The following is a 72,089-nucleotide window of genomic DNA, read 5'->3' as shown; positions in this document are numbered from 1 at the left end:
GTTTTGAATGCAGTCAAGTTCGGGAATCTGCACATAATGATGCAGTGGAAAAGCTTCTTCCCCCGGAATAAAGCTCAGGCTGCCTCAGGGGAGTGAATAAAACTCCCTCCGATAACTCTGGCAACACGCCTATTTTCTCATAGCTTATTCCTCTATTTAGCTTGGCAAACAAAAAGTTTTCATGATTTGTTCCTGCATATTTGGCCATATTTCTGTGCCCTGTTTTGGTTCATTCATCTGTTCAACAAGTACAAATGCTTATCCTATACTTGTGCGCCAGAACAGTTCTTTTTTTTTTTTTTTTTTTTTTTTTTTTTTTTTTTTTTTTTGAGACGGAGTTTCGCTCTTGTTACCCAGGCTGGAGTGCAATGGCGTGATCTCGGCTCACCGCAACCTCCGCCTCCTGGGTTCAGGCAATTCTCCTGCCTCAGCCTCCTGAGTAGCTGGGATTACAGGCGTGTGCCACCATGCCCAGCTAATTTTTTGTATTTTTAATAGAGACGGGGTTTCACCATGTTGACCAGGATGGTCTCGATCTCTTGACCTCGTGATCCACCCGCCTCGGCCTCCCAAAGTGCTGGGATTACAGGCGTGAGCCACCGCGCCCGGCCTCAGAACAGTTCTAAGTTCTTGTAATATGTCAGCAAACACCCACTCACCCCTCCCCTCACAGAGCATACATTCTAGAAAGGGAAACAGACAATGAGCAGTAAATATTTCTAAACTGAAGTATACCGAGGTATATTTGCAGGTCATAAGTGCTGTGGGAATAAAAGACCAGAAGGTAAAGGTAATCGAGAATATTCCTTTCTATAGATGATGGGGAAAGATCTTTCTAATTAGTCAACGTTTGAGCAGAGGCCTGAAGGAAGTGGGGAGGGACCCTGCAGATACCTGTGGGAAGACGTTTCTGGATGAGGGAATTGCAGTGCAGCATCCCGAGGGTTCCTGTCGTAAGGAGTCCAGCGGTTTGGAATGGAGTGAATGAGGCAGATGTGTGTCATAGGAAAGGATGTCAGGGGTGGGTGCAGGGCCTGGAACCAGTGTTAGAATGTGCAGTAAGTGGGATCGGAGTCCTTGGAGGGTCTGAGCAGAGGAGGCACATGATCTGACTTGCATTTTAAAGGCTCCACTCTGGCTGCTGCGTTGAGAAGCAACTGTGTGGTGGGAGAAGGGCATGAGGAGGGAGACTGCTTATGATGCTATTAGAACACCCCAGGCAAGAGAGGATGGGGGCTCAGACAAGGCTGGATGGATGCAGGGTAGTGGTAGGGGGTAGCTCTGTGGGTTTCCCCATTCCCTGGAGAGTCGCTGCCCTTTCAACCTCTGGAGAAGGACAGAGCTTGTCACCCGCCCAGGGCTTCATCTTCATCATCCGTAAAACGCAGACAGTCATATCTGCCTTATCTGACTCATGAGGTTCTTGTGGGAAGTAAATGAGGTCAGCACTGTGGAAAGCATAGAGCACAGCAGGAAGGAAAACATACATGAGTCAAAACCCACCAGCGGGACCTCTCATCTCTCAATAACAAAAGAGAAATGCTGCTGTCTCGTCATTGGCTCAGATCATTCATGAAAGGGTGCTGCTGAATTTGAAGGTTAAACCCTAAATCATAGATTGAGAGGAGACATTTATGATTCTCTGGTCAAGAGCCACATCTCTCAGATAAAAGGAAACTGAGATGCAGAGATGAAGGTGGGTTCCCGAGACAAGGCAGTGAGAGCTGGAGCCACGCTGGAGTCTCAGTTCCTGGCTGTCCTCTACCATGCGGCCCATCCCAAAGCTCTGACAAACGTCCCAGTCTTGAAAACTAATCAAAGCACAATTAAGATAAAGGGAAAAAGAAAGCTGGGTGCTGTGGCTCATGCCTGTAATCCCAGCACTGTGGGAGGCCGAGGTGGGAGGACTGCTTGAGCCCGGGAGTTCAAAACCAGTCTGGGTAATATAGTAAGACCCCATTTCTACTTTAAAAAAAAATTAAAATAAATACACAAATTCCAAAAAAAAAAGGCAAAGGAAAAGAAGACGCTCAGTTGTGAGGTATACAACATCTTTGTAGCTTTCAGGTGCATAATGGAATTTGATCTTCCCAATGACTCCATGTTTTCAAATACTCCCATTTTACAAATAAAGAAACAGAGGGTCAGGAAGATCAGCCAAATGATCCCACGTTACACAGCTAGCAAGTAGCTAGGAAAAGATTCCAGCTCACATCTCTGGCACCGAACCGGGTGCTGCATTTAATGAAAACCTTTGGAGAGAGCTGAAATTGGTTTAATTTCAGAGGGTATTATCTCTATTGCTCTAATTATTCTCTCTGAATCCTTCAGGAGAGGATTGGAAGGAATGTTTTTTTATTTGTGATTGTAGTCTAGTGCTTATTAGAATTTCTGAGACTTCACACTGGAAGTTTCAACAGGCTTACTGTGATATTTTGAAGTGTTGAGTGTAAATGTAAGTCTAAAAAACATTCTCAAGCCAAGTGCACTGACAGATTTTCAGATAATAGGAGGAAGAGTTATGTAAGTGGATGCTTTACAGAGAGACACACACTGAGGGTCACATGCTGCAGTTTTCTGAACTGTAAAAGCAAAGAGAATGTCTGAGATGAGGAAGGGACCAGATTTTGGTGCAGAGACCAGAGGCAAAAGTGCTGTTGAAAACGCAGATCTCAAAGGCGCGTCCTTGCTGTTCATCTGGGACATGTGCTATGTCCTTTGGTTTTAACTTTGAAACGACGTATTCATTTGAATCAAGAGAACTACGGGAAGGTTTTAAAAAGCGAAAAAGGTTGGGTGTGGTGGCTCACACCTATAATCCCAGCACTTTGGGAGACCGAGGTGGGCAGATCATGAGGTCAGGAGATTGAGACCATCCTGGCTTACACGGTGAAACCCCTCTACTAAAATATAAAAATTAGCCCCCTGTGGTGGCACGTGCCTGCTGTCCCAGCTACTCGGGAAGCTGAGGCAGGAGAATTGTTTGAACCAGGAAGGCGGAGTTTGCAGTGAGCTGAGATCACGCCATTGCACTCCAGCCTGGGCGATAGAGCGAGACACCGTCTCAAAAAAAAAAAAAAAGCAAAAAAACTTGTGCTGGAACACAAAACACAGGGGAAGGAACCCTAAATTTGAAATGTCAGTGTATTCTCAGGAGCTAAACATGGCTAAAGCTGGCATCGGCTTTGAATCTACCCAATTAATGCAGGTTCCCTCCACGTGTGATTTCCCTTGGCAGCAGGCACAGACACCCAGGAGCTGTTGGCTTAGCAACCCCCAGTCCCTTGGCCAGATATTGGGGGTCCTCAGTCCATGAACCTGTGGGGTTAGCCCCCAGGGCACTGCATGACCCTGAGAGCTGTCATCCCCTCGGATCCCCTGCTGCGACTGTGCTGTCACTGCTGACCTTTATCCCGTTTCCGAACCCCTATCCCAGAGAGACTGAAGTCCCATCATGAATGCAGCTTAATCCTTCCCAAACCCTTCCTCCTGAGGCCCAGCTATCTCACTGACCCCAGCCACACCTCTCCAGGTACCACCCCACACTGCCACCTTCTGGTATTTCAGATATGTTCACCCTCAGCCAGCTCTGGCCCCACCCTCTCCACTCTATGGCTACACTCTGCAGAGAGATAAGATGCCTGCCCGTGCCACATGGGTCGATATAGGTGTCGATGCAGCCTAAAGTAGGCTTAGCCCCTTCACTCACTCATTCTCCCAGTAGCTACCCGAAGTTTCAAGTCTCACGACCGAAGCTCCATATATTAAGGCAATCTTAAGATTAGTAGTAATTACTATAATTAACATTCATTGAATGAAGGCTTAATTATTAAGCGTGTGACTTTAGACAAGGTACTTTACCTCTGTGATCCTTATTTTCTTATCTATAAAATGGGAGTTATAATAGTATCTACTTTATTCTGAAATTATTAGTCGAGTGGTTACATGTGTGAATTATAGTTCTGTTTTGTTTTGTTTTGAGACGGAGTGTCACTCTGTCACCCAGGCTGGAGTGCAGTGGCACGATATCAGCTCACTGCAACCTCTCCCTCCTGGGTTCAAGTGATTCTTCTGCCTCAGCCTCCCCAGTAGCTGGGACTACAGGCCTGCGCCACCACGCCCAGCTAATTTTGTATTTTTGGTAGAGATGGGTTTTGTCATGTTGGCCAGGCTGGTCTCAAACTCCTGACTCAAGGGATCCATCCGCCTCAGTCTCCCAAAGTGCTGGGATTACAGGCATAAGCCACTACACCCAGCCATAGTTCTGGTTTTAAGAAAGACAGTGTATGTAAAGTGCTTTGCAAAGCCTGGCACCTAAGCATTCAATTGGGTAGTATGGATAATATTAATCATCCAGCATTAGTATATGCAGGGACTTCTCTAGGGGCTTTGTATACATTACATTATTAATTCTGAAAACTTGAAAGTAAAGCAGTATTATACCCACTCTCCAGATGAAGTTGCAGCTTAAGGCTTTTAAGTAACGCCTCAAAGTCACGCACTTCGTAAGTGGGTAAATGGCTGGAATTTGAACCCTGGTGCGTTTGACTCCAAGCTGACCTTTTAAGTCAGGAAGATGAGGATGACAATGAAAGTTTTGAATGACAGCTCATTACAACGATAGAAGGCTTGATGGTCAGGGATCCTCTGTGATTAATTGCCTCATGAGTGGAACAAATAGTTTTGCAAATAGTAAATACTTCAGCAGTGCAGAGAAAAAGGCCATTATTTCCACTGGCTTAATAACAAAAAGCTTTAGGAGAGAATTTTTCACTAGTTTTTTTAAACCCTTTTTTCCTGCCTATCAAAGGAATCCATGTATGGTATAGAAAAATTCAGAGACTTACTTTGCTCCTAGCTTTATTTTACTCATTTGCTCTTTTGTTTTTGAATCTGTTTCTAACTCTTCCTGCCACCTCACACATTGCCAGCATTACTCTGTACTGTTACAACCTTTGGTAAAATAATCTATTTGTAACCATTCGGATTACAAATGCACATACCCTCTGACCCAGCTTTCAAGACTTTTTTTTTTTTTTGAAATAAAACACCAGTGTATATATGCAAGTGTATATACTTGTAGCATTGCTTACAGTGGGCAAAACAAATTCAAATCAAGACAATGCCCTTATATATATCAATAAGAGGATACTTGAATAACTGTGACTCATTGATTCTAGGAGCCATTGTGTCCCTATTACAAAAGATGAATTAGATTTCTCTACAATAAACTGAATGAAATTGTCTTCAAATCTTAACAGCTTAGAATTTAGGAGCCAAATCTACTTTAACCAAAGAAAGATGAAGTAATATAGGGAAAACTAAAAACGTGTGTTTGCAGTTGATCCAAAAAGACATTGTCATGAGCTCAATACCGGGGAGACATAACTCAATAGCACCTTGTATGAAATGGGTAAAGGGCTAGATGTGGTGGCTCATGCCTGTAATCCCAGCACTTCGGGAGGCCGAGGCAGGCAGATTGCTTGAGGCCAGGAGTTCCAGACCAGCCTGGCCAACATGGCAAAACCCCATCTGTACTTAAAAATATATATATACAAAAATTAGCTGGGCATGGTGGCATGCACGAGTAATGTCAGCTACTTGGGAGACTGAGGAAGGAGAATTGCTTGAACCTGGGAAGTAAAGTTTACAGTGAGCTGAGATCGCGCCACTGAACTCCCGTGTGAATGATAGAGACTCTGTCTCAATTGAAGGAAGGAAGAAAGAAAAGAAAGAAGGAAGGAAGGGAGGGAGGGATTTACAATCTAAATTTACAATTTACAATCTACAATTTTTTGTAGATTGTAAATTGAATATAACCTAATGGTATGGGGGCCAGAAAGCTAATGAGTAGCTTAGGGACGTCTAGAGCTTTTAGAAGAGGAGGAAAGATCAGCCTGCTCTTATGTATATTGGCCCCATCTGGAGAATCACGTTCAGTTTAAAACAAGCATGTTCACCAAGGTAATGAGGCTGAAATCACGCCATTGGAGAAACAGCTGAAGGAACTGTACTTCTCTCTTCTGAAGAAGAGCAGACCCAAAGGACACACTATAATTGTCTGCAAATTTCATGTCATATGGAAGCAAAATATTAGACTTTTTCTATAGACCCTCAAAGCTAAAACCAGGACCCGTGAGTGGGCAGAAGTTAACTCGGGAGAGAGGTTTAGCCTAAAATAAGGAAGGCATTGCGAACTATCAGAGCTTGCCAAGAGTGATGTAAAATGGCTTGGTCTGGAGATTCCAGGGACCTATTCTGTCCCTATAAGTGTTGGAGGGCCTGGCGGAAATAATGAGAAAGGAGACACAGTTAATGGGGGCAGTGTGGTGCCTAACACCATTTCCCAGCGCATCACATCCCTAATCAGAGAATATTCAAGTTTATCAGTTGATCCCCGACGTGATTTTTCAGTCATGAGAGATCAGGAGAGGCAATGTAGAACACGCTTGTGAACTCCAGCTATCAAGTCAAACTGACCCAGGTTTCGATCCTGTCTCCTCTACCTCTGGCTCTGTGACTCAGGACAATTTCCAAACTTCCCCAGATCCCAGTTTCCCTATCTGTACAATAAGAATAGTGTTGGTCTCTTCCTCAATGTGCTATAGGTCATAAAATGTGCTTGACACACAGTGGTACATTTGTGAATTCTCAGTAGGTGTTTTAAAGTTAAATTATGTAAGTTATTCTTGTCTTATTATATAGGTTCATTTTAAATAGGATGGAACGAAAGTATGTCCTATGTAATCTTGGAGAAAACCATAAATGTCTGTGAATTAGAATATCTTATTTCCTAAGCCTTCTGAGGTTTATACATATCAATTTGTACAGCTTATTTGGAATATTTGATTTCTTTCCAGGTAGATGTCAGAAAAAGAATACTGAATGTGAGGCCAGTAGATCTAAGTCCAAGAGGCTTGTCATGTCTTAAGCAAGTAACCTCTAGAGTCTCAGTTTCCTCATCCATAAAGATATGCAAATCTACATTGCCCCATTCATAGAAGTGTACAGACGAATAAATTATAAACATTTATAGAAGTACTAGGCAATTAGGAGCTGTTATTACTATATTGTCATAATTTGCAAAGTGGACAAGGAGCATGATTTCTTTGGTCCTGGAAAACTGAGACTACCAAAGACAGGACCATTCTGAGAATTTAATCTTAGACTTCTAAGTACTTTTTAGAGTATAGAAGTAAAAACAAGCAAAACAAGCAACAAAATTTAAAAAAACAAAAACAAAAACAAAAAAAAAATCATCCTCTGTAAAAGTAGGCATGGCCAGCTTTCCAGAAAACTTTTTGGAGCCTAAATTTACCTTTCCAGATAAAAGTAGAGAAGGAGCTTGGGTATGATGAAGCATTGGCCCAAAAGCCTTTCTTAAGAGTAACTTTATTAATTAAGTTAATTAGTTATAACAAGTTGAATATTCTTAGTTGCTCATTGCAAAAGCAGAGAGGGCTATACTTGAAGATGGAGGAGCTGAGCAAACACTGGCTTAAGGACTCAAAGATCCTTAGCACTGGATGGGATCTTAGATAAGACTGAATGAAAAGGAAGCATCAGTAAAGGTGTAAAGCTACTCACCCATAGTTCATTGCTCCTAAAAGCCCTGACAGTGCTCTCCTAAGGCTTATTCTTTCGTATCCTGGTTTTGATTTCTAGGTAGGGTCTGAGGAGAAAGTAAGGTAAGGAGAAAAAAGAAGGGAAGAATAGAGCAAAGTCCTTTGACTCAAAACACATCATTTCCATTACCACGTGCACTCCCTCCAAAGAATCTAACACAGGCATAAATATGTGTGGGAAGTGCTTGCTTTTTAATGGAGGATATCATATGGAAATCTCCACTATTTGAACTCTATTCTAAGGGAAAAAATATTACAAGGTAAAAAAATTCAGTAACAGTGTGAGAAGAAAGAAAAAAGAAGGAAAGAAAGAAATCAAATATTAAAAGGTTAAAAAAAATTTCATGTTCCAAAATGTTTATTACAGCACCATTCCCAACAGTGAAGAATCAGAACAACCCCGGCGTTCAGTAAACAAGAGCATGTTTAAGTAAATTCTGACAAAGCTTTCCGAACATTATACAACCAGTGCGGATGGTGTCACCACGATTGTGAAATAAAATAAGCAAATGCTTTGTTCTAGTGACAAATGGAGGGAAGATGGCGTTGGGTGCATTGCATTGATCAGAGAGAAGATTTCAAATAGTAGTCTATTTCACACTAGAAGGGAAAGAAAAGTAGATTAGTAGATATAAAATAAATTAAATTAGTAAATTATAATAAGATGTGAATTCCAAGAAGATTTTATAAAGAGACAGACACATTAAGGAGACATGTGCAGAGCTGGAATAGTTTGTATTCTTTTGACCTCAGGAGGGAGAAAGCTAAGAACAGCGTGGGGTTACCCAAGTGGGGTTACAGCTTTAAGACAGGCCACACTGAGCACGCCCCACTCCCAGCGGGTTGGACAAAGAGGTACTCGCCTTATAATGAGAAATACCACGAGCAAACTTGGTGAATGGTAATTAAAGGTAAGGCCACCTTGGGTCCTGGGAGGAGTGTAAGGGAGACGGGCGACATAAGAACGTGAGGATGCTTCTGGGTTCAGATGATTCTCAACAGCATTCAGACGGTTTTATAACTGGGAACCAAGCGGGTACATATGTACCAGGAGACTGCAGACCTGTTGTTTCATATCTCCCTTAGTTTAGTTGCAACATCAACTATTTTCTCCTGCACCTGGCCTGACCTGGTCAGATGCATGGAATTGCCACCTGGAAGGCACCTTTTTAAAAGCCCCCTCCCACCTACGCTGGCAGGGGTTGTAGCAATTGTAACAACCTATTGCATGGATTGATCTTCCTGTTCTTCCCATTCCCCAGGAGGACTGAGGCTGTTTGGAAAAGAAAGATCGGCAAGAACCAGGAGTTAACAGGTACAATGGAAGTCATAGTATTATTAGCAAAACCATGTACATCCAGGAAAAACAAAAGACAGAAAGGAAAACACTCTCATGTCAACAGTGATTGCCTTTGGAAAACGTCAACATGGGTGAAATGTTTTACCTTCTTTTTGTATGGCTGTGAATTTCCTAGATTTCCTTCAAGGAAAAATATAGTTACTATCATTCATAAAGACTTAAAAATAAATGCAACATTAATGTAGAGAGTAGCATCATTTGATGGTGGAGGAAATTTTTGTTTATTTTTAATTTTTTTCATATTTTTAGAATAATCCATACTTATTGCAGAAAATTCCTGGTATTAATTTAGTCTCTAGCTTCACTTGACTATGCTACTCCTATTTTTTCCTTCAGTTTATCAAAAATCCTTTTTAGAAAGAGAAGAGCTATTGATCGATCAACTTTCCATTCTTTTTATTTACTTCATTCAATATTTTTTACAACATCAAAGCGAATAAAGAAAATATTAACACCTGGTTAAAGAATGTTAATAAATCCCTTCTTTAGGATTTCTTTAGAGTTCTTTAGATATTTTTTTTTTTCTTTAGATGTAAAGAAAATATCTTCCCACTACCCCCACCCAGTAATCTGTGTTAATATGTTATTTGTATCTTACCACTCTTTCTCTATTCTCACAAGAATATAGGGGTATATTTTCCAATTAAAAAAAATGTTATATACTAAAATATTACTCTCTAACTTTTTTCTGAACAATTCATATCTTAGATATGAGACAAGGAGATGCAGTAACTTGACCTTCGTCATACAGTTAGTGAATGGAATTTGAACTGGAAGAGGGCTCTGGAGTCTAAGGTCTTAACTACCACAGACAGCTGCTCCTGACAGAAGAGAAGGCTAAGAACAAACCCAAGGGGGCTGGTCGCTGAAGACCTTTTAGGGGAAAAGATGACAAAGAGCACTATATGCTACCGTGATTTCCCCTGTGACTTCTGAATTCCAGCAGGAGTCATTGACTTCGCACGCCTTTGCTGCTGAAGACGCTCACCCCTTCAGGAAGAGGAGCCACCTCCGTGTATTACGTGTCAGGCGGGCTGAAAGTGCTCCCAAGATGGCGGCGCTTGGTCAGTTGCTTTGATCATAACCCAACTGTCTACCTTTTGGACACTTCGCCTGATAATTGTAGTGCATTTTGCGTATTTTGACTTAGAAATGTTGCTGGTTGTTGACTTCATACTGAGCACCCTTCTGGTTCTTGGAATGTCAACATTTCAGCCCACAAGCTCTCTTGAGTTCAGGCGATTCTCAACATCATGACAGACAATTTTATAACTGCGAAAAAAAATGTACCTATGTGCCAACTGAATGGGAACATTAAGTGGCTCTTTTAATTAAAATTCAGACAGGAATTTTAGATTTGTTACCGAATAACCATCGATAATGCCAATGAATAGTTCATTCTGGATTGATCCTAACCTGTAGGAAATTGCCATTTATAATTCACAAATCACTTTCTTCCCCATCTCTTCCCATCTCGATTCCATTTTCCCTTTTCCACTTTCATCTCATTATCATCATTTTCTTGCCTGTTGATTAAAAAAAAAGAAAAAGAAAGCAAAACCAAGAAAAGCACTTTGCTCATTAAACACTGCGTTATGATGAGAGGTATGTTGAAACGCTGATTTTCAGGTGCATAAATATAATCATAGAATTGCTATTTGTTACCGAGTTCCATTTGATTGAACAAACATCTAGGGAGGCCAATATGTGCCCTGCCGTGTCTAGGGAGTTGGGAATACAAAGAGCACGTGCAGGCTTTCCCTAGTAGGAACGTAAATAGATTATAGCCTTGTGTGCAAGGCATAATAGAAGTGTGGGCACACTGTGAGGAAGCACAGAAAAGAAAATGATGAGGAAAGGAGACATGAGGGAAGACTTTCTGGAAGAAGTGTTTGCTTTAGCTGGGTTTTGAAGGATGAACTAGAGTTTAATAGGCCACCAAGTGGAAAGAGAAAGTTACTCACGGCAAAAAACTAAAACCAACCAACCAAACAAAAAAACAGCATTTGCGAAGGCACGGAGGTGAGAAATAACATATTTGTCTGCCATTCAGTGACTAATGGAGTGTGGTGGGCAAACGAAGGAGGAATGCCAGATGAGAATGGATAGGATTCTACGGGCTGGGTTCTAACCATTCGAGCAGGATTTTAAATTTTGTATTTCCTTCCACTTGCTATATAGCAGACACCGTTGTGTTTTACAAATACTGATTTATTTAATCTTTATAAGAATTTAGGCAGATTATTGGTCTACAGCCAATGTTGAAATAAGGGCTGACCTCAACAATCTAGATTGACTGGTTAAAAAAATAAATAAATAAAGCACACACTCATAAACGTATGGTAAATGTCATATAACAGAACTAGACTCAAGAATTTTGAAATGCATATGTAATCCCTTCTCCAGCAATGAATTTTCATGCCCAAAGGAGATTTCGGCTTGATTATGTTACAGAGAAAATGGATTGCTAAGGACAATGACTGTGCCCCTGGGTCTTGTGTCATTTAACCTCAACATCGTCCTGGTTGCATAGTGGTCTCCTTTCCTACCTGAGGCTCTGAAAGATCAGGTAAGTTACCTGGTAAAGTGAAGGTGATGGAATTTGTCTAACTCAAAATCTGAGGTTTCTCCTTTCCACACCTTTCCAGAGAAGGACCAGGGAGTGCCAGATGTACAAATGTTTCCTTACACTACTTCAACCTAGTATGACCACAGGTAAGATCTAACAGGGTGCTTTCCTGACAATTTACTATGTACCGTGGAGAGGAGAGGTACAAGAAAAGGCTACGCATATATCCTTTGATCCCTTGGTATTTAAACCAGTATCTAATGATGTGCATTAAATATTTCCTGAAGACAGTGTGCTCTTTCTTTCTAAAGTTACATTACGTAAGAAACCTTTAGATGAGGACAATCTATGACATAGACTGCCTTGTTCCCTCAACCAACCAAATTCTGATAGGTTCAGGGCAGAGTAACTAAAGGTAAGCAGTTCTAGGAAAATTGGGATTCACGGCCATCATGCCCTTAATAGTGATCCTTTTAAATTCAAGAACTTTGAAATCCACATCCATAGCATGTTTGGTTTTGTTTCCTTGGAGTTTCATATACCACACCTTGGTGATTAAGCATCACAGATGTATATAACATGTTTTCCTCACAACTTGTAGCACCTCTGCTTTCTACATCCTCCCTTCCATTTCAGCATTCCTCTTTTCACTCCACCCTCCTGTACTGTGATTCACCTCTCTAATATTTTCTTATATGCCTCTGTTACAGAAAAAGGGGACTGGAACATAACTCACCTTAAGGATTTGGTGAACCATCGTGACCTCACCTGGGATCCCTTTTCAAAATACACAGTATGCATTTTTTTTAAAGCCTCGAGGCAGTGGTGTTTATCTCAAAAGAATGACTGTCCAAAATCTTCCTTGAGAGATATAACAGTAATAACAGTCACTGGCCTTTTGGGTGCAGTGGCTCATGCCTGTAATCCTAGCACTTTGGGAGGCTGAGGCGGGCGGATCACCTGAGGTTAGGAGTTTGAGACCAGCCTGACCAACATGGAGAAACCCCATCTCTACTAAAAATACAAAATTAGCTGGGCGTGGTGGCACATGCCTGTAATCCCAGCTACTCGGGAGACTGAGGCAGGAGAATTGCTTGAACCCAGGAGGCAGAGGTTGCGGTGAGCCGAGATCGAGGCATTGCACTCCAGACTGGGCAACAAGAGCGAAACTCCATCACACACACAAAAATCAATTACTGGCCTTTTGTGCTGGTCTCTCCTGTGCCTGGCACAGTGCTAAGCTCTTGCATGTGTGGCTAATTCAGACAACAATCTGCAAACGTGACATGACCATGCCCAATCAGAAAAGAAAACTACTGTTTAGAGGGATGAAGTCACACAAGCTGCTCACTAAGGTCAAGGGAGATGAGAGCCGAGGTGTGTTCGGCTTCCAAGCCCCAGCCTTTTCTGGCACTCTGACTGCTTCCCAAAAAGGAGATGGTAGGGTCGGTCCTTCAGGCCAGTGAGGGTGTCTTTGCTGATGAACGATTTCCTCCTCCTCCTCTACCTGGGCAGGTGCAGCATGTTCCTGGTTAGAAAGGGAAAAGAGGCAGGACTCTGCAGATTTCCCTAGAACAGGTACCCCAGATTTCCACAAGCAGGACCAGTCACTTCTGTGGTCTACACTTTGGCCCAGTCCCCAGGAGAGTTTTCTGCTACTCACATAGGATTTCACACATAGAAGGATTTTCTCAGGTGAAAGAAACAAAAGACAGGACCATGGACCCAGGACTTCCTGTGACATCTTTCCTCTGACCTGCAGCCATGAACTGTTTGACGGTGAGTGGGCTCTATAAATTGCCTTCAGGTGTTAGTTTAAGAGAGCAGATAAAAAAGAAAAGTTAAAAAGATTCTTAAGGTTTAGTAAAAGAGAGTGACTGATACACATCAGGACTAGTAATATTTATGCCCTACAAACCTGTTCGTTTGTAGTAAAGTGAACAGAAGTAGCTGAGGGGAATCCTTGCCTCCATGGTTGATGGTTATAGATTTGGTTCACTTTCATGAATCAACCAGTCTGAACGATTAGAAAAATGAACTCAAATGTTTGCCCCGATTCAGAATTTCCAAATGCCCCTGTAGGATAAAAAAGAGTTTTTTCGCCGTGTCTATTTAATTTTGCAATATGCAAAATAGTCTCCATAAAGTATCTTGTCCTGAATTTAGCAGAGCCTTCAACAAATTTCATGACCTGTTCTAATTGAATGATTAATGTTATTCATTTAAATATTGTAGATCTTTCCTTGTCCTAGCTAAACTTGCCTGCGGATAGGGACTTTCTCCATTATAAATGTAGATTCCTAAACAACGCTTACAAATGGAAGAAAAACAAAAGTGTCTACAATAAATACTGCAAACAATTAGGCTTCATCATAGTAATTTCTCCAGTTTTGTAATGTTTGTTTACGGGGTTTTGTGGGGAAATTGCTACCATTTCTGAGATCCAGCATCATAAAGCCTCCACCCTCTCATTTTCCAGGAATGAAAAGTTGTGACAATGAGAAATATTTTCTTCCTTACCACACACCCCCATGTCAATTATAAAGTAGACATTTGAAGATCCAGACCCAAACATGTAAATCTGTTTGTACACATTCAAAGTACGCTTTGAGACATTTCCTAAAAATCTACACATTAATATTGCTTACTTTTCAGCAGGGGTAAATGAGGGTCTCAGAGACCTCCTTAGAACAGGCTGGAGTTAAAGAATATTGCATGTTTTTCATTTTACTGTGATGAATGCAAAGCTATTAAATAACCTTTTAAAGAGTTGGTGTAATTATCTGTAAACAGTAATGTTACAAAAAAAAAGGTCAAGTTGTCCTGCCATTAGATGTTTATGGATATAAACCGGATTTATGTTTCCATAAAACAGGCACCCACTAACTAGATTAATTCTCCACAAACTAAACCAACTGTAGTAATATTTAGACACAATAAAATGATACCAATTAAAACAATTTTATTTTTTGTGTCATATTGATTAATGGCGCACTAAAATTAACCAGAGACCTTAAACTCAGAACGGTTGGCAAAAGGCATCCACATCTCAATATTATTACCAACAAGAAGAGCAGTTAAGTGAGATGGCTGTGCAATAGTATGAATATTTAATTAATAATTAGTCATGTAATTTCTCCTCAGGAATTATTATCCCTCAAACTGGTTTGTGAATTTAATTATTAGCAGCCTTTTTGTTTCCATGTCTCCTCATTACTGTCAGGATTGATGTAACATAAACTTCATTAAAAATTAAAGCAAGAGTCTTAATTACAAGGCTACCCTGACTGAAGTTAGAATTAGCCAAGTCAGTGATGTGCAAATGAGTGCATTATTTAAGAAACATGCTGGAAGTAGTTATGCTAATGTAGAAGGTTCGCAGTAGCAGACCTTTTCCCTTGCAGTTGCATATTCATTAAATGCACTATGCAAATTTAATGTAGCAGTCTTAGTAATGCGTTGTTAATTTATTCAGATTTATTGAGTACGACTTGTAAAAAAAAGTACAAATTTAATTACTCTATCTAGTAGGGATGATATTAGGAGATAGCAGAGGTTTCAAATGTGTTGAACTGGATTACTGCAGTTTGATGGAAGACGTGGTATCAAAGGACACAATTTTGATAACTGGGCTTGAAAGAATATTTGATTTACTTATGGAATGATCTAAGAAATCACTAAAATTGCACATGTTCCTTCCCAATAGGAAAGTAAAAAAGTCTCAGTTGTATTAACTTAAGAGCTAAAGCAGTGCTGAGTCCACAGCCTAATGGTCGTAATGACTCTACAGAGACCAATAAAGGTTATGGATTGAGATCCGTGTGAAGCAAACTGTCTTTGTGGAAAGTTCATTGGTGGCTGCCTGCGTCTTCCCGCCACGCGCTGGCAACCGAGCCGGTGGACCAGGTGAGCGACAGGAATCCGCCTCGCTCTCCAGCGGAAAGGTCCTGGTGCCCCTGCAGGCTGCTGTCTTTTACGGTGGGTGGATGCTTAGGCTCAGGGAGGCCAAACCCTGGCCAAACACAGTCGAAGAAATTGTGTTCTTTAAAGGAGGTACCAGAAATCACGCCGGCACTTGACACCCTCGTGTTGCCATTTCCCCAGTGGACACACCAGACTGCTCTTTACACATCTTCTCTCATCTCCTTCCATGGAAAACCTGCAATGGAGGATTTCTCATCCCCATTTGACAGGTGAGAAAACTCAGACTGACAGCGGAAGAATTACTGATGCAGTCGAAGAGCTGGGATTTGAGTCTAGCCCATGGCTCCTCCCAAAGCTGATTTCAGGGTTCCTCTTCCTGCCCTCTGTTCTGCCATCTCTCGCTTCTCCCGCTGCCTTTACCTGTGATTGCCCTTCCATCCTTTCTTTATCTCTTTGCCTTTGCTTTCAGAATTCTTTCTCATCTTCCAACTCTCTGCCGCTATTTCAGCCCTTCCTTCCCTTCCTCTTTCTCTCTCTCCCTCCTCTCTCTGTCCCTTTCTCTCTTCTCCTCCCTTTGTCCTCTTTTCCTTTTCCTTTTCCTCTCACTCCTCCATTGTCTCTTTTTTCCTTTCACTCCTTGATACACACATAGGTGTGTAGATATTATTTTATTTTTTAGAGACAGGGTCTCACTCTGTCGCTCAGGCTGGAATGCAGTGGCCCAATCATAGCTCACTGAAACCTCATACTTTTAGGTTCAAAGAATCATCCCACCACAGCCTATAATTTAAAAACTGATGATGGCTGTTCTTTTTTCTCTTAAACAAATGCTACACACAAATACATAGGTTAAATTGAAATAAGACGGTTTGAAATTCAAAAAGCAATCCAGAACAACCCCCCACATTAAGATTGGCAGTGAGCATGGAACATTAAGGAGCCATAAAACAAAGAATGAGATCCGGCCTGGCACAGTGGTCCACACCTGTAATCCCACCACTTTGGGAGGCTAAGGCGGGTTGATCATTTGAGGTCAGAAGTTCAAGACCAGCCCAGCCAATATGCTGAAACCTCATCTTCACTGAAAATAAAAAAGTTAGCCAGGCATGGTGGTGTGTACCTGTAGTCCTAGCTACTTGAGAGGCTGAAGTAGGAGACTCGCTTGAACCCAGGAGATGGAGGTTGCAGTGAGCCAAGATCATGCCACTGCACTCCAGCCTGGATGACAGAGTGAGTGAGACTCAGTCTCAAAAAAAAGGGAAGATCATGTCTTTTGCAGGAACATGGATGGAGCTGGAGGCCATTATCCTTACCAAACTAACACGGGAGCAGAAAACCAAATACCACATTTTTGCTTATAAGTGAGAATTAAGTGATGCAAACTCATGGACACAAAGAAGGGAACATCAGACATTGGGGTCTACTTGATGGGGGAAGGTGGGAGGAGGGAGGGGAGCAGAAAAGTAATTATTGGGTACTGGGATTAATACCTGGGTGATGAAATAATCTGTACAATAAATCCCTGTAACACAAGTTCATCTATGTAACAAACCTTCACATGTAATAAAAGTTTTTAAAAAAAAAAAAGATTGGCAGTGGGGAACAAAGCTGTGCACATTCCCTTTAACCCAAACCTCAGAAATCACTGTGCATGTCTCTACTAGCAGCTTGATTGGCTTAGTAGACTCCCAGCCGTCTTTTAAGAAATTTAAGTTTCTTGTTTTTTATAGTCACAAAAATGAGTCCTGTGCATTTTTAGTACAATCAGTATATTTTATATGGGTTGGTGGGCCACTGTTTCAGTGGTTAATCTTTTGGAGAAAAATCAATACACATTCAACTCAGCTCCAGTAATGAACAGACTAAATTATTATTATTAACCATGTTGAGTGCCTGGTTCTCGGCACCCATCTTTGGAGTTATTCCAAGCTCTCTGATATATTCAGACAGTCTGACCTATACGTATTGATCTCCATCTGACAGAGAGGTTAACCAACTCGCCTTAAGATAAGCATATGAATTGACTTCTGACTGAAACTTGGTGCCTACATAAAGATCTTTCTAAATAATTAATGAATGAGGATCCAAAAATTAGGTGGCAAAGCAAATGTTCAGGGTTTTCTGTGTGAACATTTTCATCTTATGTCCCACAGTAAGATTGATCTAAAGCCCAATCAATCAGGTCTTAGGGTGACCTAGCTCTAGCCACCCCTCTCTCCTGCTGTCCATTGCTCCATTAATGCGTCCCATTCTGCCCTGGTGTGTGTGTGTGTGTGTGTGTGTGTGTGTGTGTGTGTGTGTGTGTGTTTCCGCCACTGGGTTGTAAACTTCTGAGAACACCTGGAATTTCATAGCATCTGCTGGGATTTTTGCTGTTAGAGTTTGGCATTTTGGATTAACCTTCCTTGTCTTTGGGTAGAGGTATGGTGTGCTGGTAAACACTTAACAACTAGCTCTCTAAAAAAATCATAAATTATTTTTTTCAAAAGCTATGGTTTGTAGTGTTTGCTGATTTCCTTGGTATTATGCTCTCACTCTATCAATTTCAAGTTACAATGACAACATGATGTCCCTAAATGTGGAGTTGGGACGAGATAAGCAGGCATAACATTATGTCTGTATATACATCTACAGATGTGATAGCTGTAAATAACCTCAGGTGCATGGATAATAGTAAAATACATTAAAACACATAGAAAGTGATTAGTTTTGCATATTATCTTTGTTTTGGATGTAATTTATTTAATTGTACATTTATATAGCTTTTAATAATCTTTGGGTCTTACAATCAGCTGACAAAATTCTTCATCTTAATAACTGGCTCCAGCTCACCAGCAAGTCGTGAGAAGAAAAAGGTTCATTGTTAAAAACACCACCACAACCGATAACAACAACAACAAACTGACCGGTACTGTTTCTGTTACTAAAATGGTGTTTTATTATTTATATTAGGGGGAAGCAACCTGACCCCAAAATAAGAGTTCAAGCTGGCTCGTGCCAACAGAACATCTGTAATTTCATAATATCTGTTGGGATTTTTGCTGCAAAGTGTTGACAACTTGAAGCAGATAGCTTCCTGTTGAAGAAGGAAAAGTTTTTTAGTGATGGCAGAGATGTGGGCATGTCTATAGCCTGGATCTGTGGAATAAATGGGAGGAGGGAATCAATGACAAGTTAGTCTATATTTAGCAAAAGAATATATGCGGTGCTGGTACCCCATGCACCAGGTGCAGTGCTAGGTGCTGGGGATGCAAGAAAGGTGACCTAAGTCTCCTGGGTGGGGGATCAAGGCTGGACTCCTTGGGAAGGAGACCATGAAGATGTCCAGATGAAAGGGTGGGTAGGGGTGGGGACAGAGCCTGGTCCTGAACCTAAGAAGAGCTTGGTCTGTTTGCTGCCCAGCAAAGAAGACTGGTGGCTGGTGTACAGCTGGCAAGTGGGAAAGGGGTGTATGAAAAGCTGGTGAGTGTCCGCAGGTGCCAAGTGAGCCAGTCCGTTGTGGGCTGTGTTGAGGGTTCCAGACTGAATTGGAAACACTTTCTGAAGCAATCTGGGGTTACCCCCTAGTTCCATCCACCACCCACACTGGAAGACCCTTGCATATTTGTCCCATCTGGGAGGCAGTAAGCTCCAGAAGGGCAGGTATCCAGAGGGCTGGTATAGTGTCTAGCCCATCACAGCAGCCAAAGAAAGCATTTATAGAAGTGAACGAAAAGATGCGTCCCTGCCCTCATGCCCCCTTACAGGTGTGAGTCTGGGGCTCATGCTTCTGACTGAGCCAGACCTGAGACCTGCTCCAGAGGCTCAAACCCCAGCACTTCCCTGCTGGAGAGGTTAAGAAGCCAGGAGCAGACAGTCCTTCCTGGGCCTCTGCTCCCAGAGGGGAGCTTTTTAAGGTCAATAAATTTAACTTGAGTCCTCATAGGAACTGTGGTCACTATGACAGGCTCAGATGGGACTGGAGCTGTGGAGGTGAGCTGTGTCCCAGGGAGAAGGGGGAGCTCTTGCTGCCTGGAGCATAGGTGCATTCTCCCGTGTTTCACCTGTTGCTAACGTGTGTGTGGTATGATTTCAGGGGTACCTAAAGACTCCTGTGCCCTTCCCCCACAAATTGGCTCTCAACCCTACTGCTGAAAGCTGAAATTGTACCTTTGAGAATTGGGTACTAAATCTTCCATGTAAATTCCCTGAACTAGGAAGAAATAACTATAATAAAAGAGTACTTGACATGTATTGATCTCTGCCTCTATGACAGGTGCTGTGCTGGCGGCTTTATAGGCTTTATGTCATCTACTCCTCAGAACAACACCATGAGATAGAGATCATTATTATTCCCATTTTACAGAGGAGAACCCTGAGGTACCGAAAGGCTAAACAGATCACCTGAGAATATTTCATTGGTAATTAATAGAGCAGAGACCAAATCAAGTGTTTCTAATATAAAGCCCATACCTTAAAAGCTAGGTCAGTCTGACACTGTGCTGCCATTTAATTTGAGGGTGAGAGGAGGGAGCTCAAAGGTCAATTTGATCCAGTATTCCCAAATTTCCCTGAGGAACAGAACCATGTGGGGACACTAGTTAATCACGGTGCTTTCCAGGCTCATCCTATGGAGTTTAGAACTGCCCAACTCTGAGATGAGGTCCAGGAGTTAGTATTTAACGAAGTGATCGCTTTCAAAGGAGCTTGGAAAATGCTAGTGGGAGAGAATGACCGACATGCTTTGCCCTTAGGACTGAAGCGTATAAAACGTGGTCCCTAACGCCTACTCTCTGCAAAGGAAGAACCGGTTTTACCCTACCTGGTAACATCAATTCAAAGATTAATCCAAGAAATCAGTTTGTCAAAGGCATGCGTGCAAGCAGGGAGAAGCAGGAAGGTGGAGGATGACCGGAAGACAGATTGCTGGTGAGTTGTGTAGCAGCAGTACCTGGGCACGGATTTACTCGTAGTGTCCGGTGTGTTTATCTCAAACCAATTCTTCAATTTTCCTGAGCCTTGGTTTTTTTTAATCTGCAAAAAAGTGAGAATACTATCACAGTGATAAAAATGTGTGAGGATTAAGTGGGAGCTGGCCTGGAATAGGGCACTGCTGAGAGCGTTGGTTCTGGCCCCACGCTGGCCAGGTTTGTGTCTTAGCTACATCACTTTCTCTCGGTGTGCCTTCAGGTGAGTTCTTTAACTTCGCTGTGCCTCAATTTCCTTTTGTGTAAAGAGTTAGGAAATAAAAATAGCACCTACCTCATAGGGTTGTTGAAAATACTTACTGTGAAGTACTTAGCACAGCACTATGTGCACAGTAGGTGTACTGATAATGTCTGTTAAATTACTATTAGACTGCTTGGCAGCTGCTAGGTCCTAATGCTTATGATTTTTTTTTTTTTTCCAAAAGATGGACCTAAGAGCCAGGTTCCTGGCACAGGATCCTTCTACCCACTAATTCTGTAGTCACAGGTGAAAAATACACATTGGCTCTTTAGCAGTGATTCTAGAGAACACAGCAGAGGCCACTCAAGGACAATTGTTTCAACCCTTGACTCGTTTTGCTCTGAAGCTGACGTGGAGGGCACACCCATCGCCCTGCAGGAAGATGAGGAAATAGATTCCCCCATTGTTGTCCATGTTGAGCAAGTCATTTCTCCTCTCTGAGCTTGGTTTCCTCATTTAAAAAATATTCCTCCAGGGTCTAAAATCCTATGATTCAATGAAAAATGCTCCTTGACCTAACCTTCAAATCTTGGCTATTTTGCCGGAAATTCAGGAAGTGGGAAGCAATCACCAAGGAGACTGGGTCATTATGACTTTCTTCTCAGCAACTAACCTTTTTACTTAAGATCCCTCAGTCATGTCGATTTCCAAACGCTCGTGGCTTTGCTTAGCTTGTCCTTCTGAAATGATGGTCTTAATCATAAATTCTAATTGGAACAGGATCCACCTTAATTTATTCCTAATGCCTCAGAAAAGCAGAACTGTTTCTAGGAATAAATTGAGATGGATTCTATTCCAATTAACAGTTTGACTCAGTCAAAGTGTTGTTAACCCACTGCTGTCCTCTGGTAACCATCCAATTCATGGATGGCAAGTTGCTGGGCTTGCCAGAACTAGCAAGAACGAGAGCTACCTAAAGATGGTCACCACTTTGACAGGTGTAGACACGATTCTCTTCTCTCCTTCCCACTCCTAACCCCATCTTAGCTTTTTAAGGGGCATCATCTGTTGGTTTGCTTTGTGCTGTGATTGGATTGAGCTACTCTCTCTGAATTGCAAGTAGGATGTTCTCATCTTATCCAGACAGATCCTGTATCTGTCAGGGTTCTCCAGAGAAACAGTACGAATAGCCTATGTGTATATACATAGAGGAGATTTATCTTGAAAAACTGGCTTATGTGATTTTAGGGGCTGGCAAGTCTGAAATGTGTACTGCAGGCCAGCAGGCTAGAAACTCAGATAGGACTTCCATGTTACGGCATTGAGACAACATTTTTTCTTCTCCAGGAAACCTCAGTTTCTGCTTTTAAGGTCTCCACTTGATTGGATGAGGCCCACCCACATTATCTAGGGCAATACTCTTTACTTAAAGACAACTGACTGTAAATGGTAATAACGGAATACCTTCACAGAAATATCTAATGCTTAGGCACTACAGCCTAGCCAAGTTGACACACAAAATTAATCACCATTAGTTCCATGAATTATTTTCACAGAATATAATCTATTGTATTCCTGGAATATATTGATGACATGTACATTTAGTCCCTAGCAGAAACTTGCCCAAATCTGAGACGAGGTGTAAAGAAAAGCAGCAGGCTTGAGGCATTGTGACTCTCAGGGTCTCCCAGTGCCGGCCAGCACAGAGGGTTCCATATTGACGTCAGCTTGCCCATGCCATACCCTTCACCTTTTGCTTCCAGGTATGTTTTTCCCAAGGCAGGAGTCAAGATGCCTTGCTGGGTAAAAGCAGGGCTGTTTCACTTTGATGGTCCATTTATGCCAGGCCCATAGCAATTCCCAAGCCCGTAATACCAAAGGAAGGGAGAGTAGACACGAGTTGTAGATTTCTATAAACCAGAAGGTAAATATTCGTGATTGAACACCCAGCCTGGCAGGGACACTTGGGAGATTTTGACCAACATAGAGCCTCAGAATTTCCATTTCCACTGGGCAAACAGGAAAATGAGATGATGCAAAATTGATATGTGTGGAAAGCAGAGCAATTGGGCATTTACATCTATTTAATTAAGAAACACGTTGTAACCTCTATTTACTTCTGTTTAATTAAGGGATTGCTCATTTCAGAGAAGATATCATGCTGGGCATTCTACTACTATTGAGATTCAAAGCTCAACTAAGGATGTATGGGAAACAGTTTGGTGATCTTAGCTCAGTCCCTAATGGTGAGAGCTTCATATTACAAAGCCAATAAACCATGCTGCCAGACTTGCAAAAAGAGAGCCAAGGGACTTATCAAGAAAATGATCTCTTCAAGACACAGGAGGCCATCCGTGAGAATGTATGTTAGTCTAGAATAATTCCGATCAAAATTTAGAAACATACTGAATTCCTTGTGAAATAACTGACCACATTTAAGTAGGAAAAGAAAGAGCCAACGAAAATTAATAGAGTTTTACAGGCTCCTAAAATATATGAAATTAGTTAACATATTGGTCAAACACTAAAAATGCCCCTTCAGGCAGTCAGTTGACCCTGCCCAGGCAGAGGCAAAAATGGTTAGACAGAACACAGAAAATGAGGGGATTTGTTTTTCTATATACATGACAGCTCCTGTCTTACTGGGATATTGATTTTTTTCTCCTCAAAGGAGGAGTTTCAGAACTAAGGTGACTCATTATTTCATCTGACATTTCATTATCCTCTCTGGAATTGCTCCGAGTGATGCCCCCGAGTAACTCTATTCTTCTAAGTTCCTTGCATTATGACTAAGGAGAATGCAGGAAGAACTATCCAAGAAAGAAGGAGATCGCCAGTAATTCTAGGCTGTAGAGTGGAGGGAGAGGGAAGTTTGGGATCTCTATCCAACTTATTGGCCCCTGGATATCCAGCTAGATCCCCTCCCTCTATTAAATGTCACTAATGTCCTGTTAGCTGGCTAACAGGATAAAGTAACCAGCTGGGTACCAGCCTCCTTGGTGTTGTCTCTTTATCCCCAGGAAGCAGAGTGCTTTGTAAGAGTGGTCTCCTGAAGATAACACTCTGCATCCTCGTTTAACTCAAAGAGTGGAATGACACAAGGAGATGAAATACTGCCTTGATTGCTGGTTCTTTTTGAATACGTCTAGATTTTAATTCTTCTGGAACAGGGGCCATACCTTATATCTGTATGATGACCTCCTGGCATCTTACCAGTGCCTGGCACATTGTGAGCACTGAATTAATACAAAAAGAATAAGTGAATGCTTTGCTCCTATAAAGTTAACTTCTTTCTCTTTCTTAAACTCACCGTATATTCTTCTCTCACTTCCTAGACTGCTCCCTTACTCGCTCTTCTCCATGTATCCAAGCCCTTGACATTTGCCAAGGTCAAGAACAAATCCTTCCATTTTCACAAAGTCTTCCAGACTTACCTGGCCTTAGCAAGAAGTCCACCTCCAAAGACCTGCATCCCTGATGACTAGTTTCCTGGTTGGTAAAAAGTATGAGTTGCTTATTAGTTATATTTTAAAAATACGTTCTATACCTTCAACTGGATGCCAACCACTGTGTGTGATCAATCTCTGGATACTTCCCGCGCCATATCCCAGCAAATGCACAGTCCCTGGGGCATAATGCCTGGTCCGTAGTGGGCTCTCAATCAGTGATCATGATTGCTAATGGGTTTGATGGCTCTCTGACAGGCTCTATCATAGGCTCCTCAAAGACAAAGGCCCACCCCAGCTTGTTCAATATTAGATTCCCAGTACCTATTATGGGATATGTTCGAAGAGTATTTGCTAAATGAACAGTTGCATAAATTTATGTTTGTGATGCAATGCCTTGTCACAAGAATCTAAAATCATGCCATGAATGCACATCAGAGTTACTGGCTCATACTATGTCAGGAATTGGAGAAAATAGGCATTTGAGGCTGGGCGCGGTGGCTCAAGCCTGTAATCCCAGTACTTTGGGAGGCCGAGGCGGGTGGATCACGAGGTCAGGAGTTTGAGACCAGCCTGGCCAAGATGGTGAAACCCCGTCTCTACTGAAAATACAAATATTAGCTGGATGTGTCAGTGGGCACTTTGTCTGAAATGCTGGAAGGACATTCCATAGCATATTTCAGTTGTTGTTCCACACTACATCAACCATAAACTGCTTAAAGGCAAGGACAAGGTGTTACTCGTCTTCATTCCTTGTTCTTGGTCCACACTTGGCATGGAGCAAGCTGCCCATAAATAGTTGTTGAATTAAATCAGTGTCTGTTCCTGGGTCAAACACACTCTCTGTACTTGAGGGAGCAGAGCCAGTTGGGTGAGGGGAAGGCTGTTTCTGATGGCAGCCTCTTCTATGTAATTATCCCTTGCCAGTGAATAATGGGGCCTCAGCAATGTGTCTGATTCTTTGATGAAGATGAAACTATTTAATCAGGTTTGGTTGCTCATCTCATCATCTGCACACATCACACCCTTCCTGAGGAGTTCATTAGCTGGAAGAAAAATTGATGACCTCGTTAGTTCTGCATATTGGTTCACTTAGGACAAATTGGAGCTTCAGAACGTTGCTCATCTCTGACCCATGGTGGGACAAGGTCTCACACTCAGGATTGTTTGGATACACCATGCCCTTGGTGCCTTTATGTGACAGGTTGCCTGGAAACTTTCTGTTTGAAATAGTGTATTTTCCAATGTAAATATTCACCTTTTAAGTTTCTTCTCGTTCTGCTCAATGAGGACTACTACCACTCGCTCACACTGCCAAGGCTGGGCTTACCTTCTCTACACACCCCCTCAGCTCAAATTCTTTGTCACCCACTGAAATCTTATCCTCCAGGTCCAGTTTATTTTATGTTCCCCTCTTGATTCAGGACATGTTCTCCATCCAGGAAGCATTCAGTGATATCCTCGGGGTCATAATCTAGGTGAATTTGGAAGTAGCATGCCAGGAGAGGAGGAATGATTCAGAACTGTGGACAGTGTCTGAGCCAGTCTGGCCGTGGCAGGAACTGCTGGCCCCTGTAATCTTGACCAAGAATTAAAATACTGAATCCACAGAAGTGGAAGGTGTGGTCAATTCTGGTGTTGTCCAGGGGCCCCATTTCATTAAGCAGAGCATGGTGGCCAGAGGAGGCAAGCAGGTGAGTGGTCCTCGGGGTGAGGGGTGGAAGTTGAAGGATTGTGAAGCTAGCCAATGCTCCATTCCTTCTGTCTCAAATGTTGGTTCTTCCTCTCTAGCTTTACTCTATTTTCCTGACAAACTATTTGGTTTTCAAAGTCCAGAAAGGCTATATTTCTCTTGAAAGTCTTTCCTGCCTTCCTCCCTGCTGTTACCAGCCACTCCTATCTCTGTGTTAGCTCTTCATCCTAAACACATTTAATGCTCACCTTGGCACACACTGTGTTTTGATTATTGATTGAAAGGCAGGTTAAATAATTATCTGTTAAATGAAAGAATGAATGAATGGTGGGCCTCCAGCTTGCAGGTAGGGGGTGTGCCCGTGGAAGAGGGGGTGAGCATAGGCTCACTAAAGCCTCAAGGCTCCTGGTGAGTGGCTGAACGTCTAAGGCCCATCTTTGGTAACACTGGCAGAGTGGAGTGTAATGCGGGGAAACTGAAGCAGAAAGTCTATCTCACAGCCTGAATCAGCACTGTATCTTGTAAAAATGTCAACTTAGGTTTTGACTGACTGGTTATTGTAAGGTTTGTTCTCGCCGGGTTTAAAAGGAAGAAACTGAGGCCAGCACAAGAAGATCCAATGTGAAGGGTTTATTCAGGCTCCCAGGTGAGGTTCTGCGGTCCGACAGGAGGGGCCGGAGAAGTCGCACGGACTCCTCTCAGACATGGGTTTTTATAGGGAGTGAAGGAGCTCGATTGGTTGTGGGAGAGCAGGGTGTGGGCAAAGCAGGACTACTATTGGGTAGGGTTACAAGCCTTTGTTTGAAGACCAGGCTGTGCAAGAAGGGGAGAAGGGAACATGTCCGAGGATGTCTGAGCTTGTCCGAGCTTGTCCGAGCTTGTCCGAGCTTTCGGAAAAAAGAGGGAGGGAGGGGTGTGCATCCAAGCTCCCAGTGAGGCAACCGGCCTTACAGTTATTAAATGTTTTTGACATACAGTAATATTGTTGACACCCATTCAGCTGCTTCTTTACACTGAGGGACTGTGTTTATTCTGGTTAGCTCCTAAATAGCTTTTCTTTTTCATGTTTTCCACTTAAAAGGGCTGTATATGCTGCAGCACACAGATAGATGGCTAGGTACAGGGTTACACCCAGACGTCTGGGACAGGTCAGGCTTCCTGGGGCCAGTTCCTTATGGTCATGCTTATCTGGACAGGAGGTCAGACAAAAATCATTTGTTCATGAAAAACAAAAACTGACTCAAACTAATGTAAACAAAACAGACAGTGCAGGAAAGTCTCCCACACAGTCACTGAGATGGGTCCAGAGACACACCTGTCAAAGTGATGGGCTTCCATTCTGGAGCTCTCTATTCACATGCCACACCTGCACATGACTGCTTCTTTTTGCCCAAGTTCGTCTTTCAATGTCCCAATTCTGAATTTCTAGGTAAAGGGCATATCTGTAAGTTAGCTTATCTTGTTTCAAGAATTTATCGTAGATCCAAGACTGAAGTCTCAGAGCAGAAGAACTGCCTTCCTAGGGATTATGTAAGATTAAACTAGAAGAAAAGATGGAAATTTCTCTTCGTGAAAGGGAAGCTCATTTAGAAACCATAACTTAGACCTGAGTTAAAAGAAATGAGCTGGAACCCACTGCGTATATGCACCATGTTGGCTGCCATCCTGAGAACAAGAGCTTGGCAAAATTTCCGGAGAACAGTAACAGGTGGTGCAATAAATATGGAAATGACTTGTGTTTGTGAAATGCTCTTCAGTTTAGAGAGAGGACATTCCTACTCACTGAATGCCCAGCGAGTTCCCCAAGGTCAGGACTGCATCTCATCTACATCAATATCTCCTCGCATCCCCCTCACCAGGATACCCATTCCATTACAAAGCAGGTGTCTGTCAAATGGCCAGGTAAATGGAAACACTTGGTCCTTAAGGCAGTCCTCTGAAACAGACATGACATAGCACTGTCTCACTTGATGGTAAAGGAAACAGAAGCTTAGAGTAGATCAATAGCATGCCCAGGATTGTGAATGATCAAAACAGAACTCAGATCCAAGACTTTCGTCTCCTGGCAAAGTGATTATTCCATGATGCCATAAGAAAACATGAACTAACCTTAAAGACCAGAAAATGTGAGAAGGCCTGGATGCAGTGGCTAATGTCTGTAATCCCAGTACTTTGGAAAGTCTAGGCAAGAGGATTGCTTGAGCCCAGGAGTTCTAGACCAGCCTGGGCAATATAGCTCATCTCTCTATACATAAACAAGAGAAATGTGAGGGAGAACACAGGGAGGGGGGACAACTCTAACAGATATGACTGTTTTGACAAGATGCTCTTTAACTTCATTTAAACCTTTATGTGGTACACTTAGAATTTAAATTGTAAACTTCTACAGCAAGGACTATGCTGTCATTTTTTTCCGGGTAAAGGTGTCCTAAAATGCCTATAAAGCATGGGCAGGAGCTTAGTTTCATTAAAACAAATCTGCCACCCACCTTTCCCTGGGGTTGTTACAAAGATGCCTCTTTAACACTTAGCACCAGAGTGCGACATCTGGTTGCATAGCTTTCTAGGGAATTTCAAGGACTTTGTTCGGTGCCAATTAAGCCCACCTGTTCTATCTCCCCCACAGGAGCTGGAACAGGCAAAAAGGGTTAATGTGCTTTTCTAAAGCAGTACTCCCCCAGCACTTATCAAATGCCACTCTCACTTCTTGCCTTTAACTAAAAACGTTAACTAGGCAGGAAAGGTTTGACATTGACAGAAGGGAATCAGGACTCCATTTTGACAAGCTGACAAGTGGAGGAAATTCATATATTATATGACTCGGAGCTATGGCTTTCTCTCTAATTTATTATAGTAGTTCTTATCCATAGCTTTCCCCTCCCCTAGAAGGACACCCATGTTCCTGGGCAAAGGTGGGAGGCCTGAAGCACCTTTCCATCCTGCTTTGGCCGTGATGTTTTTAACAAGCCATTGTCCTGGAGCCCTTTCTTAGTAAAGGCTGTGTGCTGCTGGGTGTCCTGATCTCTTTGCCCTTCCACCCTCTGTGGAAGAACAGAAGGCTGTTCTCCTGCCCTGGAGAGAGTTTGCTCTTTGGACAGAGCACAAAATACCTGCTGTGTATGTGCACCGTGTTGGTGCCATCCTGAGTATCCATATTTCCTAAAAACAACCTTGAGAATTTAACTGCACTCATGTCCTGCTCTGGGCTGCTGTGTGTGACTTTGCCTCTCACCAAATAGGATTTGGGACATCTGAATTTTCTGGCCCCAAGGTGTGGAGAACTGTTTCTCTGCTCTGTAATTAGGTGTAAAGTGAAGTTAGAAAACTTCCCTTCCTAGTCTGTTCAGACTGCTATAACAAAATACCATAAACAGGTGACTTGTAAATGACAGAAAGTGTTTATTTCTCACAGTTCTGGAGGCTGGGAAGTCCAAGACCAGAGTGCCAGGAGATTTGCTGTGTGGTGAGAACCTGCTTTCTGGTTCATAGATGTCCTGTTGTAGCTGTGTCCTCTTGAGGTGGAAGGGGTAGCTAGCTCTCTAGGGACTCTTTTATAAGGGCACTAATTCCATTCATAAGAATCCTGCCTTTATGACCTGATCACCTCCCAAAGATGCCCTGCCTCCTATGCTATCACTGTATTAGTCTGTTGTCACACTGCTAATAAAGACATTCCCAAGACTGGGTAATTTATGAAGGAAGACATTTAATAAACTCACAGTTCCATATGGCTGGGGAAGCCTCACAATCATGGCAGAAGGCGAAGGAAGACCAAAGGCACATCTTAAATGGCAGCAGGCAAGAAGGCTTGTGCAGGGAACTCCCATTTATAAAACCATCAAATCTCATGAGACTTATTCACTATCACGAGAACAGCAGGGGAAAACCCACCCCCATGATTCAATTACCCTATGACACATGGGAATTATGGGAGCTACAATTCAAGATGAGAATTGGGTGAGGACACAGCCAAATTGTATCAATCACCTTCAAGACTAGTATGTCAACATATGAATTTGCAGGGGGACACAAAGATTCAAACCATAGCCCTTCCTAAGATTCAAAGAAAAAGGAGGTGGCAGTTAGTGTAAGGAAGCATGTGGACTGAAACTAGTACTGAAGTAAGAAAGCCGCCAAGAATAGAGGTTGCCTTAGGAGCTAGGTGCTTTGTCAGTTTCCCAGTCTGATCAGTTTGGTTAATTACTGCTGCCTACAAGGTATGTCATGGGATTACCTGCCAGCTCACAGATGAACCACCTTTGTGTCATATTCTCATTTCTTGTCCTGTCAGTGTCCACCCCCGGACAAGACAGAGTCCAGCACTGCCACTTTGTTTAGGGGGCTGGAAACAGGAAAGTCCAAGCTAGCAGGTGACAATGGCATGGCACCCACCTTGATAGCCACGATCACAGTCTATAGCCCATGACTCATGCAGGCAGCCAGTAGGGGAGAGGTGCAGTTGAAGAAGGCGGCTTTGTTTGCCAGTAGGTGCCATTTGAGACCTGGGACTTGAGTGAACACGGCTGGCCATAATGTAACTGTTTATACTGCCACAGGATCGCTGTGGAATGCTCCTCTGTATTTCAAATGGCCATTGTGAGTATTTCTGGTCATTCCTTTCCCCTACAAGACTGTCCTTTCTGCTCACTTTTAGATCTTATATCTAATAATTATAGTACATATGTGTTTTTAGTTGTGCAGCTTTTCCCACTCCTGTTTTGATAGTGCCTCCCAGTTTTCCTTTGACGAACCACCTCCCACTTGTAGTCCATGTGCTTCAAATGAGGCTGGTCCCATTCCCACATCCAGTTGGGTTTTTTTTTTTTTAATTTTACTATAAGTTTTGGGATACATGTGCTACACATGCAGGTTTGTTACATAGGTAAACATGTACCATGGTGGTTTGCTGCACCCATCAACCCATCACCTATGTATTAAGCTCCACATGCATTAGGTATTTGTCCTAATGCTCTCCCTCTCCTTGCTCCCGACTCCCAGACAGGCCTTGATATGTGATGCTTCCCTCCCTGTGTCCATGTGTTCTCATTGTTCAACAACCACTTATGAGCGAGAACATGAGGTGTTTGGTTTTCTGTTCTTATGTTAGTTTGCTGAGAATAGTGGTTTCCAGCTTCAACCATGTTCCTGCAAAGGACATGAACTCATTGTTTTATATGACTGCATAGTATTCCATGGGATTGCTGGGTCAAATGGCCTTGGTGTGTGATGCTCCCCTCCCTGTGTCCATGTGTTCTCATTGTTCAACACCCACTTATGAGTGAGAACATTCGGTGTTTGGTTTTCTGCTCCTGTGTTAGTTTGCTGAGGATGATGGTTTCCAGCTTCATCCATGTCCCTGCAAAGGACATGAACTCATCAATTTTTATGGCTGCATAGTATTCCCTGGTGTATATGTGCCACATTTTCTTTATCCAGTCTATCATTGATGGGCATTTGTGTTGATTCCAAGTCTTGACTATTGTATAGTGCTGCAGTAAACATAGTTGTACATGTGTTTTTACAGTAGAATGATTTATAATCCTTTGGGCATATACTTAGTAATGGGATTGCTGGGTCAAATGTTTCCTGTTCTAGATCCTTGAGGAATTATCTTCCACACTGTCTTCCACAATGGTTGAACTAATTTATATTCCCACCAACAGTGTAAAAGCGTTCCTATTTCTCTGCATCCTTGCCAGCATCTGTTGTTTCCAGACTTTTTAATGATTGCTATTCTAACTGGTGTGAGATGGTATCTCATTGTGGTTTTGATTGCATTTTGGATTGATTTGGATTGATTTCCACTTCTCTAATGACCAGTGATGATGAGCTTTTTTTTAAAAAATATGTTTATTGGCACATAAATGACTTCTTTTGAGATGTGTCTGTTCATATCCTTCGCCCACTTTTTGATGGTTTTTTTTTTTTCTTGTAAATTTGTTTAAATTTCTTGTAGATTCTGGATATTACGCCTTTGTCAGATGGATAGATTGCAAGAATTTTCTCCCGTCCAACTGGTTTTTGCCATGTGAGGTCATAACAAAGAGTTGGCAACTGCAAACCAGAAAGAAGACCATCACCAGATGCCAGATCTGCTGATGCTCTAATCTTGAACTTTCCAGCCTTCAGAATAAGTGGTTGTGATTTAAGCCACTTAATCTATGGTCATTTGTTATAGCATTCTGAACTGATTAGTGCAGACATCCAGAGGGGAGTCTTCCTGTTATAATAGATCTCACTGGAGTCTCTTTGTATTTAGGCTCCAAGAGTCCTGGTCCCATTGCCTGACATGGCCAGATTGTTTCCCACTTTGTGACTGGAGTGACATACTGACCCCAAGCTGCCTCCAAGCAGAGTGACTCCTGTTCTCCAAGTGGACTGCAGAAGCAATTAGTTTTAGGCTTGGGAGACACACGGCCTCTTGTCTTCCTTTCCTTGAGAATTTTTTTTTCTTGGCCTTAGAAATGGCAAGATCTAGATTAAGGGATGGATCAAAGGGGATGAGGGCAAAGAGACCACCGGGCCAGCATGGAGTCTGGCTCATGATTCCATCAGCTCAGTCGCCACAAGGCCTTCTCTTCTCTCCTGCTCCATTGCTCAGACTCCTTGTCAGTATCCTACTGGCACAACTACATGCAGGTGCCCCTCTGCTGACAGTGTACCTTGAGAACCGTGACATCTGTGCCAGGGCCTTCCTCCCCGATGCTTCCATACCTGGAAGATTTCTGCTCTCCCCAGTGTTGCACTTTGCTTTTTCCCCCCAGGCCTCGCATGTGCTGAGAGCTTCACACCATCTTTCCTGGAAATAGCTCCTTTCACTTTTGGCCCCACTCCTCCCCACAGGGCCGAGAGCCAGGGGACGGGGTTGGAGAACAACTGGCACCCCGTTTTCTACATTTCTCTGCGCCCTCTTGCCTGTGTACCAAAAGAAACACATTTTTTTTTAAGTCCCATTTTTTCTCCTCCAGCCATATGAAGCCATATAAACAAACAACTCATGTAAACAAACAAACAGCCGAAGTTGGCTCTCAGGCTGGGATCAGGCAGAGCAGCTTGCTTCCTCATCCCCCAAAAAACCTCGACGACAAGCAGCCTAGAAGCTCGAAGAAAGATTTACTTTTTAGTTAACTATAGATAGCATCCACTGTCCAAATTTTAAAGCGCTTACATAAGCTGCTTATTGTTCACTTGTTAACAAAGGAATGTTTTCTACATCAAGGCCAGTTCTCTTCATCAGCTGTGAGCTTATTTCTCCCTCTGCTGAACAACGATTCTCTGCTCTCACCAGCTCTCCCCGGCTTATAGACACTACTAACATCCCACAGGAAGTGGTGTTTGTACAGTGCTCCTTGATTAACGAATCCCCAGGGGATGAGCCTTCTTTACAGGATATGGGGCTGAGCTCAAAAACGCTTCATAAATCATGCAGCGTGAGCTGCCGGGACTGGTAGCAGCTTGCCGGCAACCTTCGTGCACAGCCCCTGTTTGGCACGTACCCTGGAGGAAAACGGTCAAGAGCTGCTCACCTGGGAGGCTGCTCTCTGTTCCCAGGCTTTGCTTTTCTGCACCCTTCCATCTCCCACAGGTGGGGAGGGTCCTTGTTCTTGTTCCTCCTCCCTCCTCCCTCATCTCTCTCTTCCTCTTCCCTATCCTCCAGGTCCTTCTGTCCCCTCCCCCCACCCTCCCCTTCCCCATACCTCAAGATCAGTGAGAAATGAAGCTAATTTACACTGAAGGTTTAACTAAACCAAGCATTTACAGTTTAAGCTGAATTGGAGAAAACAAGACTCAACCCTGTTAAAGTAATCCCATGCACCAGTTAGATTTCAGCAAACAGATAGAAAGATGTTTCAGGAAGCAAACTAGCATGAAGACTCATCAACTGGATGGGTGCGGTGGCTCACACCTGTAATCCCTGCTCTTTGGGAGGCCGAGGAGGGTGGATCACTTGAGGTCCGGAGTTCAAGACCAGCCTGGCCAACATGGGGAAAGCTTGTGTCTACTAAAAATGCAAAAATTAGCCAAGCCTGGTGGCTCACACCTGTAATCCCAGCTACTAAGGTGACTGAGGCATGAGAATTGCTTGAACCCAGGAGGTGGAGGTTGCAGTGAGCCGAGATCGTGCCACTGCACTCCAGCCTGGGTGACAGAGCAAGATAGACTCCGACTCAAAAAAAAAAAAAAAAAAAAAGGCTCATCAACTGATTATTAATGCAGATGTCAAAAATTTAGATACTTGCCAGGGTTTCTCGGTGGGCCCAGAGGGCTGGTTTCAGGTCTCTTCCCCTCTGTCCTTGTAACCCCGGGGGCAGATTCTGTAGGGCTTGAAGGAAGCTTACACATTCTTGGGTGGGGTGGGGTGTGGTAGGGAAGGGGAAGGGCCCTGCGGAAAAAAACACAGAATTACAGATGCAAAATTAGGCAGGAATGGGTATACAGGTAACCCTTGAGCAGTGTTGACCCCTGTGTAATTAAAAAATCCATGTATAACTTTTGACTCCCCAGAAACTTAATTACTAGTGACTTATTCTTGACTGGGAGCCTTACCGGTAACTTAAACAGTTAATTAACATGCATTTTGTATGTTTATATGTATTATATACTGTATTCTTACAATAAAGTACTCTAGAGAGGAGAAAACATTAAGGAAATCATAAGGAAGAGAAAATGTATTTACTATTCATTAAGAAAAAGGTAGAGTCATGATTATCATAAAGGTCTTCATCCTCATTGTCTTGTTGAGTAGGCTGAGAAGGGAGAGGAGGGGTTAATCTGCTGACTCGGGAGTAGCGGTTCTTCATCTGTGAGTTCTTTCAAATTGTCGCAAATTTCCAGATACATTTATTGGAAAAAAGGCCACATATAAGTGGGCCTGCACAGTTCAAACCTGTTTTTCAAGGATCAACTGTATTTATTTAGAATGACAATATAAATCAAACTAAACAGTAAAATTTTAAATACAACAAAACCACAAGCATCACATTGATTAAGCTAACCATTAATTGTCTGCTTGATGTGATACTACAATTTCCCCCCAATATTTGCCAGCTGCATATTTTCATTGCCTTCTCAAGTGACAATTTTATAGTATTTTCTATACAGACACCTCAGAGATAATTCAGTCTTTAATATGATTGGTAAAAAGAATTTCACTTACTGCCTCTTTAGAAATGTTTTTCATCTTTATAAATTATAATTGACAACATCACATAGATTTTTAGTATTGTTTTTATTTATTAATTTTTTGTTTTTGGCCCGGCATGGTGGCTCACACTTGTAATTCCCAGCACTTTGTGAGGCTGAGATGGGTGGATCACAAGATCAGGAGTTTGAGACCAGCCTGGCCAACACAGTGAAACCCTGTCTCTACTAAAAATACAAAAATTAGCCAGGCATGGTGGTGTGCCCCTGTAATCCTAGCTACTTAAGAGGCTGAGGCAGGAAAATCACTTGAACCTGGGAGGTAGAGTTTGCACTGAGCCAAGATGAAGCCAGTGCATTCCAGCCTGGGTGACAGAGCTAGACTTTGTCTCAAAAAAAAAAAAAAATATATAATTAGAAAGTCTAGCTCTCCCAAGTAGCTGGGATTACAGGTGCATACCACCAAGCCCAACTAATTTTTGTATTTTTAGTAGAGATAGGGTTTCACCATGTTGGTCAGGCTGGTCTCAAACTCCTGACATCAAGTGATCGACCCACCTCAGCCTCCCAAAGCGTTGGGATTACAGGAGCGACCCACCGCGCCTTGCCTTGCTCTAGCATCTCTTGCTCTCCATCTTTATAAGCCAGCAAGGTGAGTAACAGTAGACATCCCCATATCAGAATGGCAAGCAATATCTTAACTCTACATAGAAAAGACCATGAACTACATTAATATGATCCACCGAACCCAACTTAAATGGATGTCCAGCTCAGCTTCCTCCTGACTGGATGCCCCAAAGTGCTCATGACAACTTTAACACCACACATCATGAGGGACAGTAAGAAATGGGAAATTAAGTTAGAAAGATACAGTGACTTAACCACTTGTTATGCAAATGTTACAAGTACATATGACCATGGGAACAAATTGTAAGAGCCCCTAACAGGATCTTGGAAGGGACCTTGCAAGTGAGGGCCCACGAAGCGTAGTCTTTGTTAGCTTCACAGCTAATCAGCCACTGCTTGGGAATTGTGGGATGTGGGTAAACCAATCAGGTGCTTCTTCCTCGACCTGGAAGCCCCCTACCCTAATGTGAGTCAGCTCATCCCTTCCTCCAGACTGCGTGACTCCATACTGCCTCCCCACCATCAGACATCTCTGCCTGAGCCCAGAGCAGGCCTCCCTCCTCCATCTCTCCTGACCTCAACTCCACACTGTTTGCTCTACTCCAAGAATACCAGGTGCGATTTTTATTTTCCCGTTTGTTTTTATTTTCAGAGGTCATCAGTTGATTTTTTATGCTGCAAACCCCGTTTTATTTCTGTCTCTATTCTATCCTATATACTGCCCATATGAATTCTACTTCTGATTTGTTTTTTTTTTTGACTAAGAATTTCCACAAGAATGCATCCTCTCTGTTTCATGGCTGCATTACTTTGTGGAAATTTAGTAGAGCTTTTGGCTCCTGATGCTAGGGACCTCTGTTTTGCTATTATCCTGTAGGGTGATTATTTATCTTTGCTTTAATGTCTCTGACTAAATGATTAGTGCAGTGAAAGAGTCAGGAGTTTCAGTTTCAAGTGACGGATGTCCCAACTCAACGTAGCTTATGCAAAATGGAAAACGGTTGTGGTTCATGTAGCTGAAATGTCCAAGTTTGCTTTTGACTTCAAATACAGTAGGACCCAACGGTATAAACAGCATCATCATCTTTCTTTATCTCTCGGCTCTGCTTCTCCTGATGGAGTGGCCTTACTCTCTTCCACTGTAGATGGACATTGAGGTCCATGGTCACCTAGGCACTCGAGGCTTACATTATCATAGCTTATGACGTAAGAGGAAAAAATAGTCATTCTTGGTGTGTTCTATTAAATCTCATGGAATGACTCTAATTAGCTCTGCCTTGGTCGCATGTTCTTCTCTTGGTCTAATCTGAGAAGACAGGGCATGGCCAGGCCATGTTCACTTGTCTACACCTGCCTGCAGAAAGCTGGGCATCACAACTGGAGTGCAGAGAAGTCCCCCAAATAAACAGGGAGAAATCCTAGACAAATCAAAGTGTCATATATGCCGTACACATGGGTAAAGCTAAATGTTATTGACAGATGGAAGTGTTTTCATTAAACTTCACATAATTTCTTTCTTGCTTCCCTCAATCTGCAGTTTTATTTCATCACTGTGAAAGTCATTTAAAATTAGTCTGATGTAAAGCATCTTTGATACGCTATTATATACCTACATTTCAACTACATTCTTGTTGTAGGTCAGTTTCCCAGGAAACAGATTCTGAAACTGAGAGTTACGTACAGAACAGGGAATGAAGGAGGCAGAATTGGGCAAAGGAGAAATGTAAACTGCCACATAGCAATCTTATGGGAGCTTTGGAACATGGATGGTCCTTAAGACTTGTCCCAATTGAGGTAAGGAGGTCATAGCTTTCTTTGACCTCCTTTGAATGGCGGTTGCACCAAGGAGTCTGTGGCTGATGACAGTCTCTGGAGAGGACTCAGCTGTGAGCCATCAGTAGCCAACACTCCCAGCAGCTGGGAAAGTGAATTGCTAGGTCCTGAAGGGGAGTTTGAGTAGCATACCACTGCATAGACCAGTGGATTTTCAAATAGTGGAAACAAGGCTCATGTAATCCTAATATTTAAATATTAAGGGTCAAGTGTGGGCAGATAGATTCTCATACTTGTTATCACTTGATATTTTTCTTTTAATACTGAGCCATTCACTTTAGAATCTGTGTTTTAAACTCTTTTTTCCAGTACGATTAAGTGTTCTTTGTTTTCAAATGTGTGATGTAAGTTCAAATTCTGATGTAGCCTGTAGACTCTCTGTAAATATAATGTAAAGACACAGAGCAGGCCAGTGTTTATGTTGCCGTCTTGTACGCAGACCCGGAACCCCTGCCTGCTTGGGTGAGAGACAACTGTCCGGTAGTCCCTCACATCTTGGGGTCTTTCAGACCAGGGTTGGCAAGAGGACTGCACTCAAGAATCCTCTATCCTTAGTATGCTTTCCTTTCAGCCTCCCGGCATTCCTGACAGCTATCAGCCTAGTCAATTGGATTTGACAGGTGCAAGGAATCCAATTTAGCATCCCTGGTTTAGACCTTGAGCCATCCGCACTCACAATTTACCTTCTTAGCCTCTCTATCTACATCTCCTAATTTTAGACCTATTTTGGCACTAATTACCCTCATCTCCCCAGTTTTAGAATAAGAGACCTTTGGACGGATGTCCTTACATCGAATCCTGGGATTTACTCAATCTGTGTGGACATGTAGGTTGGATTTTCCTTCATTTGGTCCATCCAGTTACAGGCAGATCTCATGCTGTCTCTGCAACACTCATGACCTCCCCACTAACATTTCTATCCAATCAGGTGACTTCCCATTTGAGCTGAGCTGTAAATGGACTTAAAGCAGAGATCACAACTGGTGTTCCAACAGCTAGATCAGTTAGGCAGCCAAGTTTTATTTCCCTACACCATGTATTTAAAACTTTGAGCCAATATTCAACAATTTGGAAATTTCATCCACAATAAAATCCAGTTTCTCCCTCCTCTTAAAAAAAAATGAGATGATCCAGCAATGCAAACAAGCGTTTCCACATGGCAACACTTGACTCAAGCTGGAGAGCCACTTCCTCCAGCTCACGCAGATCCACACTCACTGTTGTGTTACACCTGCTCTTTCCAGTCGCTTGTGTTACCTGCCTGGATTCTGTAGTTTACAACCCTGGTTTAAATAAGTATTCCTCCCAGGTGATACTTGACATCCGGTGCAAGTTATTGGTAGCGAAGAAGGGCAGAAAGCATGATGCCATCAAAGGAGAGGTAAAGAAGGAAACCAAACCCTGAGTTTTCTATAACATATTTCCTGATGTGGAAAAACGAGGCTTGTCCTCTTTGTCGATTTCACACAACAAACAACATTGCATCTGTGAAATGTATTATGTTTTTCAGCACAAACGGTCCAGAGTGAATCAAGGGTAACCTCTGCCACTGGTGACTCATCCGTTGCCAAGGAGGAGACTCAGGAGAGGTTAGGAAACTATATGGCCTGTTCCTTCCTTGTGGGTTAGGGATGCTGCTAAGTGAACATGTGAGACATGCTGCCTAAGACAACATCGTCTTTTATTTGACACAGAAAAAACAACATTTTGATTTCCCTGTCTTAGGAACTATTTCCTCTACAGCCTGGCAAGGAAAGCTTGTGGAACTCATAGCAGCCTGCCCCCAGGTGGACTTCAGGGGTTACCTATGAGTTTAATTCATCAGATGAAGCGAACACAGGAGGAAGGGAATTAAAAATCAATTACTTCAGAGTAGCACAAATACTGCTGGTGATAGATAGGTGGGGAATGGTGAATGCGTTTCCCAGTGCAACGCGAGAAATATTATTTGGTTTATACTCCCTATCAATTTTAAAAAGCAAAATACCTTCATCTGGCTCTTATCTGTTTTTAAAACCAAAATACCTCTATCCAGATCTTCTAGTTTAAGTATGCCTTCAAATCAGTTATAATGTGTTCCTGCTATAAAAAGCGGGTGTGGTGGGCACATTAAACTAAAGAAGCATAGGTGGTGGGGGTGGAGGACTGTCTTCCTTGCAGGACTGGGGATTGAGGCTCTGATGCATTTGCAGACTTCATTATGTTGAGTACTCTGCTTAGAGGTTGGTTCAATCTCTGCTCCCCATCCCCACGCCTTCTCTTGGCGCATTATTTCCGGTAACATACATTTCTTAATTTAATGAGTTCATTAGTCTGTTACAGCTTTTCCATAGCTAGAATGGGCCAAAGCAGTGACGAATGGTTTATCAGGAAAGTAGCTCAAGGGTAGGCCTTCACAGATACTGTGCAGCACCTTAATCAGGAAATCCAAAGGGCTGCTAGTGGGGAGGGGGAAGGGAAGGACATTTGGATCATGGGAGAATTTCTTCCCCTGGGTCTCCTGATTCAGAAACATTAAAAAAATCTAATGCAGCTTTATTCTCCATCCTCCTTTAAGCTTTAAATGTCTGTCTTTTGGGCATGGACTGTAATAGACTAGGGCTTTAGGACCAGTTTCTCTGAGAATCAGCCGGTGTTCAAGAAGGGCCCTTGACACCATTCTGACTTAATGCTAGACACATCTGCAGCTACTTGGACAAAATTGACATTGTCTGGAGTGCAAAGCAATTGCCTAGCACAGCATTAGGGAGCATTTATTCTTGAGCCGTGCTACCAGACAGCAAATCTTGACCTTTAGGAGTTCAGAGATTAGATTTCGTTGTTGCAGGCGTTGAAGATACTGTTAGGAATTTGTTGCTATTCAAAGCAGATTGCAGGGGTTACCTATGGGTTTAATTCACTGCATCAATCATTTTTTGGAAGGTTCTTTTAAAGCCAAGATAGCTTCAAATAAAAACTAGGATTACTTTTACATTGATTGTCAGTAGTTGGTGAGGAGCAAAGGGGGAATGCTCTTGAGATGGTGTTAAAGTTTTCGTATTTGTTCCTTTGCTAGCAGGCTTTCTGTGGTATTGGGGAGAAAGGCGTGTTTCTCCAATAGGCTATCAAAGCGGTTGCTGCAGGAACAGGCAGGAAATGAGAATAAGGATTTGACTACTCTCTGGTGTAGATCTCTCAAGCCCTTTAACACATTCACTGCACAGATGTCCTCCGGGTTATCTGAAAGTGCATCGTTTAAAACAAGACCTGTTTAAGCCAATAGGGGTTAAATAGAGCTTACTCTGTTGAGCCAGCCTGTATTGGTAACCTGTCTTACCCTCCGTTTGTGTATGGGTGTGTATCTGTGTGTGCATATATAGAATGTATGTGTATGTGTGTGTGCCTGGGTGTGCACATGCACACACGTGCATACAGACAACTTCTTTTATCTGGAGGTCAGTTTCCCAGCCCTCTTGTTACCCCGGGTATACGGAAAAGATTTCTGAGGGTCTCTAAAAAGGAATTGCGGTACAGTGGCTGGACTCCAGCCATGTGCTTCTTTTAGAAGACTTTCACAATGATCTTTATTGATTTTTATTTGTCATGCAATTTCTATTAAGCTTTTTTACTCCGTTCCCTAATTCATAGTCAATCAAACAGTTCAAGACCTTATCTTCATTGTATCTTTTCACCTCTCCAAATTTGCTTCTTATTTCTCAAAGAGGGAGTTGGCACTAGGTAATCCTATAGCACTGATTTCATTGCAGATAGAAGGCGGTAAGGAGCATTTTTCAAGGTAGGTACAATAGCAACAAAAGAAACGACAAGAGCCTAGGAAGGGGGGGGTTACACGCTCTAGTACAGCCAGCCAGCTGCCAGCCCGTGGCATAATAATGGGCAGCTGAGACACCAATCCATGTTTACCTGCAAATCAGTATGTTTAGCTTAAGAAGTCAGGATAATGGGTGGTTATTGTAAAGTACATTTTAGAAATACTTTTCTCTAGCATTGTCAGCATTTAAAGTTTCATTGCTGGAAAGAAGCAGCTTCGGTATCAAGCATAGCTCCCCAGCAGGTTGTCGCTTGATGCTTCTGAGTATACGAAATTCTTTTTTTTTTCTTTTTTTGAGATGGAGTCTCGCTCTGTTGTCCAGGCTGGAGTGCAGTAGCACAATCTCAGCTCACTGCAACCTCCACTACCTGGGTTGAAGCAATTCTCCTGTCTCAGCCTTCCAAATAGCTGGGACTTACAGGTGCCCACCACCATGCCCGGCTAATTTTTGTATTTTTAGTAGAGGCAGGTTTCACCATATTGCTCAGGCTGTTCTCAAACTCTTGACCTCAGGTGATCTGCCCGCCTCAGCCTCCCAGAGTGCTGTATTATTTCCCGTAACATAAATTTACAGGTGTGAGCCACTGCACGTGAGCCACCACACCTACAGGTGTGAGCCACAGCACCTGGCCAAGATTGTTTATAGGAGGTGCATACCAGGTGATGCAATGCACTTTGTTGCTCATACCTCAACGTTGTGTCTGTGCAGCACTCTGTAGAACTTCAATGAGGCAATGAAAAAGGACCCAATTCTCGTCTCTTCCATTCCAGTGAAAGAAGCAATTCCCGGGGCATTCTCCTCGTCATTTGCAGAAGACTTCCCGTATGCCAGGCGTAACGCTTCATGAGGTAGGCCTTGCTGCCTGTTGGGCAGAGAGGAAAACCAAGGTTCACGAAGTTAAGTAACTCGCCTAAGGTCACATAACCACTAAGGCACATAGCTGGGATTCCAACTCAGCTCTGTCTGATTGAAAGATTTTTGCTAGTATCACCAAGCCAAGCATGGCTCCCACATGGATGAGTAAACGGAGACACGTGCAGCTAACTGGCCTTGAACAAGTTGCAGAGGATAGCCAGAGCAAGTATTTTATTCTCAGTTCACTTGCCATCTACTAAATCCCACTTTCATCACTCTATGTAGATTACATCTATATTAATAGCCACTCTGAATTCATAATTTGCCAAGAGTAAATACGTATGCATGCACAAATATGTGCCTTGTAAAGAATGATTACTAATCACCTTTGCTCCTGTGGAAATGTATCCATATGTGCATTATAAATGTGGCTGAGAATTTCTACCAGGCTTCAAAACCAGCCCTAGGTAGCATTGTTGATGCTGCCTATCTACGATCTGTCTGCAGACAATGATTTCCAGGGGAGTGATTTACTTCCCAACAGACGCTGAGATAGGGCTGGATCGCTTACAATTCATGGGGTGAGAATGCTGCTTATTTACAAGACATGCAGCCATGCAGCCGCTCGAGAGTGGATGAACTGGAAGAAAGTAATTGGATTGAGCACAATGCTCTGGGTATGAGAAACGAGTGAACGAGCTGATTTGGACTTCTTTGAACTTATTTATATTAAAAATATTTTTATTAAAAAGGCAATATATCTTCATTGTAGAAAATTGCAAAATACCAACAAACAAAAAGAAGTAACATTCACTCACAGTTCTGTTGGCTAGCGACAGCAAGAGCAAACAGGTTGGGATATATCCTTCCCCATGTAAACCTATGTTGTTTGTAAAAGGATTATAATCTGTATTCTGTTTTGTGACCAGCTTATTTCACTTAAAAATATTGGAATGGGCCGGGAGCGGTGGCTCACACCTGTAGTCCCAGCACTTTGGGTGGCTGAGGCAGGTGGATGATGAGGTCAAGAGATTGAGACCATCCTGGTCAACATGATGAAACCCCATCGCTACTAAAAATACAAAAATTAGCTGGGCTTGGTGGGGCGTGCCTGCAGTCCCAGCTATTTGGGAGGCTGAGGCAGGAGAATTGCTTGAATCTGGGAGGTGGAGGTTGCAGTGAGCCAAGATTGCACCATTACACTCTAGCCTGGGCAACAATAGCAAAACTCTGTCTCAAAAAAAAAAAAATATTGGGATGACCTTTCCATGTCATTAAATATTCTATAACATCATCTTCTATAGCTGCACGGTAACTTGTATCATTACTTACATTTGTTTAGTTTAATAACATATCTAATGTGTTTCTGTCCACACAAGATGAATGGAAGTCTTTTAATACTAATGCCCAAAACAATGTTCCCAGGTCCTATCCTCCCTCTTTATGACTAAATGGCAAATGAAAGCCTCAGACGATGTCCTTTGAAGTCCTCACGGCAGGCCAGGTGCATGGACTATGTGAGATCGTGTTTGAGCATGTTCAAAGAACCAATAAGCCCTGGGCTGTGGTAATTCCCATTCCTTCCACTCATGGAATAATCATCCCTTGTGTTGCAAAGTATCTATGGTTCCAGAGTACTTCCTCCGCTAGTCCAGTAATTACCACTGGGTGCTGTGGTGGTTCTAATCCTCCTTCCAGAAGGGAGGTGACTGAGTCTCAAGAAGCTGCGGGAGCTTAGCAAAGATCATCCCAATGGTGAATCTCAAAACTATGCCTGAACCCAGACTTGCAGATTCCAAGTTCACTGGAATTTGTCCCCCAGTGCGATGCTGTGTGGAAGCGGGAGAAAGAGGAAATAACGAGAGAGAGAGAGAGAGAGAGAGAGACAGAAAGAGAGAGAGAGGGACAGAAAGAGAGAGAGAGAGGAAAAAGAAAAAGGAAGGAAGGAAAAGAAAGCAAAAGAAAACAAAAGAAAAAAGGAAGAAAGGAAGGAAGGAAATAAATGTATGATGGGTATTTGTGGCTCGGATAGTCAGAAGGGCAGGCAGGGAGGGCAGGAGACGTTCCCAGTCCATTGTGTACACACCTGTCTATGTTCTACCTAAAGAGACTCTCCTCTCAGAAGCGGAGGTACAGAGATGAGCAACTTTCATTTTTGAAGCTTCAGAATCAGAGATCCCAAAAGACAAAGCTATTTCTCTCCACCTTTGCAGCCACCAAATAATCAGCTGCAGGTACCATCTGCGTGTCTTCATGGCTGTCTCCCCTCCCCTCACGCTCCGCTGTCCTCACCCTGCAGGGAGAAGCGCTCATCCCGGGGAGACACCTGGATCTATCCTCACTCCTGGAGGGCTGGCCTGAACAAGAGAAGTTCCCCCTGAGCTCTGAGGCCTCCTGGAGCCAAGCACACAGTCAGTGGGCGAAACGTTCGGGGAAAGTGATTTTCACTCAGCCCCTTGGCAGACAGTGGGGTCTCAGACTTAGTGAAGGAACAGACCTTGGAGTCTCTCTGGGCTTGTATCTCATTCTAACACTTATTGTGTGCCTCATGGAAGTTACAGGTTGTTTCTGACTCCCAGTTTTCTTGTCCACAGAAAGGAGGGGGAGATTCAGCTAAGTAGTTAGAAGGATACGTGGTAATATCAATAACATGTATGTATACACATTAAATTGCTGGCATATATCAGGAACCCTATAAATGTTAGCTTTCCCATTCTGGAGATTACATTTAGAGAGTGTATTAAAACCACGGTTGGGTGTTCTCTTTATTGTGAGGGCCTCGTCTGAATCTGAGAACCCATGATTTGGGGAGTTTATGTGCTTGGGGGGACAGGGTGATAAGATAAATGAAACTCAAAAGAAAAAGCTGATACTTTGAATACCAGCACTCTATCTCAATGTGTTCGGCATGTGAATGATGTAGGCTGCTTTTCTTTAAAGCGGCAGCCACAGCTTGGCTGGGGAGGCCTCAGCAGTCCTTCTAGAGCTTCATCAGTGTCTCCAAGACAACCCAGATAAATAGACAGTCAAAGCACAAATTATGTGCTTGCTGTGGAGATTTGGCATCCACGCAAGTCCCCTACCTGCCCCCACCCTAGTCCCTAAGTACTTCTCATATAGAAAACTAAGATCTGCCTTGCCCTGTAACTGAGTGAACTTGGTCATTGTGATGGGAATATCCTGAGGATAAAAATGCACACTGGGGCCGGGTGCAGTGGCTCACGCCTGTAGTCCCAGTACCTTGAGAGGGCAAGGCAGACGGGTCAAGAGGTCAGGAGTTCGAGACCAGCCTAGTCAACATAGTGAAACCCTGTCTCTATGAAAAATTCAAAAAATTAGCTGGGCGTGGTGGTGGATGCCTGCAATCCCAGCTACTCGGGAGGCTAAGCAGGGGACTCTCTTGAACCTGGAAGGCGGAGGTTGCAGCAAGCCGAGATCACACCACTGCCCTCCAACCTGGTGATAGAGTGAGACACTGCCTTAAAAAAAAAAGAAAAATGCATACTCAGTTCTAATGTTGCCTTTGGTTAGTGACTTCCTGAATGAGAGTGAGGAATTAAGAATCTGTGTGCAGTGTCAGCCCCAAGAGCGGAGTAGCCGTTCTGTGTGGCATTATGGTCTCGGTACTTCTTGGACAGCACGTCTCACTTGCTGATGAAACTCCTGAGCAAGAAGATCGAGAAATGGAACCTCACATTGCATAGCAGAACTTAAAGTTGCCGGGGCCTCAAATCTAACCCTATCAGAAACTCAAAGTGAAGATGTGTCTGAAGAAGGGATGGGAGGTGGAAAGGTTAAAAAAAAAAAGTTCTATAAATGTGGGCTTGTCAGAAGCTCAAGTTGGAGACCTGTCTGAAGAAGCAGTGGAAAATGCAAAAGTTCAAAACTCTCACCAGAAATCTACCCTGTTAACCAATGGAGAAGCAGCAATGCAGTCTGCCAATTTAGAATCAAAAAAGAAGAAAAAGAGAAAAATGGTGAATGATGCTGGGCCTGATACAAAGAAAAAAGCAGAAATGGAAAACAAAGGGGAATCTGAGGAAGAAAGTGCTGAGACTCCCAAAGAAACAGAAAATAATGTGGAGAAGCCAGATAATGAGGAAGATGACAGTGAGGTGCCCAGCCTACCGCTGGGACTGACAGACCTTCATTTGCTTCTCTATCTAATCTTGTCAATGAAAACACTTTGAAGGCAATAAAAGAACTGGGCTTTACGAACATGGCTGAAATTCAGCATAAAAGTATCAGACCACTCTTGGAAGGCAGGGATCTTCTAGCAGCTGCAAAAACAGGCAGTGGTAAAACCCTGGCTTTTCTCCTCCCTGCAATTGAACTCATTGTTAAAGTTCATGGCCACGAATAGAACAGGGTCCTTATTCTCTCACTTGCCATGCAAACTTTTGGTGTTCTTAAGGAGCTAATGACTCACCATGTGCACACCTATGGGTTGAGAATGGCTGGCAGTAATAGATCTGCTGAAGTACAGACACTTGCTAATGGGATCACCATCACTGTGGCCACACCAGGCTGTTTGCTGGACCATATGCAGAACACCCTAGGGTTTATATATAAAAACCTACAGTGTCTGGTTATTGATAAAGCTGATCACATCTCAGATGTTGGGTTTGAAGAGGAATTAAAGCAAGTTACTAAACTTTTGCCAACGTGCAGACAGACTATGCTCTTCTCTGCCACCCAAACTCAAAAAGTTGAAGACCTAGCAGAAATTTCTCTGAAAAAGGAGCCATTGTATGTTGGTGTTGATGATGGTAAAGCTAATGCAACAGCAGATGGTCTTGAGCAGGGATATGCTGTTTGTCCTTCTGATAAGAGATTCTTGTGCCCTGTACATTCCTTAAGAAGAATCGAAAGAAGAAGCTTATGGTCTTCTTTTCATCTTGTATGTCCATGAAATACCACTATAAGTTGCTGAACTACATTGATTCACCTGTCTGGCCATTCACGGAAAGAAAAGCAAAATAAGCGTACAAGCACATTCTTCCATTTCTGCCACGCAGATTCAGGAACGCTGTTGCGTACGGATGCGGCAGCGAGAGGACTGGACATTCCTGAAGTCAACTGGATTGTCCAGCATGACCCTCTGGATGACCCTAAGGAATATGTTCATCGTGTAAGCAGAACAGCCAGAGGTCTAAATGGGAGAGGGCATGCCTTGCTCATTTTGTGCCCAGAAGAAACAGGGTTCCTTCGCTACTTGAAACAATCAAAGGTTCTATTAAGTGAATTTGACTTTTCCTCATCTAAAATTTCTGACATTCAGTCTCAGCTTGAGAAATTGATTGAAAAGAACTACTTTCTGTGTAAGTCAGTCCAGGAAGCATATCAGTCATCCGTACGAGTCTATGATTCCCATTCTCTGAAACAGATCTTTGATGTGAATAACTTAAATTTGACTCAAGTTGCTGTGTCATTTGGTTTCAAGGTGCCTCCTTTTGTTGATCTGAATGTCAACAGCAATGAAGGCAAAGCAGAAAAAGTGAGGAGGTGGGGGTGGATTTGCTACCAGAAAACCAAGGAAGTTTAGAAGTCCAAAATCTTTAAACACATTAGCAGGAAATCATCTAATAGTAGACAGTTAACTCACTGAAGACAGGCCTTTCTTTCATCTTGAATAACTTTGTCCTAATGTGAATTTTTTCCTCTTGAATTGATACAGGATTTGTAGAAACTGACTTGGGTTTCAAGTGCTGAGCACTGTTACTTGTAACAAGTCTCCTTTTTATTTTTGGGATATAAAACAGCCTTTAATTCTCTTGGTTGCCCAAGGGCAAAACAAGGAATCTCTGGTCCTTCTTGTGATTATATAATATTTTAATTTTAAATACCCACCACCACCACACACACAGACATACATACAAATGTATGTTATTGTTGAAATAGAATTCCTTTTGTACCTTTCTTTCTTGGTATGTGAAGATTTTTGTGGCGTGGATTACTGTGCTAACTCCTGTATAAGGTGACCTAGTGTACTGGGCAGCTGGTTGTAATGCAGAAAAGAGTCTAAAGTTATTCTTTTGTTTATAGTTATTTCTTGAACTGTGACAATATCTCATGACTCCTCCTGAAAATCCTGCAGTATAAAAGAGCAAAGAGCTTTGAAAATACCTAAGAAGCATCTTAGGATTAGGGTGGCCTTGCTTTTATAGATTCTTTATTATAAAGCAGTGGCCTTTTTCAGGTTTTTTGTGTAAAGTGTCACCAGCAGTCATAACGTCTGGCAGGTGAGAGGTAGGAAGAGGGTGGAATTGAGATGTCTGAGCCTCGTTTACATCAACAGAGGTGTAATATACTGCATTTCTCCATTTGGTAACATAGCAAACACTGAAAAAAAAAAAAAAACCACAAAGAATGGTGATACTCCTCATTCAGATTTGTTTATTTCAAGGTGTTTTGGATTTTGGTAAGCCTTTCCACTCTACCGAGTGCTTAGAAAACAAGGCCACCAACTGCCTTGGACTTAAAGCCAAGCCATCAGACAGTACTAAGCTCACATTAATGTTAGCTTCTTTTTGAGAAAAATTACCTCTTCTAGGCCCTGCAGCAAAAAACACATTTGCTAGGAAGATTGAAAATGAACAAAATTAGAAAAACACAGCCAAGTCAGTTATTTAGTCTGATGGGGTTTTTTTGTTGTAGAAGCACTTGATTTCTAGTTTGTTTTGGATAGTATGTAACTACAAAATAGTACATTTTATAGCAATTCAAAACCAAAGTTGCTAGCAACATTTTGCTCTTGAGCCGGCTAAATATAGGATCCCATTAAATGTAACTGTACTGAAATGAAGAGGAAACTGTTTGGTAAAGAACATTCCAGTAGGAAAAGGAACAGTCTTCATTTCTGGGCTTGACCATCATTACCTTGGCCGAACCTGTCCTGGGTTTCCAACCTTGACTGCTGGGCTCCTGGCTTGGTGGATTCCTAATTCCTGGTGTGTAATAACTGTCTTCAGGATCATGTTTTCCTTTTTTTTTTTTTTTTTTCCAGAAATAATGTTTCTAAAAAGATGAAAAGGGAAGAATATTTAATTACTGATAAATACTATTGGTATTTTGTACAGAATCTAATTTTTTTTTTTTTGAGACACTCACCCTGTCACCCAGGCTGGAGTGCAGTGGTGTGATCTCGGCTCACTGCAACCTCTGCCTCCCCGGTTCAAGCAGTTCTCCTGCCTCAGCCTCCTGAGTAGCTGGGATTACAGGCGTGTGCCACCATGCCCGGCTAATTTTTGTATTTTTAATAGAGACAGGGTTTCACCATGTTGGTCAGACTGGTCTCAAACTCCTGACCTCATGCTTTCTAATTTTTTATCAAAAATGAAGTTATCTTCTATCTACTACTTGTAACCCGCTTGTTTCAAAATGTGTTATTTTCCTGTGTCCTCAAATAATTACATAAAAAAAAGCTAGGTTCATTTTTTAGGACGAGAGCATAGCGTTCCATTCATCCCTAGGGTCAGCTTGCCAGCTGCTACTGCTGCTGGATGTCAGTCCAACAAAGAGAAACAGATGCTTCGAAGAACCCATATCACTTGAGGGAGTAGGAGGAGACCCCAAGGAAAAGTACCCTTCCTGTGAACTAGTTTTTGATCCTAGAGCAAGGGTTGGTAATCTGTAAAATAGTAAACTGTCAAACTGCTTTTATTTGACATTTGATGTATTTGTCTATCATCTATTTGATTAATCCACATTTCAGCAGCTTTTTAGGGTATGGAAAGATAACATTGATTGACAAGGTTTCTGCCCTCAAGGAGTTTGGAGTCTAGTGTGTAAGGCTGGCTGCCTCGCTGGGAGCCGAATGGACACGCCCCTCTCTCTCCGCGCCTGAAAACTACCTCACCATTCTGAGCGCATTACTCAGCATTTGCCCTCTCCACGCGGGCTCCCCGTACGCGTTTCCGCATTCCAATCTCAGCCCTGCACCCGCCGAAATTTTGAAAAAACCCGCCAAAGACCTGCCCTATGGCAAGCTTCCCCCGTACATCCTCGACCAGCCCCTTGTCTGTGCCTGGTTCCTTCATGACCAATGGAAATCCCTCCGCTTTGTTCACCTCGTCCGTCCCCAGTCTTTTCATATCCAATGAAATTATCTCCTCTTTGTTTCCCCGCGGTCGATCAGCTACCTCTACTCCCTATAAAACCCCACGTCTCAAGAAGAGAAGCACGACTTCTTTGGCCCCTTTCCAGGACCATAGAACCTCGCCCAGGAGCTGAATAAATTGGCTTTTAATTTCCTTACTTCAGTCTCTGTTTCCTCCTCTAACTCGATGACAAATCTTATAGTGGAACAGGGCTCCTCTGAAACTCAAGGATGTATATTATGGTCCACCTGGCCATGGTGGGCTGTCACATCACTGTCATCAGACCGTGATCACATCACTTATCACCATGCTTTCTTGAGCCTGGTGACAAGTACCCTGGACTCCTGTTGGGCCAGGGTCCCATAGGGGAGATGGAAGGATGGGACCACTCACAGAGTGCATCAAAGAGTTTAAAGGGCAGGTGGTAAATCGTTTGCAAGATTCATAAACTTCTGCAAAGTAAGTCTGAAATAAACAGACAAAGAAAACAAGTAAGTAATAATACAGAACTTATTGATGAATCTGACCGGAAAATTTTCTTTTTCTGCTGCCTGTGCAAAAAAATTCAATCTATCCTTAAGCTTGGTCCCCAACTATGGGGTCTCCCTTGGGAGAGACTGTCCCAGTTTCTAGAGATAGGACATGGAGAAAGAAGGAGAGAAAGGAAAGGCAAGATCATGATGTGTGTGATAACAATATGAACCACAGTCGCAGTTCTCCAGTCCTGAGATCCAAAAGCCTGACAGGCCAGGCACATTCTGAAGTTTGTAGCAAACTCACAGGGTGGCAAATCCGGACCTGAGCTGACATGAGTCTATTTATAGTTTTGCCTTTATCCTACTTCATCTAAATATTCATACATTTCACTAAAGAAATACTAATATGTTTAATTGTGAGATGCTGCCACATACCCTGTTGGGGGTGTTGTTATGTAATTATGGAAAATGCCCCATATTACCTTTCTGAAATTCACACAATTCTGCATTCTTAAACAGATTGCTCTCATGGATTTCTTTTAAGGGATTTTGATCTATACTCTTTTTATTTTCCCCAGTCTGTTCTATGATCTCACCTTTAATTGTCTTTCATAGAGACAATTTTTCTTTAATTTTTTTGAGAATACAAAGCAGATGATTTCCTCAAGTTCTTTTTGCTCGTTAACTGCATATACTTCCCCCCACAGCACCCCAAATTAGCTTTTACCTTATGTATACTATGCTTAGCACTGTGGGTATTTTTGTAATTAAAAAAAAAAAATGTTGCTAGGTATTTTCTATCTTTTTTTTAACAGCTTTATGGAGCATCATTTACATATAATAAAATTCATTTTGTACAATTCAATGACTTCAGTGAATTTTCACAGTTGTGCGACCATCACCACAATCTAACTGGAGAATATTTCCAGTATCCCAAAAAGAAATCTCACATCCATTTACAGTCACCCCCTGTTCCCTGGCAATCACTAATCTACTGTCAGTCTCTTTTGGGGCTTAAAGAGTCTCAAAAAAAAAAAAATACATATATATATATATATATATATATATATATGAACTAAATGCCAGGTGCAGCACACACAAATCTCATACGGAAACAATGGCTTCCATAACTGAAAAAGGATGAAGCTGGGATTTGATCCAGGTCCTCCCAACTCCACAGTCCGTGATCTTTCCAAGGGCTGCCTGAAGAGATTCAGAGTGGCCTCTCACTGGACTGGGGCAGAAATGTACGTAGCCCAGGCACGGATGTTGTATATCGGATGTTGGATGCGGACGGCCAAGAGGAGTCATGAGCTTGATGACCTTTAGGCCCTAGCCACTTCTGAGCTCCTGTGATTCTACAAATCCGTAAAATGCCTCCAACTAAGCCAGGGACTTACTTTAATGAATCGATAAGAATGATGTGTCATGAACAGACTAATTGCATATAAAAGGAGCGCTTCCGAAGTGTGCAGCGTGTTCCCTTAAGCACTTTACCCCCAAGAGATGCTGTTTGCAGTCTTCATTTGCATTATCAGTGAAGAGGTAGTTTGCCAAGCAAAGGGGAGCATCAGCCTAACCCTGATTCAAACCACCACACATTCCAACATTTTGATGTCCAAATTAAGGAGATGTTTTGATGGATGCATTTTCTCACCTCTTTAAATTTCAAGTTGGTGCTTCTGATGGAATTGTCCTGGTGTGTTGCAGCTGCACAAGACTAGGTGATAGAATGAAACACCATGTACCATAATTGAGGAAATCGCTGCTATTGTTATTATTATTAAGAATTAACAACTTCCTTTGTGTCCATTAAGAGAAGTCCATTCTGAAAACCAGCCAAGTTTGCCTGCAGCCCTCCCTACCACCATTTCTGCATCAGGACATGTAGATATTATCTCTCTTCTCTGTGGCACAGGCTGTTGTCTGCTCTGCCTATCCTCCCCAAGTTTTGGGAACCATGTCTTCTTTCTGTACCTTCTGCCAGGGCAAAACAGGCCTAGGAAAAGACACACGGTCCCTCACTAATGCCTTGGTATACGATCAAGGTCACCAAAATCCCCAGAGATTCCAGGTCCATATGTTTTAAACTCTGTAGCAGTTTTGGAGTAAAGGATAGTTCAATTTTTGATACAGGTATTACAGGGGAGAGGTAAGAGTTTGTAATCCATGGACTCTTCTGGATGCTTCTAAAAGTTTGTTACATGTGATAATTAACATGAATATATCTTTTTAGTTGACGAAAAGGCTTCCTATCATTAGGAATAATACTGAGTTCTGTGAGCTGCACTGGCAAATTTATTGAACCCAAAGAGGGGGTCATGGGAGCCCCAACTTGAAGCCAGTTGGTCAGAAGTTCTGGAGACCCAGGCTTGTGACTGGTGTGTGTTAGAGGGGGCCAGTCTTAGGGATTGAACAATCAACATGTGGGATCTGACATCATCTTCAGGTAGGCAGTGCTGGAAATGAATTAGAGGACACTCAGGTGGTAGTCACAGAAGTGACTATTATGAATTAATAATTATTAATATCATTAATATTACTATTGATATATTAATGACACAAATATCAATAGTATTACTTTAATATAGTATTATTAATTGTTAATAAGGGAGATAAAATATGTAATGCACTTAGTACTGAACTTTTTGAATTAGAGAATATATATGATAAGGTAGCTCTTGTGATATATATTTTTTTAAAAGAGAGTCTCATTCTGTCACCCAGGCTGGAGTGCAGTGGCCCGATCTCAGCTCACTGCAACTTCCACCTCCTGGGTTCAGGTGATTCTCCTGCCTCAGCCTCCTGAGTAGCTGGGACTACAGGTGTGCGCGACCACACCTGGCTAATTTTTGTGTTGTTAGTAGAGACGGTGTTTCACCATGTTGACCAGGCTGGTCTCAAACTGCTGACCTCAGGTGATCCGTCCACCTCAGCCTCCCAAAGTGCTGAGATTACAGGTATATGCCAACGCACCTGGCCAGCTCTTGTGATTTTTAAAATCTTCATCTTTTAGGACATTGAAAATGAGCCCAGAGATACTAAGGAATTTGCCCAAAGTTCACACAGCCTGTAAGTGTGGAGTAGATGTTGAAATTTCCCTTCAGTTTTGTCTGGGACATGTTCTCCATTACAGCCTGATGCACGTGGCCTTGCCCAAGGTCACAGAGCAAATAAGCAGCAGAGTGGGGAACTGAACAACTCTTCTCGCTGGGTTCCATGCCTTTTTAATCAAACTATGTCATTGCCATTGAAATGACAGATTACAGAATCAAGGACCTAAGCTGAAGGTTTGCACTTGATAACAAGTTTCCCAGACGATGGAATTCTTTGCTTCTACCTGGCGAACTAAAGAGAAGACAGCTTCTGTGTAGGGAAAACTCTCTCTAACCATGTTTTTCCTCTATCCTCACATCCCAATAATCAACACAGGACACTTCTGTGACTATATGTGTAGGTTTTTTTCCTCACAAACTACGCAGTGGACACCACCTGTGTGTCCTCTAATTCATTTCTGGCACTGTCCAGAAAGGGACAATGGAGATGATGTCAGATCTGGTAGGTTCAGCGTTCAGTCCCCAAGACCGGCCCCCTCTAACACACACCAGTCACAAGCTCAGGCCTCTGGAACTTCTGACCAACTGACTTCAAGTTGGGGTTCCCAAGACCTCCTTTTTGGTTTCAATTAATTTGCCAGAGCAGCTCACAGAACTCAGGGAAACACTTGCCTACGTGTACCAGTTTATTATAAAGGATATTGCAAAGGATACAGATGAAGAGATGCTTAGGGTGGGGAATGGAGGAAGGGGCCCAGAGTGTCCATGCCCTCCCTGGGCACTGCCTTCCAGGAGCCTGCAATTCAGCTATCCAGAATCTCACTGACCCCAGCCATCTTGGGTTTTTAGGGAAGCTTCATGATGTGAGCATTTCTTCCCCAGGGTATAGAGGGGTGGGACCCTCTCGTGGGAGGGTCTTAGGACCCACAATCAGAAAGGCAGGGGAAAAGTTAAGTCCTGCCTTGGAGCAGATGAAAGGAGGGCAGGAGGAGGTCAGAGGCTGTCCCTGCGGCCTCACCCACCCAGCATTACAGCAAAAGACTGCAAGTGCTGTGGCTATCAGCCAGAAACCATGGACAAAACCCAGTATATATCATAACACCACAGCCTGCCTCCCACACATAGCAGCGAAGTGGTTGTGTCTAGACTTAGAAATGTATATGCCTGAGCTATTTTACTAGAATTATTTTTCTCCTGGAATTTTTTTTATCAAGGTAGTGCTTAGTTGGAGAGATATTTTTAAAATTAACAGCAAACTAATAATGTAGGATTTTCCCAAGTGTTCTCCCATATCTGTGAGTTCATTACAATTTGTTCTCTGCACTGAATTCTTAGCACTGTGAGATTTTCCTACATCTACATGTTTACATAAGTAAAAAAATGCATTCAAATGCTTCTCTCTGAAGCATATTTCCACACGGCAGCACTCTCCTTGCTAGAGAGCAAGGTTGTCTGAAGACTACTTTGGGGTATCTGACCCAGCATGAATGGGGCACCAGGTTATGTCCACTTTTTTTTTTTTTTTTTTTTGAGATAGAGTCTCGCTCTGTTGCCCAGGAGTGCAGTGGCACCATCTTGGCTCACTTCAACCTCCACCTCCCGGGTTCAAGTTATTCTTTGGCCTCACCCTCCTGAGTAGCTGGGATTACAGGCTTTTGCCACCACACCTGGCTAATTTTTGTATTTTTAGTAGAGATGGGGTTTCACCGTATTGGCCAGGCTGGTCTCGAACTCCTGACCTCAGGTGATCTGCCTGCCTTGGCCTCCCAAATTGTTGGGATTACAGGTGTGAGCCAGTGTGCCCAGCCTTATGTTCCACGTTTCAATTCCTCATTTGCAAGAGGGAGATTTTAGTAACAAAATGCAGCTGAAATTGGTCTTATGTCTAAATCAGTGTCCTGACAAACAAGATGGCAATGAGATGGAAAGGATGGAGAGTGGGAAGTGTCTCTGGAAAAAATAATTCCATCAGGAAACCTTGTGATGGGCCTCTCCTTGGTAGTTGGAACAGAACTCTTGTTAGGCATTTGTTTAATAACAATCCATGCCTTTTCGTTTGTTTGCTAGTTTTTCTATTTGGTTAAACTGTAAAATTCCTCTCACCTTTTGCTCATTTCTCTGATCATTAATTTTGAAATTGAGACATAATTTAACATGGAGTTTTTGATCATCATTTTCTTTCTTTAAATACTACTGTTAAAATGACAGAGACTGCCGAAGTGGACAGGGTGTTTCCTCACTGAGTGTGTGGAAGGAGCGAGTTAGCTGTGTCTTCACTGTTGTGAAGGCTGGCTTCAGGCCCTTCTTAAGGAAAAATCGTCTCTGGTGCGTCATATCCTACAGACCAGAGGTTGTAATGCAGAAGGCTCAGACCAAGCCGGGGGCAGTGGCTCATGCCTGTAATCCTAGCACTTTGAGAGGCTGAGGCAGGTGGATCACTAGGTCAGGGGTTCAAGACCGGCCTGGCCAACATGGTGAAACCCTGTCTGTACTTAAAAATACAAAAATTAGCCAGACGTGGTGGCATGCATCTGTAATCCTAGCTACTCGGGAGGCTGAGGGAGGAGAATTGCTTGAACCCAGGAGGCGGAGATTGCAGTGAGCCGAGAGCGCACCATTGCACTCCAGCCTGGGTGACAGAGCGAGACTCCATCTCAAAAAATAAATAAATAATAACAATTTTAAATAAAGAAGGCTCAGACCAAATCAAGCTCATGGACATACTTTATTTGGCTCACATAATTGAAAAGAAAATTTAATAGTTGTCATGTTTTTAAATTGGGAGAGTTTGCATAAAAATCCTTGTTTCTGGAATCCTTCGGAAAAAATCCAAAGCTCTATACACTAGGCTTGCAATTGCCCGTAGTGCCAGGAGCTACCATTCCTACAGCTGGGTCCTTTTAGAAGGGGCATTTGCTCTCTGGGCTGCTGTGGTCCCCACCTCTTCCTGATGTCTTGAGAAAAGCATGACCCTTGTAGGCATCTGAGATTCCAATCCTAGGAGATTGTTCGGTGGCTGTCACCACAAACAAACAGATAAAAAAGTCAGCACTTCTTAATATTATTATAAAAATTCACAATAATATGTCAGTATTTGGGAAAAAGGGTATATGAGTCAGCCCACACATAAGCATGTGCTTGTTAATTTAGTTCTCTGGTGCGGTGAGGTGTCCACAGTTCACTATATGGCCATGCACTCTCCTCACTCTCAACCCAGCAAGTCCTAGAGAGGGCACAGTGTTCATTTCAGATGCTGCCTAGGCCATGAGTGCCTACCCTCACAAATGCCATGGTGTTGAGCATGCCATTTAACCTCTCCTAGTCCCAGCACTTCTCTATAAGGCAAGGATGCTGCAGCCAGGTGTGCTGGCTTATGCCTGTAATTCCAGCACTTTGGAAGGCTGAAGCAGGCGGATCACAGGGTCAGGAGTTTGAGACCAGACTGAATAACATGGTGAAACCTCATCTCTACTAAAAATACAAAACTTAACTGGGTGTGGTGGCGTGCACCTATAAACCCAGCTACTCAGGAGGCTGAGGCAGGAGAATCACTTGAATCTGGGAGGTAGAGGTTGCAGTGATCTGAGATCATGCCACTGTACTCAAGCCTGGGCGACAGAGCAAGACTCTGTCTCAAAAAAAAAAAGACCAAAAAAAAAAAAAAAGATGCTGCAAGGATAAAATGAACGAATGCATATTTGCACAGACTTGGCTCAACAGATGTTGCCTGCTTCTGTCCTCCTCCTTCAAGCCAATAACTAGATTGAGCTGGCAAGCTGCTCCTCTGCACTGACAGCCAACCCGGTCAAAATGGTTGCCCAAAAGCCCTCCCTCTGGAGAAGTGATGTGATGTGGGACTCCAGTGAATACAGACTACAGAAATCTTGTGCAGCAGCCTGGGCATCCTGGGAGCTCAGGTGCCCCCGAGCTGGGCAGGATCTCTCAAGATTGTCTCTTTCCTGGGGATGATAGTCTTGGCATGTCCTTTGTTTGGTCATTACTGAACTGCAACTATATTAAAAGGGCATATGGGGACTGTGAATTTGAGATTACATTTCAGAGCGGAGCCCAAGGCTTCCAGTTAAGTGTGAACAGTGTATGGGAGATAACAATGGGGAGTGAGATATGCTAAAAGTGTTATACATGAATTTACATTCAATAAAAACCCCTTCCAGCTATAATTATCACATTTTTGCTAATATTGAGATACTAGATGTCAGATTTAATATTTGAGTAAACTAATTAAAGAATGTTTTTTGCCTGGCCTTGACAAACAATCTTTTCTATGGAAAGTTTTTGAAAGTGCTTTTTTTTTTTTTTGGCTGAAACTGATCTACATGACCAGCATTTTTTGGGGTGGAACCAGCAGAGCATCTTGCCTCTGTATTTCCTTTTCTCCATCTCTCTCCATCTCTCTCTCCCATTCCCAGCTCTGTTTTGTGTTCTTATTGTTAAAGGCACAGTTTTCAGACTGTGTTAATGTGTCTTTTTTATGCATTTGCCAAATAGTTCTAGGTGGAATTACCTCTTCAGATTTCTCCTTTGACTCTGGCACATTCAGACTCAAATTGTTGTGCTCAGTAGGGCCATTGTCATATCATAACACGGAAAATGCTTCATCATGTGTTACAGAACAAGACGGAATCTTCGCTAAGGAGCTTGGGGATCAAAGCGGAGGGAAAAGATTAATTTTTATGCATCAAGTCATTATGGAGGGAGAAGGAGACATTAAGATTGCCAGAGAGAAGATTTTCTCAGCTAATATCGACAGAGACAATGTGTTGAGATGACTGTTGGCTCTGTTCTTAGATTTGTTTCTATCATTAAAGTGCTCAGATCTAGGTCATAAGCTTGTTTACATGCATTTCAGGTTTTAGAAAGAGACTCCCTTTTAAAAAGATAGGATCTTCCCAGGATTTAAGTACACCTAAACATAGTTTAATTATTTTTACTCCATGAAAATGCATAGCTACGTTTCAGACAATTTTGAAGATAATAGGAAAAAAGTTAAAAACCACTCTTAACTAGGATAGTTCGGCAACTCAAGTGAAGTATTTCCTTTTAAATGATGCTACTTGTTAACATGGTTGCAAATGTAAGTACGTGATTGTGTATCCTGCTTCTTTTGTTCACATAATATACTAACATGGGTTTGTCACATCCTTACATAGATTCTTTCAAGCACCTGTGCCCAGTTCATTAAGCTCTTCTATCATTAAACATTTAGACAACTTTTCCTCTTATTTTTCTACTTTTGTAGAAGAAGGCCGGTTGCAGGGGCTCTCACCTATAATCCCAGCACTTTGGGAGGCTAAGGTGGGAGAATTGCTTGAGCCCAGGAGTTCGAGACCAGCCCAGGCAGCATAGTTATTTAAAATTTTTTTTTTAATAACCAGGCATGGTGACACACACCTATAGTCCCAGCTACTCAGGAGGCTGAGATGGGAGAATTAATTACTAGAGCCCAGAAGGTTGAGGCTGTGGTGAGATGTGATTGCATCATTGTGCTCCAGCCTCAGCAACAGAGCAATACCTGTCTCAAAAAAGAAAAAAGTAAAAAAAGATATATGTGTATAAATATATATGTGTGTGTGTATTTGTGCATCTGGATTTTGTCATATTTTGTAGAATAAATTCTCCAAAGTAGAATTTCTGCATCAAATGTTGTAAATAATTTTAAGATTTTGATGGAAAGTACACAATTTTTTTTTTTTTTTTTTTTTTTTTTGGAGACGGAGTCGTGCTCTGTCACCCAGGCTGGAGTGCAGTGGCACTATCTCAACTCAATGCAACCTCCGCCTCCCATGTTCAAGCGATTCTCATACCTCAGCCTCCCGAGTAGCTGGGATTACAGGCGCATACCACCACGCCCAGCTAATTTTTTGTATTTTTAGTAGAGACAGGGTTTCACCATGTTAGCCAGGATAGTCTTTGATCTCCTGACCTCATGATCTGCCCACCTTAGCCTCCCAAACTGCTGGGATTACAGGCATGAGCCACTGTGCCCTGCCAAAATACAGAATTTCTTTTTAAATGAATTCCACCAATTTTCACCTTAACTGCCTAAGAATACCCTTTTACTACATCAAGTGCCATTTTAGTCAATTTGATGGAAGTATCTTTGAACTTTTAGAAAAATAATATTGTTTTCATAATTTGCCTTAAATTTTTGATACATCACAAAGTATCAAAAGTATATGATAGCAAGTATTATTATTACCAGTAATTACCTTCAGTAAGCAGTCTACCACTTAATGGCAGTACATTAGTATGTCAGAGTACTGAAGAGCAGTATGGGATGATGGTGAGTGTGGGCTGGGAAGTCAGGTTGCCTGGCCTCAAGCCTGGGCTCTACCACTTACCAGCTAAGTGACCTAAGACCAGTTTTTCAACCTTAGCACTACTGACATTTGGAGCTATTCATAAGCTAAGCAGGGAGGATGCTGTCTTGTGCATCCTAGAATGTTGAGCAACATCCCTGGCCTCTATCCTAATCACCACCCTCTTCTACACACACACCCAGTGTGACAATCTAAATTGCAAACATTGCCAAGTGTTCCTTGGGGCAGATTACCAGCCCTCTCAGTGTTTAGCTTCTATCTGTGTAAAATGGGGACAATAATACCTCAAAGAGTTATCGGAAGGGTAAAATGAATTTGTCCCTGTAGAGCAGAGAGAAGAGGGGTTGTCACTTGTCAAGGACACAGTCAGTATTAACTATTAGTCATACTAAATTTCTGATGACTGCTCTTAAATAAAATGCTTGTGTGTTACTTTTGCTGTAAAACTCACTGAATATAATTTGGAATGTTTGGAAAAGTATCAGAAGCTAATAAGGATCTCCTATAACCACAGCCAGGGACAATCCTATTAATATTAAGGCGTGTTTTCTTCTTATGCACCTAGAAGAGTTCCTGGCACATTATATATGCTCAATCACTGTGCTGGACAACCGTAAAAAATAAGGTCAGGCTATACATACCATCTATAAAGTTTCACGTCCTGTTTTTCTTCCTTACTACCACATACTGGCTATTTGCCTTTGTATTTGGAAATTCTTTGGAAATATGTTTTTGTTTTGTTTTTGAGACTCAGTCTTACTCTGTCGCCCAGGCTGGAGTGCAGTGGCATGATCTCAGCTCTCTGCAATCTCTGCCTCCCAGGTTCAAGCGATTCTCCTGCCTCAGCCTCTTGAGTAGGGATTACAGGCATGCACCACCATGCCCCGCTAATTTTTGTGTTGTTAGTAGAGACGGAGTTTTGCTATGTTGGCCAGACTGGTCTCAAACTTCTGACCTCAAGTGATCCGCCTGCCTACCTCAGCCTTCCAAAGTGCTGGAATTACAGGTGTGAGCCACTGCGCCTGGTGGAAAATATGTTTAATTGCTGTAGAATATCAACTCTGAGTGTTCTCTAATTTAAATAACATTTCTCCAGCTTTTTATTAAGAAAAATTTTAAACATAAAAGTTGACAGGATAGTACAATGCACATCAGGACACCATATTTTAAATGTATTTTAAATGTTTCCATATTTTCTTTGTGTGTGTGTGATCTGCATAGATATAGATACATGTAATGAGTTGTTTGGGCTTTTTTTTTTTTTTTTCCTGTTTTGTGGGACCATTTAAAAGTAAATTGTCGGCCGGAGGCAGAGGCTTACGCCTGTAATCCTAGCACTTTGGGAGGCCAAAGCAGAATAAATTTTTAAAAAATATGTTGTAAAAAGAAGCAATGAGGAAATTGTAAACATAACATTTTACTTCTAAAGACTTCAGTGTAACTCTCCTGAAAGTAGACATTCTACACATAACCACAACACCATTATGCCTAAGAGAATTAATGGGAATTCTCTAACACCATCTAATATGTTGTCTGTGTTCAGATTCTCCCAGTTGTCCCCAAAATGTTTTTATAGCTAGGTTACTTTTTTTAATCTGCCAGAATCTCAAGAGGGATTAAGTACATTTGGTTGTTATAACTCTAATTTCTTTTAGTCTAGAATAGACCCACATTTTTTGGCTTTATTAGTGACTTTTTGAAGGTATCAGGCCAATTGTTTTGAAAAACATTCCGTTTTCTGGATTTGTCTTATTGTTCCCTTAGAGTGTCATTTAACTTTTCCCTCCAATTCCTGGATTTCCTGAAACTGTAAGTTAGGTCTAATGTCTTCATTAGACTTAGGTAAATAGTTCGGCAGGGACACTTCATAGGTGGTTACGTTCTCAGAAGGATGTAACATCAGATTGTCTCATGATCAGTGATGTAATGTTTGATTACTTGGCTAAGGTGGTAACCAGCAGATTTCTTTACTTGAGGTGTATTTTTTCACTTTGCGGTTAGTCTGTGGGATGCTTCCCTGGTACCACATGACAGTGACTATCCTATTTCCTAACAATTTTCCATCCAGTGGTTTTAGCATGGCTGGTGATTGTTGCCTAAACCAATCATTTCATTGGGAGCTGCAAATGGCAATTTTTCTAATTCTGTCATTTTACTTATATTTGATAGATGCCATTCCTCTGGAAAGAAGGATTTTCCCTTTCAAAATGCAGGATAAATGGTTACTTCTTATGTTCTTAATACTAAAGAGTGGGATAAATACATTTTTGTTTCTTTGTTTCTTTCTCTTTTATTTAACTATTTTTTAAATTTTTATAAAAATTAAAAAATAATAGAGGCCGGGCATGGTGGCTCACGACTGTAATTCCAGCACTGTGGGAGGCTGAGGCAGGTGGATTTGCTGAGGTCAGGAGTTTGAAACCAGCCTGGCTAGCATGGTGCAACCCCATCTCCACTAAAAAACAAAAAATATAGTCAGGTATGGTGGCTCACTCCAGTAATCCCAGCTACTCAGGAGGCTGGGGCAGGAGAATTGCTTGAACTCAGGAGAATAGGTTGCAGTGAGCCGAGATCATGCAAATAACTGCCTCTAGCCTGGGAGACAGAATGTGACTCTGTCTCAAAAATAAAATAAAATAAAATAAAGACAGGGTTTCGCCATGTCGCCCAGGCTGGTCTCCAACAACTGGACTCAAGTGATCTTCCTGCCTTGGCCTCCCACAGTGCTGGGATTACAGACAGGCATGAGCCACCGTACCTAGCCACTACTGCTTTTTACTGTAGACTTGGGTTTTTCTTTAATGTTTTACAATCAATGATAATAACTTTCTGATGCTCAGGCTGTCTACTGGGCACCCCTCCAAGCTGGCTTCCACGTCTCTTGGCGTCCCTCTGTTAGTCTTTGGTTTTCCTCGCTTTTTGGTTCGATGTGCCTCAGGCTTCTTTTGTATGTCCTGCCTCTGCTCTGGAATCAGACATTTCTCCAAGGAGCCCTTATTCTTTTTAGTCAGGAATGATACAGATAATCTTTTGATGAATACCTTTGTGCATGAGATTTTTATCAAAATTGCTAGACTTGAAATTATTTTGACAAAGACTGTAAACTTTTTAATGCCTTTAATACTCTTGTAAAGTTGCTGTATAGAAAGGTAGTAAGAACATAGATTTCCACTAATGTGCTGGAGAATGTCTATCTCACTGCATTCATTTTGACATTAAATTTTAATATGGTAAATAAATCTATGACAAGTAAGATTGAATAGCTCAGTTTATTAATGTTCTTTTTTTAGTTTTCATGTATTTTGCCCTTTTTCTGTTGTGGTACAATGTAGTTATTTGAAAATTTAAAAAGTATGCTAAAGACTTTAATTCTGTCTACAGAGCTTGCTTCAAATATTTTTCTAGAGTGTTTGGGTATTTATTTGGTTTTTTAGTGTCAGACACTTTTATTTTTTAAGTTGTCAAATTCATTTGCTTTTTCCTTGATGATTTCATCCATTTTTTTTAGTGCTTAAAAATTCCTTGCCCAATCTGAGTTAAATATTTTCATATATTTTCTTTTTATTTAAAAATTTTAAAATAAAACTAAGTTTTTAATATTTATACTTTTTAAACCAAGTGGAATATATTTAGGGCTATAGTTTAAGATGAGGATCTAACATTTTTTTCCTAAAGCCAATTTTTCTTATAATGTAGGAGGGTTAATCTTTCACTTTCTCACTGGTGTATGACTGTTCCTTCATCTTATATGTTCAATATAGATATAGATATATTGACATATATTTATATATGTTATATATATATCTATGTTATATATATATCTCAGTTCATATCCATCTGTTTTTACATGAGTACCATACTGTTTCAATTATTAAAAGTTTTAAATACATTTTAAAATACCAAAATTTTTTTCTCTCAATACATTTTTTCTTCAAGATGAACTTTAGAATAATTTTGTCACTTTCATAAAAGATTTAATTTCATTTAAGGAAATAGCTTATTACTTTCAAGGTGAGACTTTGAAATTTTGCTATAATATTAAAACTTGCTTTGGGATGATGTAGTGCATCACAACTTGAAAGCACTCTAAGTTGCCTGGGACCTCTGTGATGGAGCACGGACACAGCACCAGTTGAGGCTGGAGGCTGGTTGGGCTTAGTAACATTATGTCCTGAGGATTCTTACGTGTACCCCATAAATACATACAAATATTATGTATCAACTTTTTTTACAAGGATATGAAGATAAAAGCAAATGTTCCCTTTTGGTGTTTAGAAAGATCAGTGTGGTTACTGAAACCATTGTGTCTAATCCAACAATTGAAACACGTGGTCTAAAAGGTGGAATCATATTTACGGAAATGCAGACAAATAATAGTATAAATTTGAACTACCCTGGAAATTTTAAGATGTGCATAACTGTTGGCCATGCAGACACTACATTCAGATATTCTGTTTATAGTATGTATTCTGATCTAAATAGCGTTCATTTTCCTTCTTTTTTATTTATTTTAGACGAAGTCTCACTCTGTCACCCAGGCTGAAGTGCAGTGGTGTGGCTCACTGCAACCTCCACCTCCCAGGTTCAAGATATTCTCCCTGCCTCCACCTCCCAAGTAGCTGGGATCACAGGCACCCACCACTACTCCCAGCTAAGTTATGTATTTTTAGTAGAGATGGTATTTCACCATGTTGGCCAGGCTGGTTTTCAACTCCTGACCTCAGGTGATCTGCCTGCCTAAGCCTCCCAAAGTGCTTGGAATACAGGCATGAGCCACCGCACCAAGGCTTGTTTTCCTTTTAATGTGGATTAAACCATCTGAGATACTACTTACATGGAGAACGCCATGTAAGTCTGAACATTCAAGCCATATAGTAGCCCAGCTTGCAATATGATACAGTGGCAAAAAGCATGTTGTTGGCATCAGATAGACATTGGTTTGGGTCTTCAATCTGCTCCTTTCCGGTATTGTGACCTTGAATAATAACAGTATATCTGCCTTGTGGAATTGAGATTAAACGGGGGTAGTGTTTAATCTCAATTAACTCAGCACATAGTAAACGCTTTATTACACCAGCCAGATTATTCCTATCTCTAGTACAGTTACTCCTGCTTCCATTATTAGTTTTGGTTATTGTTCAGGATTAAGGTGACTGAGACCTCTTTATGAACCTAAGAGCTTTGGTTCATATTTCCAAATAGCGTCTCAGGCATATGCAGTTAGAAGATGCTACCCATTGCTTATAGCCTTGGTCATTGGCATGTTTTCCTGTTAAAAAAAAAAAAAAAAAAACTCAATGCCAACTATTAGTGCCCTCTCTGGGAAGAAATACCATGTCAATAAGATACCCATAAAGAACGAAAGGGGGGAAAGTGACATAATTTCAGAGCAGGACAAAAGCAATTAAAACAAAAGCAAGAATCTCCATCCACTCTTAGACTCTCTTGAGAAGACACACTTTCAATCTGGGGCTAAGTGTAACTGAAGTCAAAGCATTAACTTACATATTTGCCTGTTTTAAGCAGCGAATCTCATGCTCTTTTCTTGGCATTAAAAGGCAATATTTCCACCTGTTTTCTTAAAAGGAAATTAGGTCTTATTACCATCCTTATAACACAGCCTTTACAACAGAGGACAGCCTTTTAAAGATTCAGCCTCTAATTTAAATGTGACATTATAGAGCTGTCTGGCCATTTGGATAATTTCTTTAGACATCTCAAAGTGGCACATATAGGGTCATTAATCAGCAGCTCAATATTTTATTCATATTCTGGCTAGGAAAAGCAAGAGGAAGACTGAGATCAAAGGGGAGGAAGGAATTATTAGTAATGTAGTGCATCAAAATAATCAGGTTTTTAAATAGGCAGGGGAGTTAAAAAAAAAAAAAAAGAGTTAACATAGCCGAGACCTTAGGCTTCCTAAGAAAAAGCAATCACAAGTCTAAATAGTGAAAAACACTAACTATAATCAAGTTATAGTTAGAGAGTTTCCTGTGCTTTGATTGGGGTAAATCCATAAACTGATTACAATAAGGTGGTTGAAGTCTCTATAGCCATCACATATGGCCTAAGAAGCCAGGTAGATTCTCTTGAATCTCTGCTTCCTCCTTCCTTTCCTGTAGCCAGTGTCTTTGTTCAGATCTTGATTATGTGTCGTCTCACTTCTGACAAACACCTTAAAACATGTCTGTCTTCATCAGGGCTTCCTCACTCCATTTCCCTTTCCTCCCTCTCTGCCGCAGGAGCCATCCTTCTAAAACTCAAAGCAGACCCCGCCACCTCTACCTAAAGTCCTGCTGTGCCTGTTCATTGCTTAAGATTTGTTTACTTTACTGTATGTATGTTAGCCCTCAATAAAAAATGTCAAGAAGGAAGTAGCCATGTGGACAGGGTCTGGGGAAGCCTCCAAGGAGCAGAAACTGCGAGGTTGAAGCTGATCAGTGGAGCACGTGTGGTTACATTGTGGGACAGAGAAAGGCCAGTGTGGCTGAACGTAATGAAGGGGAAGGACAGAGAGGAGGGCAAAGACATGGGCAGGGTACATGACACAGTTTGCGCTTTATTCTAAGTGAAGCGAAACTCCATTCGAGGGGTTTAAGTAGGGGGAATATCATATCATTTCAGTTATGCTTTAGGAAGATTACTCCAGCTGCTCAATGAAAGAACTATAAGGAGCAAAAATGAGGCAGGAAGACAAGTTAGCAGACTGCCGCAGTGCTTCAAGTGAGAGATGATGGTAGCTTGGAGCAGCATTGGGGCAGTGGAAATTGCAAACAGTCACCACACTGTCTTTATTCGTTGAACTGCTGATGGTTATTTGGGTTGCTTTCAGTTGGAGCTATTGTGCATATGCTTATAGCTGTGTCCCTGTGCATGTTCTTATAGCTGGGGCACAGAGAGATGCATTTCTGTTGAGTATATATATCGATGAGTAGAAATACTGGGTCAAAGGGTGCAGCAGACACTAACTCTAACCATATACTCCTGGCCTTTACCTCAACACTCCGGAAGTGGCTTGCTGAAAACACAGGCATCTCTCTGCTGAGGGACTTTTATGTAGCCACGGTTGAGTATTTGGCCCACACGAGCCCAGAGGTATCACAGCATTCAGTTTGTGTCCCCGGCAAAATCCATGGAATCAGAAAAACACATGGATTTTGGCGGGGACACAAATGTTCAGTTCATACCGTGTGGTTTTCAAGCATTCATTTCTCCGCGGTATGAACTGAATGTGTCCCCCGCAAAATCCATGTGTTGAAACCTTAATCCCCAATGTGATGATATTTGGGGAGGCCTTCCAAAGGTGATTAGGTCTTGAGGGTAGAACTCTCATGAATGAGATTAGTGCCCTTATAAGAAGGGACATGAGAAAGGTGATATGTATGTATATATCTCCCTCTGCCAGATGAGGATACAGGGAGAAGGTGGCTGTCTATAAGCCAGGACGAGGGCCCTCACCAGAACTCAACCTTGCTGGCACCTGACCTTGGAATTCCAGCTTCCACAATTGTGAGAAGTAAATGCACGTTGTTGAAGTCGCCCAGTCTGTGATATCTTGTTCTAGCAGCCTGAACTGACTGAGACAACCCTAGAAGCAACATTCAGTAGGTAAATCTGATTGATAAAAACCCAGATCCCTTGCTCCTTATTTGGGATAGGTCAGTTCCATGCAGACTCTCAGAGTTCCCCAGCAGGACAGAGCTGCGATTGCCTGCTGCGGTAACTACACAATAAGGCACGCTTATTGGCTTTATTCCCTTCCCTGTATCACTGTAAAATTCCCCTGCTGGTGTTTCCACGTCCCTTCTAGCCCTGCTGCCTTGGTTGTACTCTGATACCTTAACGCAACTGGTTTTATTTGCTTCTTTCTAATTGTACCCAGTTTTTATAGCATGTGAGTGTTGGTCTGATATGGTACACGCTGCTCAGCCAATGGTTAGAGTAGAGCCGCTGAACATTTTCATGTAGCTATTGGTGTTATATAGCTCAGCTTGCCTGGGAGCCTCCAGCCAGCAGCTCGGATTGGCCATTCCATCTAGAATTGTCAACAGCGAATGTTTGAGACAAGCTGGAAATGAAAGACAAGAATCTGCCATCGTGCACCCCACCAAAGGAGCATGGATGAAGGTCAACTCGCTCAATTTTCTATTAACCCTTAAATGTGTGGAATAGAGGCTACAGTGGCAAGCACCTAGACAACCTTTGCCATCAGAATGAGTCATTTCTCCTCTACATTTTCTACAGAGCACTGATGTGTTTTTTATATCTAATGATTTGCGTAAGAGAAAGCACGAGATGCCAGACTGCTAAGAGCAGTTAGTTTCCACACGCTTTTCACCTGGACTGCATCATCTCTTAAGGAATACTGTCGCAGATCCAAGCTGTTTCACTCATTGTTTATTTTCTTTATGTTGATCTTGAAAACTACATCTAATACACGGGTATGCTTTGTTTAGGCGTGTCTTATTTTCTCTGCTTTCACAGCTCTCTTCTTTGTCTTGAAATGTTGGAAAACAGAACCTAAGTAATCATTCCATTTGAGTTAAAAATTTAACCCCAAACAGACCGTGCTCCAAAAAAAAAAAAAAAAAAGGATCTTAAGAGGATAAGAATGTTTCTTCATTTACTAATCTCTTAAAAAATAATTTCTAAAGATGTTTATTAAGCATCTACTATGGCTGGGCATGGTGGCTCATGCCTGTAAACCCAGCCCTTTGGGAGGCCAAGGTGGGTGGATCTCCTGAGTTCAGGAGTTCAAGACCAGCCTGGTCAACATAATGAAACCACATATCTACTTAAAAAATCCAAAAAATTAGCCAGGAGTGGTGGTGAGTGCCTGTAATCCCAGCCACTCAGGAGGCTGAGGCAGGACAATTGCTTGAACCCAGGAGGTGGAGGTTGCCAGTGAGCTGAGGTCGTACTACTGCACTCCAGCCTGGGCAACAAGAGCAAAACTCCTTCTCAAATAAAAAAGAAAAAAGAAAAAACAAATATCTACTATGTGCCAGCAAGTGAGGATACAGAGGACATCAAAAGAAATTTAAAATAATTGTACTTTCATGGGCATTCTAGGAGAGAGAAAGGACAGATGAGTAACTGAAATATACAGTATGCCAAATGCAGGAAAGTGCTGTGAAAGGCACAGAAGGGCATAGCCTTTCACTAATCTGGCCAAATGCAACTTGAAAGAGTAAACAATCCTGGTCGTTCCATTCTAGAGTAGGAGAGTCCCAATATCCAAACCAGGAGGAATATTCCTCCAAGGGATGCTGAGCTACAGAGCTGAGCAGAGGTCTAGAACTGTCAGTGGAAGCAGGAATTCTTCTGTGTGTCAGGTCCAAAGAATAAAGAGACTGGGAAAGAAGGAGCCCAGTTGGGGGCTGAGGGTGTAGGAGACAGGAATTGGTCTACGAGTGTGGATCGGAACCAAATTCAGGAGGGAAGAGCCTGGGAACAATGAGTTCCATGGTGCAAGCTACAGGGAATTCCTGCTGGGCTGAGGAACGCAAAGCTGGCAAAATCATTGAGCAGTGTCGAAATACCTGCTTCTAGACCCTTGACTAAGACCCTGTCTGGAAGTCCTCTTCGGTACACATATTGTTTCTTATGACCTTACTTACTACTATGGATTCACATAGGAGCATGCAATGGAAATGATTTTTAAATATCTTGTTTCATTTACATTTGAATGTGGAGAGGGTCTACGGCCCCAGATGCCCAAGGACCACAACAGAATGAAGATGCCAGACTTTCAACACCTAACTCAGGGACCGATGAGCTGTCCTCCACTCCATGCTGGGATGAGTGATGCCTCATATGGTGACTGAGGGAAGTCTCCACTCTTTCAGGAGGGTGGGGGAAGCCAGACAGAGGCACAATCCAGGCAAAGTCCTGCGGAGAGCAGCTTCCACCTGATACCACTGGGGACCTCTCATGTGTGACTTAATGTCTCAGAATTGTACTAACCTGAGGCAGAGAAGCTGAAGCTTTCACACCCATCTCTTCATCTATCTATCGGCCAAGAGCTGCCCCAGGAAGGTCTAAATGCCTAGACAGGGCCGGCTCTCCAGTACGAAGCCATGCAGGCTGAGGGCAGTCTCCCCAGAAAAGCTGAAGGTGGTGGCTGGCAACAGTGAAACCTGACAGCCTGAAGGTTCGTTTTCTCTCTGTCTCTCTTGCTCTCTCTCTCTATTCTCTCTGTGTATGTCTCTCTCTGTTTCTCTTTGTGTGTGTCTCTCTGTCTGTGCTTCTGTGTATCTCTGTCTCTATGTATATTTGTATCGCTGTCTCTGTCTCTGTCTCATGTGCACACACACACCATGCAGTAAAAAGGAATCTGAAGCATTCTGGTCAGAGCACCAGCATTTTGTACTATTGTGAGCTCCTGCTAAGTATTTTGATTTCAAAAGTTCCACTGTCCAACCAAGGCAGCACCGAACCACTGCAGCTGGTGCCTCCACCATAGGATGTGTTCGATCTAAATGCTTCACCTGCATCTTCGGTAAGGTGACATGCTGTGGCTTCCAGCAGAGGTGGTGATCCTGCTTGCAGACAGCTCAGATAAACAGGTTAGTCCTGGAGAAGAGAAAGGCACTGTGATCATCATCCACATAAGACGGTTAAGAGTTGACTGTATTTAAAACAGATCAGGTGATCCCATGCAAACCACAGCTGAACCCCCCTCCACCTCTGCTGTTTTTTTTTTTTTTAGTGGAGAGGCCCCAGTATGATGATTTTGAATAGTACTTTTCACATGTGCCTCTTCCTTAACTCTCTCTGTTGGGTTGAGTGAGCAGAAGGTATGGGCAGAACAGGCAGGCCCTACCTTATGGGTAATCTCCCTGGATGGGAGAGCACCTGAATATCCCTGTTTCATTCCTGCCCCTTTTATCCCTTCAGTAAATAGTGTCCACTAGCCATCGGTGTCCAGGCAAAAAACCACAGCTTATGAACGTTCATTCACTTAACAAATACACACAGTCAGGTCCTAGCATACACACAGCCAAGACTTTGCCCTGTAGGTAGTCACTCTAACACATTCTTCCCGGGAGCATGTCTGTCTAAGTCAGTGGCTGCTCTAATCTGTTTGGTGTTTGGATTTCATTTTGAATGGGGCCTATGAATACTGCTGTGTTAGGTACTTTTTGTGATGGATGAAACAGACATCCAAAGAGAGATGATGTCGATTGGCCAGACCTGAATAGTAGTCAACATATTTACAGATGAAGTTCAGCTATGACAGGCATCTTCCTTTGTTTCCATCTTTAAGCTGCCTTCCTACATTTATGGAGTCATGGCTCTGCTGTATAGACCTGTTCTAAGACAAATACACTATGAAATATTGAATTTTCATTTTATTTACAGATTTCCTGCTGAAATATCTCTGTGGGGGCTAAATGATTTAGCTGGCTGACATATTATTCAGATCTTTTCCCAGAAGTGATTAGCAAACTGGATCGTGACTTCAGCTGAGGTTTCTCTTACTAAGGACTTGATATAAGTGCTCCTGTTAAATTTCAAATTTCTGAGCAAACTGAACCTAATTTTGTAAAAGTGACTGGATACATCTCGGTGTAATTGCAAAATGAGTTTAACCAGGAAGGTAAAATAATTTTATACATAGACATCAAAATTTGTACAAACAAGGAGAAAGGAAGAGGAACTGGGACTCATGCATCCTGGAATGACAGAATCCAGCTGTTGATGACATCTGCAGAGCCAGCTGTTGGCACTTGACTTGACAGCGTCTCTTGCTACGCATGGAGAGGGATGTGTGTTCCCTTCTGATAAAATAATGCACCGTCAGCATATGCGTTCAGTAAGCTCTAAAGCGTTGATTTGGGACCAAGGAAAAGTGATTTAACTAAAATGCAAGTCTTTTTTTTTTCTCTGTCAAAATAAGATACAACTTAATTCTTACTGTGGCTGAAATACAAACATACTTGAAGTCCCTGATTCATTCGCTCTTACCATTCCCCTGTATGTAAAACAGCCTCTCCCCTTCTTCCTGACTCTCCCCCACTCGGTGTGTTTCACAGATTCACATCCATAGCTGAAAACTCAGAAACCATTCAATGTCAAATC

The 72,089-nt window shown here is 42.3% G+C and overlaps 1 pseudogene; it reads left to right on the top strand.

Annotated features, from left to right (window-relative positions):
• Nucleotides 1-26,613: 26,613 nt before the first annotated feature.
• LOC105710604 (ATP-dependent RNA helicase DDX18-like) lies at nt 26,614-47,641 on the top strand (annotated as a pseudogene).
• The last annotated feature ends 24,448 nt before the right edge of the window (nt 47,642-72,089 follow it).

The sequence above is a fragment of the Aotus nancymaae genome, unplaced genomic scaffold, assembly GCF_030222135.1.
Source record: "Aotus nancymaae isolate 86718 unplaced genomic scaffold, 86718_ANA_hifiasm-v0.15.2.pri h1tg000041l, whole genome shotgun sequence".
NCBI lineage: Eukaryota > Metazoa > Chordata > Mammalia > Primates > Aotidae > Aotus > Aotus nancymaae.
This window is presented reverse-complemented; position numbering and strand designations above follow the sequence as displayed.